At 32.4% G+C, this 72,089-nt stretch overlaps 10 protein-coding genes across 10 annotated transcripts; 4 read left to right on the forward strand and 6 right to left on the reverse strand.

The window, feature by feature from the left end:
- The first annotated feature begins 16,721 nt into the window (after positions 1-16,721).
- On the forward strand, positions 16,722-17,737 carry LOC143260921 (uridine diphosphate glucose pyrophosphatase NUDT14-like). Its single transcript, XM_076527508.1, is given in 2 exon segments — positions 16,722-17,323; positions 17,325-17,737. Coding segments are annotated over 2 exon segments (618 nt in total). The 5' UTR covers positions 16,722-17,098; the 3' UTR covers positions 17,718-17,737.
- A 306-nt stretch (positions 17,738-18,043) lies between these two features.
- Positions 18,044-19,904, reverse strand: LOC117228207 (beclin-1-like protein). The gene is made up of 5 exons (XM_076527507.1): positions 19,746-19,904; positions 19,309-19,466; positions 18,837-19,249; positions 18,283-18,771; positions 18,044-18,204 (listed from the first exon to the last, which is right to left on the reverse strand). Exons 1-5 carry the CDS (start codon positions 19,855-19,857, stop codon positions 18,087-18,089), a joined length of 1,290 nt encoding a protein of 429 aa, XP_076383622.1. The 5' UTR covers positions 19,858-19,904; the 3' UTR covers positions 18,044-18,086.
- A 3,321-nt stretch (positions 19,905-23,225) lies between these two features.
- On the forward strand, positions 23,226-24,241 carry LOC117228232 (uridine diphosphate glucose pyrophosphatase NUDT14-like). Its single transcript, XM_076527504.1, is given in 2 exon segments — positions 23,226-23,827; positions 23,829-24,241. Coding segments are annotated over 2 exon segments (618 nt in total). The 5' UTR covers positions 23,226-23,602; the 3' UTR covers positions 24,222-24,241.
- Positions 24,242-24,547: 306 nt separating this feature from the next.
- On the reverse strand, positions 24,548-26,408 carry LOC143260918 (beclin-1-like protein). Its single transcript, XM_076527503.1, has 5 exons — positions 26,250-26,408; positions 25,813-25,970; positions 25,341-25,753; positions 24,787-25,275; positions 24,548-24,708 (listed from the first exon to the last, which is right to left on the reverse strand). The coding sequence occupies exons 1-5, from the start codon at positions 26,359-26,361 to the stop codon at positions 24,591-24,593; spliced, it is 1,290 nt and encodes a 429-aa protein (XP_076383618.1). The 5' UTR covers positions 26,362-26,408; the 3' UTR covers positions 24,548-24,590.
- Positions 26,409-29,739: 3,331 nt separating this feature from the next.
- LOC143260917 (uridine diphosphate glucose pyrophosphatase NUDT14-like) lies at positions 29,740-30,755 on the forward strand. The gene is given in 2 exon segments (XM_076527502.1): positions 29,740-30,341; positions 30,343-30,755. Coding segments are annotated over 2 exon segments (618 nt in total). The 5' UTR covers positions 29,740-30,116; the 3' UTR covers positions 30,736-30,755.
- A 306-nt stretch (positions 30,756-31,061) lies between these two features.
- LOC143260916 (beclin-1-like protein) lies at positions 31,062-32,922 on the reverse strand. Its single transcript, XM_076527501.1, has 5 exons — positions 32,764-32,922; positions 32,327-32,484; positions 31,855-32,267; positions 31,301-31,789; positions 31,062-31,222 (listed from the first exon to the last, which is right to left on the reverse strand). Exons 1-5 carry the CDS (start codon positions 32,873-32,875, stop codon positions 31,105-31,107), a joined length of 1,290 nt encoding a protein of 429 aa, XP_076383616.1. The 5' UTR covers positions 32,876-32,922; the 3' UTR covers positions 31,062-31,104.
- A 3,299-nt stretch (positions 32,923-36,221) lies between these two features.
- Positions 36,222-37,237, forward strand: LOC143260920 (uridine diphosphate glucose pyrophosphatase NUDT14-like). Its single transcript, XM_076527506.1, is given in 2 exon segments — positions 36,222-36,823; positions 36,825-37,237. Coding segments are annotated over 2 exon segments (618 nt in total). The 5' UTR covers positions 36,222-36,598; the 3' UTR covers positions 37,218-37,237.
- A 306-nt stretch (positions 37,238-37,543) lies between these two features.
- Positions 37,544-39,404, reverse strand: LOC143260919 (beclin-1-like protein). The gene is made up of 5 exons (XM_076527505.1): positions 39,246-39,404; positions 38,809-38,966; positions 38,337-38,749; positions 37,783-38,271; positions 37,544-37,704 (listed from the first exon to the last, which is right to left on the reverse strand). The coding sequence occupies exons 1-5, from the start codon at positions 39,355-39,357 to the stop codon at positions 37,587-37,589; spliced, it is 1,290 nt and encodes a 429-aa protein (XP_076383620.1). The 5' UTR covers positions 39,358-39,404; the 3' UTR covers positions 37,544-37,586.
- Positions 39,405-43,847: 4,443 nt separating this feature from the next.
- LOC143260914 (uncharacterized) lies at positions 43,848-44,378 on the reverse strand. Its single transcript, XM_076527499.1, has one exon. It carries the CDS (start codon positions 44,376-44,378, stop codon positions 43,848-43,850), a length of 531 nt encoding a protein of 176 aa, XP_076383614.1.
- Positions 44,379-44,416: 38 nt separating this feature from the next.
- On the reverse strand, positions 44,417-50,241 carry LOC143260915 (uncharacterized). The gene is made up of 10 exons (XM_076527500.1): positions 49,782-50,241; positions 49,633-49,727; positions 49,449-49,569; positions 49,182-49,394; positions 48,760-49,097; positions 47,847-48,271; positions 47,428-47,738; positions 45,132-45,707; positions 44,878-44,939; positions 44,417-44,794 (listed from the first exon to the last, which is right to left on the reverse strand). Exons 1-10 carry the CDS (start codon positions 50,239-50,241, stop codon positions 44,417-44,419), a joined length of 2,979 nt encoding a protein of 992 aa, XP_076383615.1.
- Between the last annotated feature and the right edge of the window lie 21,848 nt (positions 50,242-72,089).

A 72,089-nucleotide genomic window follows, 5' to 3' on the forward strand; every position in this document is an offset into this window, starting at 1 on the left:
AATTTTATATATTATAATTTACTGATGAATATACTAATTTAATATATTGCATCTTATATTTACATATATAGTATAATTTAATACAATTAATTTCCAATTAAATAATTTTACTAAAAATATATATATAATTTAAGTAAGAATTTCATTTATAATTTTTTTTTAATTTTTTAATATCAATAAAATTAATAAAAAATCGTGAGGAATCTTCACCATTTGAGTGTGGATTTGACCCAATAAATGACTCCCGTATTCCATTTTCTATTAATTTTTATATTATAACATTATTATTTTTAGTTTTTGATATTGAAATTATTTTAATTCTACCTATTATTAATCTATTAGAAAATCTACCCTCCTCTTCAATTTATATCTTTTTAATATTTATACGTTTTATAATAATTATTAGATTATGATGTGAATGATTATCAAATTATTTTAAGTGATTATCTTAATTATATAAAGTAAATTATTTACATTTAATTTCGACTTAACATTGGGGATCAAAATCCATATATATTATAAGGACATTAACTAAATAAATACTATTAAAATTGCATTTTAAAATTAAATTAAAATATTTACATATTAATTGAAACAAAATATGAGGTAAGTTATTATTAATAATTTTATTGGTTTAATATCCAATTAAAAAAATATATAATATTAGAACTTCTAATTCCAAATATACTGTTATTATATATTTATATTTCTTTTTCTATAATTTAAATAAAACATTATATTTTCAATATAAAATCAATTTAATATATTTATATTTATTTAAAAAATAAAAATTATCTTAATATTTTCAATATTATACTTTAAATTAAGCTATTTAAATAATCTATTATAACTACTATTAAATAAATTACAAAATAAAATATGATTTTATAAAAAAAATTAAATTTAAATAATTTTTTCAAATATTTACCAATCGAAACTTTTATAAATAATATATAAATTCATCATTTTATAACCTAATATTAATTCAATAAACTTTTCACAATATAAATATGTATAAATTTTTTCTAATTAATTAACATAAATAATTTTATAAAAAATATTTAAATAATATATTCTAACAATAAATAATATTCTATTTATTTTATACTTAATTTCATTTAAATTATAATAAATTATATAACCAATAAATAATGAATAAATTAATCATTGTTTATCTAATCTTATTAAAAAAGAAGAATTCTTATTAATCAATCTAATAAATAGAATCTCCAAAAATATAATTATTATCATTAAAAATTTACATACATATATATAAAATTTATTTTTGGTATATATATAAATATATTCTTATTTTTACTAATTAAAACTATAATAATTCGAATAGAATATCTCATAGTAAAAATAGTAGCTAAATATATAAACAAAACCCCTACAACACTCATCTTATTAATAAAATAAAATTCTAAAATTAAATCTTTTGAATAAAATCCTGACAAAAAAGGAAAACCACATAAATTTAAGATAGACAAAATTAAAGCAATTTACTTTATTGGATTTATTTATAATAAACCCCTTAATATTCGTAAATCCTGAGAATTTATATTAATATGAATAAATCTTCCAACACATATAAATATTAAAGATTTAAAAAAAGGCATGAATTAATATATGATAAAACCCCAATTCAACAAAACCCATTTCTAAAATTCTTATTATAAATCCTAATTGACTTAAAGTTGATAAAGCAATAATTTTTTTAATATTCATCTCAAAATTAGCTATTATTCCAGATATAAATATTGTAAAACTAAAAATTATAAATATATATATATATATATATATATTATTAAATTACTATTATTAAAAAAAACTATTAAAGCGATTAGATAAATATGTAATGTGCAAGCTGTAACTAATGTAGAAGAATGAACTAAAGATGAAATAGGAGTAGGAGCAGTTATTGCGGCTGGTAGTCATGAAGGAAATGGTAACTCAGCTCTTTTAGTAATAATTGCTAATAACAACATAAACAAATATAAAAATTTTAACCTATATAATAATAAATGGCAAGAACCACAAATGGAACTAATACCAATTAATATTAAAATTCCTACATCACCCACCCGATTGTTTAAAATGGTTAAAGTTCCAGAATTAAAACTATTTTTATTTTGATAATAAATTACTAAACAATATAAATAATAATAATAAATAAATAAAACGAAGTAAATAAATATCTATTTCTATATAATTCACTGAATAAAGTATAATAAAACCTGAAATAAATAAAACGATTCTAATATATATAAACCCAATTCAATCCAAATATAATAAATAACTAAATTTTGTAGAAACTAAATTATTAATCACCCATTCACACACACACACACACACACACACACACACGCGCGCGCGCGCGCGCGCGCGCACACACACACACACACACACACACACAAGTAATATTATAAATTTAAATATTTCCATGAATATCATAATTAAAAATAATAAAAAACTTAATATAAATATAATTAACCTAAATTAATTAAAACATTTATAATTAAAAATATATACATATTTCTTTGAATTCACAATTCAAAATTTTTATTATAAACTATTTAAAAAAAATAAATCCAAATTTAAAAATATTAAATTCAAAGGAATTCAATGTAAAACTAAAACTAAATAATCAATATATTTCCCACTCTTAATTTTTATATAATAATTTATTTCCCCATGTTGGCTATAATAACAATATAATTAAACAATTACTTCATATAATAAATCCTATTAATATTAAAATTTCACTAACTAAATTCAATGAAATTGGGCTTGCTATATTTGAAGAACAAAATAAATATCACATCAACCGTATTTTAGGTATATAATTTAATATCCCCTTATTAATTACTATCAAACCTCTATTACTTTCTTTATAATTTACATTAACTGAATAAAATAAACCAGAAGAACATAAACCATGCCTCACTATTAAAATATAATAACCTTTCATTCTCACCAAATGAAATGTTAATATCCTACTAACTAATATAAGCCTATATGAACAACTGAAGAATATGCAACTAAAAGTTTTATATCCAATTGCCGTAAACAAATTAATCTTAAAATAATTGAACCTACTAATCTATAAATAATAATTCACACACCACAAATTTCTAATTAAAAATCAAAAACTGTTAACATACGTAATATCCCATAAGTTCCTATTTTTAATAAAATTAAAGCCAAAATTATAGACCCAAACACTAACTATAATGTATAAACACTATAATTATAAACCCAATCATCCATGAAACATGAATAAAGGAATGTTAATTAAAAATGATATAAAAAATATATATATAACATTTCATTAACATCATCTTCCAATCAAATAAATTCTAAAAATCTATTGATATAGTTATCATTCTATCATCAACTACAAATATAAAAATTAATAAAGGTAAAGAAAAATACAAAGTATAAAATATTATATAATAAGAAGCTTCTAACCGACTAATCCCATGCCCTCATTTTACAATTAAATAAAACATTAATAATAGTCTAATTTCAAACCTTAGATAAAAAAATATAAATTTAATGAAACAAAAATATTATTAACCTCATTAACAACATTAATAATAAAAGTATACAAATATTTAATTTTTCACAGTCTAGAAATAAAAAAATAATTCCAAAAATTCATAATCTTATAACAACTAAAACAAAAGAATATTCATGAAGCCCAAATGTAAAATACATAAAAAATTGATTACAAAAATAATTAAAACCAAATAACAATAAAAGCCTTAATAATACTAAAAACGTGACTATCGCATCCGCCGGCTCTCCGTCGCCAAGGGTTTTTTTCATCTGACCTGGCCTTCGCCAACGTTTCTCTTTTATTGCCTACCATAAATACAAAGTCTTAAAAACTACGGTCTCCTAAGCCTGACACTCCTCCTCGTCCTAAACGTACACACTAATTTACGATACTACATATATATATTATAATAAATTAAATGATTATTTTGGCAGATCAAGTGCATTAAATTTAGAATTTGAATATGTAGTAAAATATTAAAAATAATAATATTAATAGTTAATTATTTGTTTAATTGTTTATTATTATTTTTATTATTATTGATAATATTAATTAGTATGGCATATTTAACTTTATTTGAACGAAAAGTTTTAAGATATATACAGAATCGTAAAGGTCACAATAAAGTAGGTATTTTAGGTATTTTACAGCCTTTTAGTGATGTTACTAAATTATTAACTAAGGAATTTTTTATTACCGAAAAAATTAATTTTTCTTATTATTTAATATAATACCTATATTAATATTAATTTTATCATTTATAATATGGTTTATTTTTCCTTTTTATATTAATTGATTTTCAATAAATTTAGGAATATTATTATTATTAAGTTTGTTGGGGGTTAATGTTTATCCTGTAATATTAATTGGGTGATCATCAAGATCTAATTATTCAATATTAGGTTCAATTCGTTCAATTGCTCAATCAATTTCTTATGAAGTTAGATTAATTTTAATTTTTTTTAATATAATTATAATAATTGAAAGATTTAATGTAGTTAGGTTTATTAAATATCAATTTATAATTAGATTTCTTATTTTTATATTTCCTATCTATTTAATTTTTTTTATAAGAATATTAATTGAATTAAATCGTACTCCTTTTGATTTAGTTGAAGGGGAATCAGAATTGGTTTCTGAATTTAATACTGAATATTATAGAAGTTTTTTTTTAAGATTAGTTAAATAATTAAAGTTAAAAGAAAATACTAATTTTAATTTACGAAATTAATGTTTTTTTAAAACTATTTAATTATTTCTAATTAATTTTGATGTTTTAACAAGATTTAATTTAATTATATTTTTTTAAACAGAGTTTCAATGTTATATAATTTTAAGGAAAGATTTTTCATATTATTAATTAGATTTGCATTTATTTTAATATATTTATTAATAATAAGGTTTATGATTGAATCAATTGAAGGGAATGATTATTTATTTATTTATTTATTAGTAATAGGTGTTTGTGAGAGAGTTGTGGGTATTACATTATTAATTAGATTGATTTATGACAAAGGTAATCAAAGATTAAAAATTTTTCATTTAAGAATATTATGAAAATACAAAAATTAATAATAGTTTATTTAGGAAATTTTTTAGTATTATTAAGGCTTTTATTGTTATTTGGTTTTAATTATTTTTGTAATTATTCTTTTATGTATTTCACATTTGGGCTTCATGAATATTCTTTGGTTTTAGTTGCCATAAGATTATGAATTTTTGGAATTATTTTTTTATTTCTAGACTGTGAAAAATTAAATATTTGTATACTTTTATTATTAATGTTGTTAATGAGGTTAATAATATTTTTTTTTCATTAAATTTATATTTTTTTATCTAAGGTTTGAAATTGGGCTATTATTAATGTTTTATTTAATTGTAAAATGAGGGCATGGGATTAGTCGGTTAGAAGCTTCTTATTATATAATATTTTATACTTTGTATTTTTCTTTACCTTTATTAATTTTTATATTTGTAGTTGATGATAGAATGATAACTATATCAATAGATTTTTTAGAATTTATTTGATTGGAAGATGATGTTAATGAAATGTTATATATATATTTTTTATATCATTTTTAATTAACATTCCTTTATTCATGTTTCATGGATGATTGGGTTTATAATTATAGTGTTTATACATTATAGTTAGTGTTTGGGTCTATAATTTTGGCTTTAATTTTATTAAAAATAGGAACTTATGGGATATTACGTATGTTAACAGTTTTTGATTTTTAATTAGAAATTTGTGGTGTGTGAATTATTATTTATAGATTAGTAGGTTCAATTATTTTAAGATTAATTTGTTTACGGCAATTGGATATAAAACTTTTAGTTGCATATTCTTCAGTTGTTCATATAGGCTTATATTAGTTAGTAGGATATTAACATTTCATTTGGTGAGAATGAAAGGTTATTATATTTTAATAGTGAGGCATGGTTTATGTTCTTCTGGTTTATTTTATTCAGTTAATGTAAATTATAAAGAAAGTAATAGAGGTTTGATAGTAATTAATAAGGGGATATTAAATTATATACCTAAAATACGGTTGATGTGATATTTATTTTGTTCTTCAAATATAGCAAGCCCAATTTCATTGAATTTAGTTAGTGAAATTTTAATATTAATAGGATTTATTATATGAAGTAATTCTTTAATTATATTGTTATTATAGCCAACATGGGGAAATAAATTATTATATAAAAATTAAGAGTGGGAAATATATTGATTATTTAGTTTTAGTTTTACATTGAATTCCTTTGAATTTAATATTTTTAAATTTGGATTTATTTTTTTTAAATAGTTTATAATAAAAATTTTGAATTGTGAATTCAAAGAAATATGTATATATTTTTAATTATAAATGTTTTAATTAATTTAGGTTAATTATATTTATATTAAGTTTTTTATTATTTTTAATTAGGATATTCATGGAAATATTGAAATTTATAATATTATTTGTGTGTGTGTGTGTGTGTGTGTGTGTGTGTGTGTGTGTGAATGGGTGATTAATAATTTAGTTTCTACAAAATTCAGTTATTTATTATATTTGGATTGAATTGGGTTTATATATATTAGAATCGTTTTATTTATTTCAGGTTTTATTATACTTTATTCAGTGAATTATATAGAAATAGATATTTATTTACTTCGTTTTATTTATTTATTATTATTATTTATATTGTTTAGTAATTTATTATCAAAATAAAAATAGTTTAAATTCTGCAACTTTAACCATTTTAAACAATCGGGTGGGTGATGTAGGAATTTTAATATTAATTGGTATTAGTTCTATTTGTGGTTCTTGCCATTTATTATTATATAGGTTAAGATTTTTATATTTGTTTATGTTGTTATTAGCAATTATTACTAAAAGAGCTCAGTTACCATTTCCTTCATGACTACCAGCCGCAATAACTGCTCCTACTCCTATTTCATCTTTAGTTCATTCTTCTACATTAGTTACAGCTTGCACATTACATATTTATCTAATCGCTTTAATAGTATTTTTTAATAATAGTAATTTAATAATAATATATATATATATATATATATATATATATATATATATATATTTATAATTTTTAGTTTTACAATATTTATATCTGGAATAATAGCTAATTTTGAGATGAATATTAAAAAAATTATTGCTTTATCAACTTTAAGTCAATTAGGATTTATAATAAGAATTTTAGAAATGGGTTATGTTGAATTGGGGTTTTATCATATATTAATTCATGCCTTTTTTTAAATCTTTAATATTTATATGTGTTGGAAGATTTATTCACATTAATATAAATTCTCAGGATTTACGAATATTAAGGGGTTTATTATAAATAAATCCAATAAAGTCAATTGCTTTAATTTTTTCTATCTTAAATTTATGTGGTTTTCCTTTTTTGTCAGGATTTTATTCAAAAGATTTAATTTTAGAATTTTATTTTATTAATAAGATGAGTGTTGTAGGGATTTTGTTTATATATTTAGCTACTATTTTTACTATGAGATATTCTATTCGAATTATTATAGTTTTAATTAGTAAAAATAAGAATATATTTATATATATACCAAAAATAAATTTTATATATATGTATATATATATAAAATATAATTATATTTTTGGAGATTCTATTTATTAGATTGATTAATAAGAATTCTTCTTTTTTAATAAGATTAGATAAACAATGATTAATTTATTTATTATTTATTGGTTATGTAATTTATTATAATTTAAATGAAATTAAGTATAAAATAAATAGAATATTATTTATTGTTAGAATATTTTATTTAAATATTTTTTATAAAATTATTTATGTTAATTAATTAGAAAAAATTTATACACATTTATATTGTGAAAAGTTTATTGAATTAATATTAGGTTATAAAATGATGAATTTATATATTATTTATAAAAGTTTCGATTGGTAAATATTTGAAAAAATTATTTAAATTTAATTTTTTTTATAAAATCATATTTTATTTTGTAATTTATTTAATAGTAGTTATAATAGATTATTTAAATAGTTTAATTTAAAGTATAATATTGAAAATATTAAGATAATTTTTATTTTTTAAATAAATATAAATAAATTAAATTGATTTTATATTGAAAATATAATGTTTTATTTAAACTATATAAAAAGAAATATAAATGTATAATAACATTATATTTGGAATTAGAAGTTCTAATATTATATATTTCTTTAATTGGATATTAAACCAATAAAATTATTAATAATAACTTACCTCATATTTTGTTTCAATTAATATGTAAATATTTTAATTTAATTTTAAAATGCAATTTTAATAGTATTTATTTAGTTAATGTCCTTATAATATATATGGATTTTGATCCCCAATGTTAAGTCGAAATTAAATGTAAATAATTTACTTTATATAATTAAGATAATCACTTAAAATAATTTGATAATCATTCACATCATAATCTAATAATTATTATAAAACGTATAAATATTAAAAAGATATAAATTGAAGAGGAGGGTAGATTTTCTAATAGATTAATAATAGGTAGAATTAAAATAATTTCAATATCAAAAACTAAAAATAATAATGTTATAATATAAAAATTAATAGAAAATGGAATACGGGAGTCATTTATTGGGTCAAATCCACACTCAAATGGTGAAGATTCTTCACGATTTTTTATTAATTTTATTGATATTAAAAAATTAAAAAAAAATTATAAATGGAATTAATGAAAAATTATAATAAATGGAATTCTTACTTAAATTATATATATTTTTATTAAAATTATTTAATTGGAAATTAATTGTATTAAATTATACTATATATATATGTAAATATAAGATGCAATATATTAAATTAGTATATTCATCAGTAAATTATAATATATAAAATTAATCAAATCACATCAGCACACCTCCCACCTCTTTATAAACTGCGTTTCACTCTCTTTTATTACGATGTTTGTAATACATTTTCTTTGCAATATGTAAGCTTATTTTCTAATGAAATATCGCTGTATGGACATGTCTTGTATCTATTTCTAGATATCTGGAACTGTCTCTTGAACTGTATAACATACCAGATTCTACATTCACTTCAGATTGATCCTCTATAACTTGAGATTTTATCGTCGTTAATAATATTAAATCCTTTATCATTTTGGTCACTTTTAATCACATTTTGTACATCGCACTCTACGCAGTGTGAAATGCACCTTGCGACATTATACATATAACTTTGTGATTACGGCTATCATGCAAAGACGAGTTACTTCTACCGACTTGTAGAAGCTGTTATTCGTTTTTATTCCTTTATTCGCGTTTGGTTACAGTATCTTCCTTGTATTTTAATATGTTATCGTCGTAATTTTTTTATGATATATACAGCAGATCTACCAATATTATATTTACGAGTCAAGGAATTAATTGTTTAATTAATTGTTTCTCAAGCGTCTATTAATTTTAAATTTGTCATCATCACAAAGCGTACCATTCTTTTTTTTTCGTTTGATTTGTGAGAAGACGTAATGAGAATATAGTTTCTAGACGTATCACATAGACATGAATAACTGAATTAAATCGTTACCTATCTTACATTCTATTCAAGAAGACTATGTTAGAGTTTCAAAGTAAGATGCAACAACTGCGTGCCGTATAAACGTGACGCGAGCTAAGATATCTTTAACTTTGCAATTTTTATTTGCAAAAATAGTCTGCGAATACGCACACAGCGTGTGCGCCTCGACATTGCGCCGAGACTCTCGAGCGGCTCAAATGAGTCGCGAGCTAAGATAACAAGAATTTTACAATTTTTCTTTGCAGGAATAATCAGCGAAAACGCATACAGAGTATGTGCTCCATCATTGCGTCGGGACGCCCGAGCGAATCATGTGAGTAGCAAGCTAAGATAACCTCAATTTTCCATTATTCCTTCGCTGAAATAATCAGCGAAGACGCACACATAGCATGCAACCCGACTTACATCGGGACGCTCGAGCGACACAAGCGTGACACGAGCTAAGATATCTTTAACTTTGAAATTTTTCTTTGCAGAAATAATCTGCGAAGACGCACACAGAGCATGCAACCCGACTTGCAACGGGATGCTCGAGCGACTCAAGCGTGACACGAGCTGAGATATCGTTAACTTTGCAATTTTTCTTTGTAGGAATAATCAGCGAAGACGCATACAGAATATGTGCTCCAACATTGTGTCGGGACGCCCGAGCAACATCAATTTTCCATTATTCCTTCGCTGAGATAATCAGCGAAAACGCACACAGACTATGCATCCCGACTTGCATCGGGACGCTCGAGCGAGTCAAGCGTGACGCGAACTAAGATATCTTAGCGGGACGTACGAGTGACTCATATGGGTTGTAAGTTAAGATATCAATAATATTGCAATTCTTCTTTGCAGAAATAATTAGCGAAGACGTACATAGAGTATGTTCTCAGAACAAAGTGTTTCACAGTTCTTCTGAGAAAGAGAACAGAGATCTCTTTGACAGAGTGAAGGTTACATTGCCCGCGTTCATATACGCCTACGTTTCAAACGTCCAAAATGAAACCAACAGAATTTCCTCACAGTAGTAGTAAAAAGCGATTTTGACTTGATATACCGAAGAGTCCAATTGGCCGGAGAAGTGTCCATTGTTCTCGGTTTATCCTGTTTCGGAAGTTCCATCGTGAAACACTTCCTACTAAATGGAAAGACATTCATGCTGGAAGACTCGCCGATTCGAAAATTCCTGTGCCCCTATCTGGCGCCAATCGAGCCGAAAGATGAGACCGTGGAGCCATCTTTGAAGCGACCGAACTCTCTGCTGCATATTGCAATGGGCAATCTCGGTTTTTAAGGTGCTGACCATGGCCCAGAATCTGAACGATCCTAAGTTCCGCGTATTAGTGTACAGAATATACCCAGATTAGGCTCCTTGCCACTGTCAGCCGACTGATCGATCGATTGCATCCGATGGAATGCCGTTCCGACTGCCAGCAAACCTGCTGATTGAAGTTGAGGGATCTCGAAGCGTTCCTGACGCACCAGCCGAAATCTGTCGACGAATCGTTGTCCAATACTTATTGCGTCAACGATTACCTAACTCCGATGGAAGACAGGCAAGACTGTACTACCTCGCGGCTCATTAGCGGCGGGGACATTGAGTCAATTTACCTAAGTCCGCCCGAGTACAAATGGCCGCACTACGACGCTGACTACATCCGGTGCGCGGAGAAGACAATCCGTTTGGAAAGCGGCGGAGAAATGAAGCTATTGAGTTGCGGGTGTTCCGGTAGCACGGTGCCAGTGAGAATCTCGCAGTCCAGGCATCAAGCTATTTTCGATGCTTGCAAGCCTCTTTTCACGTCGACGAGGCCACGGCCTGCCTGCGCTTGCTTTGGCAAGGATACGCAGATGTGGCACACAGGAGTTGCCAAATGCTCAAAACAGCCGTCCTTGGGATGTCTGATCCGAGCCCCCTCGTAATCGAGTGGAATTGGAGAAAAAGGGAACTGAATGGATGAGAATTGTGTGTCAGTGGGGAGAAAAAGTAGGAGTGAGTGTCTCTGAAAATAAAAGTGTGAGGTTGAGGATGAAGGGAAATCTGGCAATGACTATAGAAGCCCTCATGTACGTATGAATGATCAAGGTATGAAAAGAGTTGAGTGTGTGAAATATTTAGGTATTTGGATGAGTGAGAGAATGCAATTTAAAGACCATTTGAAAAGTCTGAAAGATAAAATAACTGGAGTGGTTGGGCAAATGAGTAGAGTGTTGAGGCGAGAGTGGGGTATGAGAAAGAAGGGTATGCGTGTGATTTATAGAGGTTTGTTTGAAGCGTGTGTGATGTATGGTGCCAGTGTATAGTGTGACAGTATGAAATTTCAGTATGCTAGAGATATTATGAATAGATGTCAGCGAGTAGTTTTATATGCTTGTTTGAATGTGTGTAGAACTGTTTCAACGGATGCGCTGCAGATCCTCATGGGTATCCTTCCCTGGGACCTGGAATGCAGAAGGAGAGGTGTGATTTGAAGATTGAAGCATGGTGTGAGTGTTGGTGAAAATGAGATTGCGAACGATGAAGAAATGGCTGGGATAGAGGAACAAGAAAGAGAGAGAATTATAAATGAGAGAATGATAGATGTATGGCAGCGTAGATGGCATGAGGTGTAAAAGTGCGAGTGACGTATGAGTATATTACGAATGTTTATTTTGCATGGAAAGCAATTAAATTCGAGCCTAGTTTGTATGTATGTTTTCTGATGACTGGGCATGGAAGTATGAATGACTTTTTATGGAAGCGTGGGTTATGTGAAACTGGGATGTGTGGATGTGGCAGAGCACATGAAGATTGGAAGCATGTTTTAGTTGAGGGTGAATGATATGATGACCTTCGGAACCTGAATGATTGTAGTGTGAAAGTGTGTGATGATGGGAGTGTGAATGTGAAGAGCGTGCTGGAGAATCAGGCGACGTATGAATATTTCAGTGTAATGGCGAAGAATGTGTTTGAGAGAAGAAGAGTGAGAGTAAGTGAAAGAACGAATGACGTGAAAGCCTGGTGTCCAGAGGCGCAGGGGGTTTCTCTTACAGGCTGAAAGGTCGGCGGGATACGGTTCGTCGGGTCTAGTCAGCCAATTCTTGTAAGAGCCTTTGGAGAGTAGCGTCTCCGTGCACTCGAAGCGCTGGTTCACCAGTACCGGAAGTATAGGCTTCCAAACTGGTAGTAGCTAACGCTACGAAAGATCCAACCAGTGATCTTGACTGGTACCGCGGAGACCGGGTGCCCCCGAGGCTTGTCTCGGTCCGGACATGGGTAGGACCATCGCGGGGGCAGTGGTAAGGCTAAATTCTGGTCAGAAATTCCTTTTCGGGAGTCCCAGCGGGTGAGCTGCGCAACGTTCAGCTCGCGCACCATCATGCATAGACGGTAGAGCGTGGAAAGTCGGTCGGCACCACTGGTTGTCTGATCTTCAGGCCCTACAGCCTGGGAGTGTACCGGTAGTTCCTGCGTCAGCGAGAACGCGCTGATTGGACGTATCCCAATCCCACGCCCATGGGGGCCACGTGGATGAACCGTTGGGTTCGTGCCGCACGTTAAATCAACATAGACGAAATATCTGATCCGAGCTTTCAAGGTAATGTAGGATTTCGTGGATTCTATTGACAAGGTGCCGGGCGTGACAGGACTTGGCTTGATGGATCCATCGGAGAGTCCTTACTTCGGACAAGGACTACATACCGAAGGAACCACCGCCGAAATACAAGAGAAAAGATGATACTTCGATGCACCAGCCCATATCGCAACCTTCTTGCGCAGCACCGTGTAACACAGTACCGCTTGCATCGATGGATGATCGTCCACCAGTACATTACACTCCCCCCGCTCCTCTGGGAGCCGTTGCTATCAGACAGACAGATCCCGCGATAAAAACTGCGGCGACCTCTCGACGATTGGGATCACGGATCTAGAGACTGGCCCTTGCGGGGAGCCTATGTGCAAATCGAAGAAAAAGACGAACGGCGAGAGCGTGAACGGTGCCCAAAGCACAGTTGTTACTTCGTTGAAGTCTATCGAGTCGTGGACCATTGAGTGGAAAGAAGAAACATGCCGCGGGAAAAGGTGTAAAGATTGGAGGTCGCTGCAAAGGACGTGGTAAGGTCACGGTACGCTAGAAAGGGGGCGCCGGGGAGATTACGACAGTGATGGTCATAAGCCAATCACGTCTAGCAAAAGGGTAATGAGGTGCGTTTACTTTATCGAAGACCATTATCCGGGCATCAACGACGAGCATAAGGACTGGACCGACATTCGGATTTACAGAGTCCAATGTAAGACTGCGTGTTGCTTTTTTGGGCGGTAAATTCATCGCATATCTTTAGGTCAATTGATAGAAATCATATATTCAATTTAGAAAAGCTTTTCTCTTTTTTAAAATTATGATTTATGTTATTGTGGCCGAAATTTCACTATTTTGCCTACACATTCAATTTTTAATCAAATACTCAAATAATTCTGAATGCTCAGGTAGTAGAATATTTCACTTGGAAGTGAAATAATTCCATCTTGCAAACTTTCATCTAGCAAAATTATATTCTAATCCGTAAAAGGACTTCTGTGGACAATATTTTTATAAATAACTGAGTAATAGACTGCGCTGATTTTATGTATTTATGACAACATTGGATGGTTGCGATTTCAAATAGAAGAAAGTTTAAAGGAATTTAAAATGTCAATGTCTTATTTTTAATCTATTAAAGTGATTAAAGAAAGAATGATGGCGTTTGTCCTCTACTCTGATTTTTGTTTCTTCAAAGTCTGGTCTTCGTTTTCGGCACCATTTTGTGAACTTAGCTCAAATTAACAATATAAGCAATTAGAAGCATTATATAAGAAAAAGGTCTGAATTATTATAAAAAAAGTCTTACGCTGGCATTAATTTGAAATACCGTTCCGTATCTTCTGTAACCGAGACAATCAAAATCTCTGACGTTCGAATAAGGGCCACCATAGTTCTATGAGAGATGTCCCTTGTACTCTAATATGTAACAACTTAAAATGGATATAATTATAGGCCTATAAATATTTTTAAGTCATAGATACTCAAGATACTATCGTGCCATTGTGCAAGACCCTCGAGAATCGGAATGAAAATCTCCTAGTCGATATATTCGATATACATTCAGACCTGTGCGTTGGATTTGGAGCAGTGTGCAGCATCTTCAGGTCGTCGTTGCTTACAGTCGTCGACACGTCGACACATTACCGACTACAGTTACAGCGTACGGTGTCTGAAACTTTAATTAAAACGTGTTAATTTTCGTGTCTCCAACTTGCAAGACGTTGAATACAAGTTGTTCTATTATTTTCAAACCATACCTCTATCGTTGTCTATATTTTACTGGATAAAATCAGAAGGAGAAATTGTGGGACCAATAGATATAAAGTGCAATAGATTATAAAGTGCACCAATGTCTAAAACATAAAACTATACAAAATTACACTTCTTTGTCGAATAAAGAATACGAACATGTTTTATAATCAGTTTTATTTCGATAGTAAAGGTGCACTTCTATATAAATATTACATTAATAAATACTTTCATTGGCAATTCACATTTGAAAGCCATTTTTGTTTGAAGACTTCGATCTTGCGCATAGAGAACTGGTTCTCGATAACCGCAAGTTTCGCATCTCAAACAGTAATCAGTGTTACGATAGTGAAGTAAGTTTGCTTAGTGGTGAAAATAGAGGATTGTCCTTCTGGTTATACTTTTCCAATATGTCCCAAGCATTCATGCCATAATTCAAAATTACCTTTGATAGTACTGTACATTTGGACTGAGTTTACTTGATCATGCTTTATTTTCATGCTCCCATCATAAGATGATGGAAGTGTTAATAATAAATGAGAAATTACATCTGTCTCTTCTAATTTTCCTCCAGCTGCTTTCAATTCAGTGATTAGGCCATAAAATGTCGTGAAGTGTCTCATCAATGGGATATCACTTTGCACTTTTGTACTCAGTAATTTCTTTCGCAGAGCCAGTTGAGTGGCAAGACTTTGTCGCTCGTACAATTTGACCAAATTTCTGAAGATTTCTCTCGCACTGTTTTCTGATTTCATGAAACATAGTAACGAGTCTGTCAGATTCTCTATAATTATGCCTTTTGCTTTATCCCACTTCTCCGTTTTATTCAATGGTGGTTCTTCGTCGATTACGTGTATAATGTTCTGTCAGCACAGCACGTATACGGAATTTCTAAACACTATATCGTTCACCATCGAACACTTTAATGTTTCGTATTGTACCCGCACTTTCCATTGTTCTAAATCACTTAATAAGTATTTACAGTTTCTGTTTATGACACTAGAACGTTACACGTTAAGATAATAGTGTTCTCTTTGCACAGTCCTTTTACACTTCCGTTGAATGTAAACTCGCGAATCAGAACGAATGTGAGTCTCTCAGTAGCAGTAACAGACGAACCAGAATTTTATATATTTTATATTTTATAACATCTATTAGGATTATGACTTGAATTATTTGTTAAATGAATATGATATTAATCCTTTTTCTTAAAAGTTTTATTATTACCTTTATTTAAGAGAATATGTACGAAATGACTGAGCGACCACATTCAACTAAGAGTCCGGCGACTGAATATCGCCTGCTTATATACCCTTTTTGGTGTGACGAATATTATGACAAATGACGCTCACAAGTCAGAGTCTGCCCCGCATGCCACCTTCCCCTGGTGTAGAAACCTAGTGCGTGGCAAAATATCTTCGTGACAACTGTTCATATCAAGTAAGAGGGACGTGCCAATATTCAAGCAGTTCGGGAGTTGGATATTTTGATTTCGAAAAGTCTAAGCTGAGTTTCTTCGGTTGTAGAAATGACCATTTTTTTTATTATACTTAAGATATTTACAATATTCGACGAGCGTTGCTGCTGTAACTGCTGCGCCGCTCACGAGTATGGAAACTGCCCCGCATGCCACCTTTCCCTAGTCCGAAATATTTTGAATGGATATATAAAACTATGTAACTTGTCGATCTGTATTATCGACTGTAACTAATTATGGTCATCGACAAGCTCGTCTGTGGTGCATCTTTTTGGTTGGAAGAGAACTGTGGCGCTAGTAGTGAAAGATGTCGGAACCTCGAGGTGGTGTTTCAGATACACTATCCGTATATCTTAATTAACTAAGTAATCAACTGAAAATACACTCCACTGCCTTTGTGCATGCATTATCTCGGTTGCTTCGGTTGTGAATTTTCGATTCGAGCTCTAAATCTCTTGATATTTACGAAAAACTGTTAGCGGCGGCCATCTTGTGACGTCATGCTAGTGAGATTGACACCACTCTGGCCGAATATTGCAAATATCTCCTCAATAACTGCAAAACGGATATTTCTACAACCGAAGCCCCCGAGTTTAGTCTTTTGGGAATCTCAATTTTCCACTTGCGAACTGCACACTTCGATATTAAAGCGTCAGTTTTAGTGGATGTAAACCTCTGCAAACTAATATACGTATATGGTTTTTCTTCTATGTGTGGGTCATCATAGTGTGCGTTTTTCCGCCGCCTTAATGTCCGTTCGAATTTATTATCAGCAAGGTGGCGAGCAGAGGGACTGGGATATGGCCAGGGTCCACGACGGCGTAAATATACTGATTTTCAATACTAGTAGGAAAAAACTTGTGTTCGTCAGGCAATTCCGTCCAACGCATTTCTATACGACTCTTTCGGAAACAGGTGGGCTTGAGAAATAAATAACAGGTTGACCTTGAGAAATATTCGCCCAAATTAGGCCTGACCTTGGAAAACTGCACTGGCATCATGGACAAGGATAAGTCTTTAGTCGAGATTGCAAGAGACGAACTCAAGGAAGAATGCGGTTACGAAGCACCAGCAGAGACCATTAAACTTATTAATACTTTTGGATGTGTTAATGTTATGGTTCCGCATGTGATGCAATATAATTACATTTCTCAGATTTTTCATACTAAAATTTGTTACAGATGCACGACTTCTTCACTGTATAAAAACACACTTTTTTATGTAGAAGTCACAGACGAAATGCGCACTCATCCTGATAAGCTTAGTGTTAGGTATAAATATAATTTAAGTATACATAGCTTGATTCTAGAATGATTTTAAATACGTTGCAATGACTATGGTACGAAATATTAAATTTATAGTGCTGAATAAAATACATGAAAAGAGACTTCTCAAGTTTCTCATCCTATAATGCAATTTGTTAAATTGAAGGAGGGGGCATTGCTTCTGCAGGTGAATTAATTGAAATAGTGGAAATGAGTATCCCTAAATTAGAACAATACATAAATTTCAAGGAAGTTCAAAGTCCTCAAAGTTTTCTCTATGGTGTTACCTGGTTTCTCTTTAACAAACTTTTGAGCACTGCTCTTAACACACGCTCTAATTCCGCTAAACATTGTTTGGAATAAGTACTAATGAAGTATAGTAAATAAAATATATATCCTTTATTAAAGAGATATTAAGCTAATGCTCAGTATCATCGTTTGTGAACTGCGAAATAATCCAAACAAGACCCCATTTCAAATTTGTTAAAAGAAATTTTAGAGCTTTGGTCCATTGTTCCTCTGAATTGAATTGTATTCTGAAACAAAATACGTGAAATGGATATTAAAAGAATTTTAACTAAGAGTAGTCGTATTTTATATGTAATTAATCGTACTTGATAGAGTAAGAGATTTTTGTTGCAGAATCTTCTATTTTTCCACGTTTCATTCTGTAGGGCAGACAGAATCCACTGTCACTTTTCTCTACTTGTTCCTTAAATTGTTGTAAACAATCTAGAAAAGCCACCATTGCTGTATCAAACTGCATGTCCCACACAAACTTGAAACCTCCACTTCCATACAAAGGTAATGCTCTCTGCTGGTCCAATGTTTCAATGTAACTGTGATTACCAAATGGCACCAAACGAAAACGTTTGAACGTGAAATTCATCTTACGAGCTAGTGCTGATAATAATAACGTTGTCTGCCCCCAGGCAGCATTTATTTCGCTCCAATCAACCGATGCACTTGGCAATCTGCCTAAACGGAAGGAATTTATTGTTCCAAAATGTTCCAAGTGCCAAATATGAAATGTAGCATTGAATACATTTGTTCTCTTCAGTTTCTCTAGCTGAGATGTTGCATAGGTTAGTTGACATTCCAGCCTAAACAAATTGGTAATGTTAATAGGAAGAAATTGTAATCAAATCAACTATATTGTAATAATTACCTGTGACATTCATCTTCAGCCAATATGAGATCATATTTGTATCTTGAATATTTCCTATAATATCTTTGTTCTTCACTATGCAATCTTTCATTATCTCTTTCTTGTTGAACTATTGCATTTCTGGTTGCCATTTCCTCTTTCATCAATGCTTCTAATTCATTAATCATTTTCTTTTCCGCTAACCAAACATCTTGAAGTTCTTTTGTAAGTGTCTCCATCTCAATATCCTGATGGCTCTGTTGCTGTTGTTCTATTTCTAATTTCTTTAGATATTCATTATAATCTGAACATTCTCCTTCTGTCATCCTTAACTGTTGATCCAATAGTAATAAGAGACTATCGGTGCAATTATTGCAGAGTGGGTAATCAGCAGAGTTGCTGCTACTAATAATATCGCATTGATTTTCTTGTATCTGAAAGAAATAAACATTACATTACTATCTTTCAAGTAAGTTACATGAACTCCAAGTACCTTCAAATGATGACTGAGACTTTCTATTTCCCCACAATCACCAACTAACATGAACCCATTAGTTCCATTCGTAGATTCTGTTAATTTAAATGGAGGAACAAGATATTCCATACTTCCACTTTGAGGTTCCAGCTCTCCCACAACTTGCTGTATGGGATCTGTTAACAAAGTCATATATTGTATTTCTATTAATAGTCCCATTATTTATTGATATTGATTATCAATTCATGTTCTGTTGGTAGCATTATAAAATAATAAAAAAATTATAATGCAGCAGGAAAAATAAAAATAAAAGTGAAATAATGATTTAGTTTGTTAATCAGTATTTATTATCACAATCGAAGCTGAAAATGTTACTGTACATTAAAGAGAATGGCGTATAAAGCGTAAAATCGCTTACAAGGTCATGCATGTAGTTCAAAATAGAAATTACTTACTTAAAAGCTCCGTTGCCGTATGTTTTTTATGATGATAGATTTTTGGGTCTAACCGCAGCGGCTGCAGACAACACTGACACGCGAAACTCACATTACTTTTCATATCTACCATTTTGTCCTTTCGTTACTGAAGTATAACTTAACACTGGATGCACTCGTGCGCCACATTATTTCTAAATACGCATTTGGGACTTCGAACACAAGAACAGCTGCGTTTGTTTTCATCATCTACCGTAAGAGGGCGAAAATAAGCAACAGTTAGGTCGCAGCGCGCTACATTAGCGAGAATAGGTGATTGGCTGATGATTCAATGTTAAGACAGGATTCGTCGTGGATTGTATGCGCAGTGAAATGGTGGGGATGCTTGCAAAAACTAACGGACGTAGAAAAATCATGGAAAACCTGAAATATTGCTGTACTAGGGACACAAATCAGGTGTGACAATAGAACAAGCATTTATATCGTTTTCTGTCTAATTAAATTAATTCACTTTGATATTTAAATTCACACGTATAAATTAATTTAATTTTTCTAATTCAAATATTTTGAACTGAAACTATTATATCAATTAAATAAATTGGACTTTTAGAGATACTTATGTTGACGCTTTGAAGATTTATAATAAACTGTTTTTTATAAATGAAATTAATTGAAAAGTTACAACAATAGGTTGAATTAATATTTACAATAGTATAAAACTTATTTATATCAAGTTTACTAATCATAACTAAGTAATTTTGAAATTAATATGATAATAATCGTAACTGGTACGTGCTCTCTAAATTGAATATTTTGAGATTCCTATTTGTGCTGATAAAAATTGTGTCTTTGTTGCGAAGTATCAAGGTTGTTTCGAGCGTGTCGTTAATGTGTACGATATCTAGTATCCGGCTTGAAGAACCAATGTTTCGAACATGTCGTTATTTCGCAGGTTCAAAAACACGTTCGTGTATTGGACGCCAACGATGGCCTGCAGAATCCGTGAAAGACGGTCGGGAACAGTGGCTAGCAAGAGCCTTAATTGATGGCCGTCAAAAGTGGCCGGCAAGAGCCTGTGCGGAAGATTCGTCTTGAGGCGTGCGAGCTTCGTTTCTGTTGTGCTTCTTGCCAACTCCACTGGGTTCATGAGTGTACTTCACGTTCCAAGGGATTTACGATGGACAGGAGAAAGTCCAAGGGTCGGGATTTGGAGTCTTTCCTGCTTATTGTGTATGTTTTTGGTGAAGATGACCGTAATTACCGAAACGGAACTTATGAGTGCAAACAATAACTACGAAGTCACGTCTGGTCAAAAATCAAGCCTTAGGATTCTAAACACATAGAATTCTAAACGAACGTTATTTTTAATTACAATTTTGTTCCCATTTTCCATTTCAACTAGAACTAGAACTAGAACTACAACCACAACCACAATTAATTGCAGCCACAAATAATTGCAGCCACAAATAATTGCAGCCACAATTAATTGCAGCTACAATTAATTACATATAAATTGACTACATATACAATTAATTACAAATACACATAATTATACATACAATTAATTACAGCTATCTTTAATTACAGCTACAATTAATTACAGCTGCAAATAAATTACAACTACAATTAATTACAAATAAAATTAATTACAGGTACAATTAATTACAGCTACCATTAGATAAAGCTACCATTAAATACAGCTACCAATAAATTACAGCTACCATTAAATACGGCTGCCATTAATCACGGCTGGTGCAATTAATTGTGGTTGCAAATTAATTGTAGTTGTACTTGATTGTAAATTGCAACTGATTGTAGTTGCAATTGATTGCAGTTGTAACAGATTGCTGCTGTAATTGATTGTATTTGTAATTGATTGTATTTGTAATTGATTGTAGTTGTAATTCATTGTAGATGCAATTGATTGTATTTGTAATGAATTGTAGTTGCAATTAAGGGTAACTGTAATTAACGGTGTGTGTACTTAATGGTAGCTCTATCTAATCGTAGCTGTAATTAATTTTATTTGTAATTAGGTACATTTGTTACTAATTGCATATGTAATTATTTGTATATGTAATTAATTGAATATGTACTTAATTGTAATTTTATATAATTGTCATTTTAATTGATTGCAATTGTTATTAAATTTTGCTCTAATTAATAGTAGTTGTAATTAATTGTAGCAGTAATTAATTGTAGCCATAATTAATTTTAGCCGTAATTAATTGTAGCCACAATTAATTGTAGCTGTAATTATCGGTAGCTGTAATTAACGGTAGCTGCAATTAATGTTTGTTGTAATTAATGGTAGCTGTATTTAATGGATGCAACAATTATGGGTAGCTGTAATTAATTGTATTTGTAATTGATTGTAGTTGTAATTAATTGTGGTCGTAATGAAGGTAGCTGTAATTAAAGGTAACTGTAATTAATGGTAGCTGCAATTAATGGCAACAGCAATTAATTGTAGATGTAATTAAAGGTAGCAGTCATTAATGGTAGTTGCAATTAAATGTAACTGTAATAAGTTGTAGTTGTACTTAATTGTAGGTGTAATTAATGGTAGCTATAACTAAAGGTAGCAGTAATTAATGTTAGCAGTAATGAGAGAGAGAATTGTAGCTGTAATCAAAGGTAGCTGTAATTAATAGTAGTTGTAATTATATATATATATATATATATATATATATATATATATATATATATATATATATATATATATATATATAATGGTAGTTGTATTTAATGGTAACAATAATTACTGGTAGCAGTAATTAATCTTAACTGCAATTAATGGTAGTTGTAATTAATGATAGCAGTAATTAATGGTCGCTGTAATTAATTGTAGCAATAATTAATAGTAGCTGTAATTAATGGCAGCTGTAATTAATGGTAGCAGTAATTAAAGGTTACTGTAATTAATGGTAGATGCAATTAATCGTATTTCTAATTAATTGTAGTTAGCGACCACATTCAACTAAGAGTCCGGCGACTGAATATCGCCTGCTTATATACCCTTTTTGGTGTGACGAATATTATGACAAATGACGCTCACAAGTCAGAGTCTGCCCCGCATGCCACCTTCCCCTGGTGTAGAAACCTAGTGCGTGGCAAAATATCTTCGTGACAACTGTTCATATCAAGTAAGAGGGACGTGCCAATATTCAAGCAGTTCGGGAGTTGGATATTTTGATTTCGAAAAGTCTAAGCTGAGTTTCTTCGGTTGTAGAAATGACCATTTTTTTTATTATACTTAAGATATTTACAATATTCGACGAGCGTTGCTGCTGTAACTGCTGCGCCGCTCACGAGTATGGAAACTGCCCCGCATGCCACCTTTCCCTAGTCCGAAATATTTTGAATGGATATATAAAACTATGTAACTTGTCGATCTGTATTATCGACTGTAACTAATTATGGTCATCGACAAGCTCGTCTGTGGTGCATCTTTTTGGTTGGAAGAGAACTGTGGCGCTAGTAGTGAAAGATGTCGGAACCTCGAGGTGGTGTTTCAGATACACTATCCGTATATCTTAATTAACTAAGTAATCAACTGAAAATACACTCCACTGCCTTTGTGCATGCATTATCTCGGTTGCTTCGGTTGTGAATTTTCGATTCGAGCTCTAAATCTCTTGATATTTACGAAAAACTGTTAGCGGCGGCCATCTTGTGACGTCATGCTAGTGAGATTGACACCACTCTGGCCGAATATTGCAAATATCTCCTCAATAACTGCAAAACGGATATTTCTACAACCGAAGCCCCCGAGTTTAGTCTTTTGGGAATCTCAATTTTCCACTTGCGAACTGCACACTTCGATATTAAAGCGTCAGTTTTAGTGGATGTAAACCTCTGCAAACTAATATACGTATATGGTTTTTCTTCTATGTGTGGGTCATCATAGTGTGCGTTTTTCCGCCGCCTTAATGTCCGTTCGAATTTATTATCAGCAAGGTGGCGAGCAGAGGGACTGGGATATGGCCAGGGTCCACGACGGCGTAAATATACTGATTTTCAATACTAGTAGGAAAAAACTTGTGTTCGTCAGGCAATTCCGTCCAACGCATTTCTATACGACTCTTTCGGAAACAGGTGGGCTTGAGAAATAAATAACAGGTTGACCTTGAGAAATATTCGCCCAAATTAGGCCTGACCTTGGAAAACTGCACTGGCATCATGGACAAGGATAAGTCTTTAGTCGAGATTGCAAGAGACGAACTCAAGGAAGAATGCGGTTACGAAGCACCGGCAGAGACCATTAAACTTATTAATACTTTTGGATGTGTTAATGTTATGGTTCCGCATGTGATGCAATATAATTACATTTCTCAGATTTTTCATACTAAAATTTGTTACAGATGCACGACTTCTTCACTGTATAAAAACACACTTTTTTATGTAGAAGTCACAGACGAAATGCGCACTCATCCTGATAAGCTTAGTGTTAGGTATAAATATAATTTAAGTATACATAGCTTGATTCTAGAATGATTTTAAATACGTTGCAATGACTATGGTACGAAATATTAAATTTATAGTGCTGAATAAAATACATGAAAAGAGACTTCTCAAGTTTCTCATCCTATAATGCAATTTGTTAAATTGAAGGAGGGGGCATTGCTTCTGCAGGTGAATTAATTGAAATAGTGGAAATGAGTATCCCTAAATTAGAACAATACATAAATTTCAAGGAAGTTCAAAGTCCTCAAAGTTTTCTCTATGGTGTTACCTGGTTTCTCTTTAACAAACTTTTGAGCACTGCTCTTAACACACGCTCTAATTCCGCTAAACATTGTTTGGAATAAGTACTAATGAAGTATAGTAAATAAAATATATATCCTTTATTAAAGAGATATTAAGCTAATGCTCAGTATCATCGTTTGTGAACTGCGAAATAATCCAAACAAGACCCCATTTCAAATTTGTTAAAAGAAATTTTAGAGCTTTGGTCCATTGTTCCTCTGAATTGAATTGTATTCTGAAACAAAATACGTGAAATGGATATTAAAAGAATTTTAACTAAGAGTAGTCGTATTTTATATGTAATTAATCGTACTTGATAGAGTAAGAGATTTTTGTTGCAGAATCTTCTATTTTTCCACGTTTCATTCTGTAGGGCAGACAGAATCCACTGTCACTTTTCTCTACTTGTTCCTTAAATTGTTGTAAACAATCTAGAAAAGCCACCATTGCTGTATCAAACTGCATGTCCCACACAAACTTGAAACCTCCACTTCCATACAAAGGTAATGCTCTCTGCTGGTCCAATGTTTCAATGTAACTGTGATTACCAAATGGCACCAAACGAAAACGTTTGAACGTGAAATTCATCTTACGAGCTAGTGCTGATAATAATAACGTTGTCTGCCCCCAGGCAGCATTTATTTCGCTCCAATCAACCGATGCACTTGGCAATCTGCCTAAACGGAAGGAATTTATTGTTCCAAAATGTTCCAAGTGCCAAATATGAAATGTAGCATTGAATACATTTGTTCTCTTCAGTTTCTCTAGCTGAGATGTTGCATAGGTTAGTTGACATTCCAGCCTAAACAAATTGGTAATGTTAATAGGAAGAAATTGTAATCAAATCAACTATATTGTAATAATTACCTGTGACATTCATCTTCAGCCAATATGAGATCATATTTGTATCTTGAATATTTCCTATAATATCTTTGTTCTTCACTATGCAATCTTTCATTATCTCTTTCTTGTTGAACTATTGCATTTCTGGTTGCCATTTCCTCTTTCATCAATGCTTCTAATTCATTAATCATTTTCTTTTCCGCTAACCAAACATCTTGAAGTTCTTTTGTAAGTGTCTCCATCTCAATATCCTGATGGCTCTGTTGCTGTTGTTCTATTTCTAATTTCTTTAGATATTCATTATAATCTGAACATTCTCCTTCTGTCATCCTTAACTGTTGATCCAATAGTAATAAGAGACTATCGGTGCAATTATTGCAGAGTGGGTAATCAGCAGAGTTGCTGCTACTAATAATATCGCATTGATTTTCTTGTATCTGAAAGAAATAAACATTACATTACTATCTTTCAAGTAAGTTACATGAACTCCAAGTACCTTCAAATGATGACTGAGACTTTCTATTTCCCCACAATCACCAACTAACATGAACCCATTAGTTCCATTCGTAGATTCTGTTAATTTAAATGGAGGAACAAGATATTCCATACTTCCACTTTGAGGTTCCAGCTCTCCCACAACTTGCTGTATGGGATCTGTTAACAAAGTCATATATTGTATTTCTATTAATAGTCCCATTATTTATTGATATTGATTATCAATTCATGTTCTGTTGGTAGCATTATAAAATAATAAAAAAATTATAATGCAGCAGGAAAAATAAAAATAAAAGTGAAATAATGATTTAGTTTGTTAATCAGTATTTATTATCACAATCGAAGCTGAAAATGTTACTGTACATTAAAGAGAATGGCGTATAAAGCGTAAAATCGCTTACAAGGTCATGCATGTAGTTCAAAATAGAAATTACTTACTTAAAAGCTCCGTTGCCGTATGTTTTTTATGATGATAGATTTTTGGGTCTAACCGCAGCGGCTGCAGACAACACTGACACGCGAAACTCACATTACTTTTCATATCTACCATTTTGTCCTTTCGTTACTGAAGTATAACTTAACACTGGATGCACTCGTGCGCCACATTATTTCTAAATACGCATTTGGGACTTCGAACACAAGAACAGCTGCGTTTGTTTTCATCATCTACCGTAAGAGGGCGAAAATAAGCAACAGTTAGGTCGCAGCGCGCTACATTAGCGAGAATAGGTGATTGGCTGATGATTCAATGTTAAGACAGGATTCGTCGTGGATTGTATGCGCAGTGAAATGGTGGGGATGCTTGCAAAAACTAACGGACGTAGAAAAATCATGGAAAACCTGAAATATTGCTGTACTAGGGACACAAATCAGGTGTGACAATAGAACAAGCATTTATATCGTTTTCTGTCTAATTAAATTAATTCACTTTGATATTTAAATTCACACGTATAAATTAATTTAATTTTTCTAATTCAAATATTTTGAACTGAAACTATTATATCAATTAAATAAATTGGACTTTTAGAGATACTTATGTTGACGCTTTGAAGATTTATAATAAACTGTTTTTTATAAATGAAATTAATTGAAAAGTTACAACAATAGGTTGAATTAATATTTACAATAGTATAAAACTTATTTATATCAAGTTTACTAATCATAACTAAGTAATTTTGAAATTAATATGATAATAATCGTAACTGGTACGTGCTCTCTAAATTGAATATTTTGAGATTCCTATTTTTGCTGATAAAAATTGTGTCTTTGTTGCGAAGTATCAAGGTTGTTTCGAGCGTGTCGTTAATGTGTACGATATCTAGTATCCGGCTTGAAGAACCAATGTTTCGAACATGTCGTTATTTCGCAGGTTCAAAAACACGTTCGTGTATTGGACGCCAACGATGGCCTGCAGAATCCGTGAAAGACGGTCGGGAACAGTGGCTAGCAAGAGCCTTAATTGATGGCCGTCAAAAGTGGCCGGCAAGAGCCTGTGCGGAAGATTCGTCTTGAGGCGTGCGAGCTTCGTTTCTGTTGTGCTTCTTGCCAACTCCACTGGGTTCATGAGTGTACTTCACGTTCCAAGGGATTTACGATGGACAGGAGAAAGTCCAAGGGTCGGGATTTGGAGTCTTTCCTGCTTATTGTGTATGTTTTTGGTGAAGATGACCGTAATTACCGAAACGGAACTTATGAGTGCAAACAATAACTACGAAGTCACGTCTGGTCAAAAATCAAGCCTTAGGATTCTAAACACATAGAATTCTAAACGAACGTTATTTTTAATTACAATTTTGTTCCCATTTTCCATTTCAACTAGAACTAGAACTAGAACTACAACCACAACCACAATTAATTGCAGCCACAAATAATTGCAGCCACAAATAATTGCAGCCACAATTAATTGCAGCTACAATTAATTACATATAAATTGACTACATATACAATTAATTACAAATACACATAATTATACATACAATTAATTACAGCTATCTTTAATTACAGCTACAATTAATTACAGCTGCAAATAAATTACAACTACAATTAATTACAAATAAAATTAATTACAGGTACAATTAATTACAGCTACCATTAGATAAAGCTACCATTAAATACAGCTACCAATAAATTACAGCTACCATTAAATACGGCTGCCATTAATCACGGCTGGTGCAATTAATTGTGGTTGCAAATTAATTGTAGTTGTACTTGATTGTAAATTGCAACTGATTGTAGTTGCAATTGATTGCAGTTGTAACAGATTGCTGCTGTAATTGATTGTATTTGTAATTGATTGTATTTGTAATTGATTGTAGTTGTAATTCATTGTAGATGCAATTGATTGTATTTGTAATGAATTGTAGTTGCAATTAAGGGTAACTGTAATTAACGGTGTGTGTACTTAATGGTAGCTCTATCTAATCGTAGCTGTAATTAATTTTATTTGTAATTAGGTACATTTGTTACTAATTGCATATGTAATTATTTGTATATGTAATTAATTGAATATGTACTTAATTGTAATTTTATATAATTGTCATTTTAATTGATTGCAATTGTTATTAAATTTTGCTCTAATTAATAGTAGTTGTAATTAATTGTAGCAGTAATTAATTGTAGCCATAATTAATTTTAGCCGTAATTAATTGTAGCCACAATTAATTGTAGCTGTAATTATCGGTAGCTGTAATTAACGGTAGCTGCAATTAATGTTTGTTGTAATTAATGGTAGCTGTATTTAATGGATGCAACAATTATGGGTAGCTGTAATTAATTGTATTTGTAATTGATTGTAGTTGTAATTAATTGTGGTCGTAATGAAGGTAGCTGTAATTAAAGGTAACTGTAATTAATGGTAGCTGCAATTAATGGCAACAGCAATTAATTGTAGATGTAATTAAAGGTAGCAGTCATTAATGGTAGTTGCAATTAAATGTAACTGTAATAAGTTGTAGTTGTACTTAATTGTAGGTGTAATTAATGGTAGCTATAACTAAAGGTAGCAGTAATTAATGTTAGCAGTAATGAGAGAGAGAATTGTAGCTGTAATCAAAGGTAGCTGTAATTAATAGTAGTTGTAATTATATATATATATATATATATATATATATATATATATATATATATATATATATATATATATATATATATATATATATAATGGTAGTTGTATTTAATGGTAACAATAATTACTGGTAGCAGTAATTAATCTTAACTGCAATTAATGGTAGTTGTAATTAATGATAGCAGTAATTAATGGTCGCTGTAATTAATTGTAGCAATAATTAATAGTAGCTGTAATTAATGGCAGCTGTAATTAATGGTAGCAGTAATTAAAGGTTACTGTAATTAATGGTAGATGCAATTAATCGTATTTCTAATTAATTGTAGTTAGCGACCACATTCAACTAAGAGTCCGGCGACTGAATATCGCCTGCTTATATACCCTTTTTGGTGTGACGAATATTATGACAAATGACGCTCACAAGTCAGAGTCTGCCCCGCATGCCACCTTCCCCTGGTGTAGAAACCTAGTGCGTGGCAAAATATCTTCGTGACAACTGTTCATATCAAGTAAGAGGGACGTGCCAATATTCAAGCAGTTCGGGAGTTGGATATTTTGATTTCGAAAAGTCTAAGCTGAGTTTCTTCGGTTGTAGAAATGACCATTTTTTTTATTATACTTAAGATATTTACAATATTCGACGAGCGTTGCTGCTGTAACTGCTGCGCCGCTCACGAGTATGGAAACTGCCCCGCATGCCACCTTTCCCTAGTCCGAAATATTTTGAATGGATATATAAAACTATGTAACTTGTCGATCTGTATTATCGACTGTAACTAATTATGGTCATCGACAAGCTCGTCTGTGGTGCATCTTTTTGGTTGGAAGAGAACTGTGGCGCTAGTAGTGAAAGATGTCGGAACCTCGAGGTGGTGTTTCAGATACACTATCCGTATATCTTAATTAACTAAGTAATCAACTGAAAATACACTCCACTGCCTTTGTGCATGCATTATCTCGGTTGCTTCGGTTGTGAATTTTCGATTCGAGCTCTAAATCTCTTGATATTTACGAAAAACTGTTAGCGGCGGCCATCTTGTGACGTCATGCTAGTGAGATTGACACCACTCTGGCCGAATATTGCAAATATCTCCTCAATAACTGCAAAACGGATATTTCTACAACCGAAGCCCCCGAGTTTAGTCTTTTGGGAATCTCAATTTTCCACTTGCGAACTGCACACTTCGATATTAAAGCGTCAGTTTTAGTGGATGTAAACCTCTGCAAACTAATATACGTATATGGTTTTTCTTCTATGTGTGGGTCATCATAGTGTGCGTTTTTCCGCCGCCTTAATGTCCGTTCGAATTTATTATCAGCAAGGTGGCGAGCAGAGGGACTGGGATATGGCCAGGGTCCACGACGGCGTAAATATACTGATTTTCAATACTAGTAGGAAAAAACTTGTGTTCGTCAGGCAATTCCGTCCAACGCATTTCTATACGACTCTTTCGGAAACAGGTGGGCTTGAGAAATAAATAACAGGTTGACCTTGAGAAATATTCGCCCAAATTAGGCCTGACCTTGGAAAACTGCACTGGCATCATGGACAAGGATAAGTCTTTAGTCGAGATTGCAAGAGACGAACTCAAGGAAGAATGCGGTTACGAAGCACCGGCAGAGACCATTAAACTTATTAATACTTTTGGATGTGTTAATGTTATGGTTCCGCATGTGATGCAATATAATTACATTTCTCAGATTTTTCATACTAAAATTTGTTACAGATGCACGACTTCTTCACTGTATAAAAACACACTTTTTTATGTAGAAGTCACAGACGAAATGCGCACTCATCCTGATAAGCTTAGTGTTAGGTATAAATATAATTTAAGTATACATAGCTTGATTCTAGAATGATTTTAAATACGTTGCAATGACTATGGTACGAAATATTAAATTTATAGTGCTGAATAAAATACATGAAAAGAGACTTCTCAAGTTTCTCATCCTATAATGCAATTTGTTAAATTGAAGGAGGGGGCATTGCTTCTGCAGGTGAATTAATTGAAATAGTGGAAATGAGTATCCCTAAATTAGAACAATACATAAATTTCAAGGAAGTTCAAAGTCCTCAAAGTTTTCTCTATGGTGTTACCTGGTTTCTCTTTAACAAACTTTTGAGCACTGCTCTTAACACACGCTCTAATTCCGCTAAACATTGTTTGGAATAAGTACTAATGAAGTATAGTAAATAAAATATATATCCTTTATTAAAGAGATATTAAGCTAATGCTCAGTATCATCGTTTGTGAACTGCGAAATAATCCAAACAAGACCCCATTTCAAATTTGTTAAAAGAAATTTTAGAGCTTTGGTCCATTGTTCCTCTGAATTGAATTGTATTCTGAAACAAAATACGTGAAATGGATATTAAAAGAATTTTAACTAAGAGTAGTCGTATTTTATATGTAATTAATCGTACTTGATAGAGTAAGAGATTTTTGTTGCAGAATCTTCTATTTTTCCACGTTTCATTCTGTAGGGCAGACAGAATCCACTGTCACTTTTCTCTACTTGTTCCTTAAATTGTTGTAAACAATCTAGAAAAGCCACCATTGCTGTATCAAACTGCATGTCCCACACAAACTTGAAACCTCCACTTCCATACAAAGGTAATGCTCTCTGCTGGTCCAATGTTTCAATGTAACTGTGATTACCAAATGGCACCAAACGAAAACGTTTGAACGTGAAATTCATCTTACGAGCTAGTGCTGATAATAATAACGTTGTCTGCCCCCAGGCAGCATTTATTTCGCTCCAATCAACCGATGCACTTGGCAATCTGCCTAAACGGAAGGAATTTATTGTTCCAAAATGTTCCAAGTGCCAAATATGAAATGTAGCATTGAATACATTTGTTCTCTTCAGTTTCTCTAGCTGAGATGTTGCATAGGTTAGTTGACATTCCAGCCTAAACAAATTGGTAATGTTAATAGGAAGAAATTGTAATCAAATCAACTATATTGTAATAATTACCTGTGACATTCATCTTCAGCCAATATGAGATCATATTTGTATCTTGAATATTTCCTATAATATCTTTGTTCTTCACTATGCAATCTTTCATTATCTCTTTCTTGTTGAACTATTGCATTTCTGGTTGCCATTTCCTCTTTCATCAATGCTTCTAATTCATTAATCATTTTCTTTTCCGCTAACCAAACATCTTGAAGTTCTTTTGTAAGTGTCTCCATCTCAATATCCTGATGGCTCTGTTGCTGTTGTTCTATTTCTAATTTCTTTAGATATTCATTATAATCTGAACATTCTCCTTCTGTCATCCTTAACTGTTGATCCAATAGTAATAAGAGACTATCGGTGCAATTATTGCAGAGTGGGTAATCAGCAGAGTTGCTGCTACTAATAATATCGCATTGATTTTCTTGTATCTGAAAGAAATAAACATTACATTACTATCTTTCAAGTAAGTTACATGAACTCCAAGTACCTTCAAATGATGACTGAGACTTTCTATTTCCCCACAATCACCAACTAACATGAACCCATTAGTTCCATTCGTAGATTCTGTTAATTTAAATGGAGGAACAAGATATTCCATACTTCCACTTTGAGGTTCCAGCTCTCCCACAACTTGCTGTATGGGATCTGTTAACAAAGTCATATATTGTATTTCTATTAATAGTCCCATTATTTATTGATATTGATTATCAATTCATGTTCTGTTGGTAGCATTATAAAATAATAAAAAAATTATAATGCAGCAGGAAAAATAAAAATAAAAGTGAAATAATGATTTAGTTTGTTAATCAGTATTTATTATCACAATCGAAGCTGAAAATGTTACTGTACATTAAAGAGAATGGCGTATAAAGCGTAAAATCGCTTACAAGGTCATGCATGTAGTTCAAAATAGAAATTACTTACTTAAAAGCTCCGTTGCCGTATGTTTTTTATGATGATAGATTTTTGGGTCTAACCGCAGCGGCTGCAGACAACACTGACACGCGAAACTCACATTACTTTTCATATCTACCATTTTGTCCTTTCGTTACTGAAGTATAACTTAACACTGGATGCACTCGTGCGCCACATTATTTCTAAATACGCATTTGGGACTTCGAACACAAGAACAGCTGCGTTTGTTTTCATCATCTACCGTAAGAGGGCGAAAATAAGCAACAGTTAGGTCGCAGCGCGCTACATTAGCGAGAATAGGTGATTGGCTGATGATTCAATGTTAAGACAGGATTCGTCGTGGATTGTATGCGCAGTGAAATGGTGGGGATGCTTGCAAAAACTAACGGACGTAGAAAAATCATGGAAAACCTGAAATATTGCTGTACTAGGGACACAAATCAGGTGTGACAATAGAACAAGCATTTATATCGTTTTCTGTCTAATTAAATTAATTCACTTTGATATTTAAATTCACACGTATAAATTAATTTAATTTTTCTAATTCAAATATTTTGAACTGAAACTATTATATCAATTAAATAAATTGGACTTTTAGAGATACTTATGTTGACGCTTTGAAGATTTATAATAAACTGTTTTTTATAAATGAAATTAATTGAAAAGTTACAACAATAGGTTGAATTAATATTTACAATAGTATAAAACTTATTTATATCAAGTTTACTAATCATAACTAAGTAATTTTGAAATTAATATGATAATAATCGTAACTGGTACGTGCTCTCTAAATTGAATATTTTGAGATTCCTATTTTTGCTGATAAAAATTGTGTCTTTGTTGCGAAGTATCAAGGTTGTTTCGAGCGTGTCGTTAATGTGTACGATATCTAGTATCCGGCTTGAAGAACCAATGTTTCGAACATGTCGTTATTTCGCAGGTTCAAAAACACGTTCGTGTATTGGACGCCAACGATGGCCTGCAGAATCCGTGAAAGACGGTCGGGAACAGTGGCTAGCAAGAGCCTTAATTGATGGCCGTCAAAAGTGGCCGGCAAGAGCCTGTGCGGAAGATTCGTCTTGAGGCGTGCGAGCTTCGTTTCTGTTGTGCTTCTTGCCAACTCCACTGGGTTCATGAGTGTACTTCACGTTCCAAGGGATTTACGATGGACAGGAGAAAGTCCAAGGGTCGGGATTTGGAGTCTTTCCTGCTTATTGTGTATGTTTTTGGTGAAGATGACCGTAATTACCGAAACGGAACTTATGAGTGCAAACAATAACTACGAAGTCACGTCTGGTCAAAAATCAAGCCTTAGGATTCTAAACACATAGAATTCTAAACGAACGTTATTTTTAATTACAATTTTGTTCCCATTTTCCATTTCAACTAGAACTAGAACTAGAACTACAACCACAACCACAATTAATTGCAGCCACAAATAATTGCAGCCACAAATAATTGCAGCCACAATTAATTGCAGCTACAATTAATTACATATAAATTGACTACATATACAATTAATTACAAATACACATAATTATACATACAATTAATTACAGCTATCTTTAATTACAGCTACAATTAATTACAGCTGCAAATAAATTACAACTACAATTAATTACAAATAAAATTAATTACAGGTACAATTAATTACAGCTACCATTAGATAAAGCTACCATTAAATACAGCTACCAATAAATTACAGCTACCATTAAATACGGCTGCCATTAATCACGGCTGGTGCAATTAATTGTGGTTGCAAATTAATTGTAGTTGTACTTGATTGTAAATTGCAACTGATTGTAGTTGCAATTGATTGCAGTTGTAACAGATTGCTGCTGTAATTGATTGTATTTGTAATTGATTGTATTTGTAATTGATTGTAGTTGTAATTCATTGTAGATGCAATTGATTGTATTTGTAATGAATTGTAGTTGCAATTAAGGGTAACTGTAATTAACGGTGTGTGTACTTAATGGTAGCTCTATCTAATCGTAGCTGTAATTAATTTTATTTGTAATTAGGTACATTTGTTACTAATTGCATATGTAATTATTTGTATATGTAATTAATTGAATATGTACTTAATTGTAATTTTATATAATTGTCATTTTAATTGATTGCAATTGTTATTAAATTTTGCTCTAATTAATAGTAGTTGTAATTAATTGTAGCAGTAATTAATTGTAGCCATAATTAATTTTAGCCGTAATTAATTGTAGCCACAATTAATTGTAGCTGTAATTATCGGTAGCTGTAATTAACGGTAGCTGCAATTAATGTTTGTTGTAATTAATGGTAGCTGTATTTAATGGATGCAACAATTATGGGTAGCTGTAATTAATTGTATTTGTAATTGATTGTAGTTGTAATTAATTGTGGTCGTAATGAAGGTAGCTGTAATTAAAGGTAACTGTAATTAATGGTAGCTGCAATTAATGGCAACAGCAATTAATTGTAGATGTAATTAAAGGTAGCAGTCATTAATGGTAGTTGCAATTAAATGTAACTGTAATAAGTTGTAGTTGTACTTAATTGTAGGTGTAATTAATGGTAGCTATAACTAAAGGTAGCAGTAATTAATGTTAGCAGTAATGAGAGAGAGAATTGTAGCTGTAATCAAAGGTAGCTGTAATTAATAGTAGTTGTAATTATATATATATATATATATATATATATATATATATATATATATATAATGGTAGTTGTATTTAATGGTAACAATAATTACTGGTAGCAGTAATTAATCTTAACTGCAATTAATGGTAGTTGTAATTAATGATAGCAGTAATTAATGGTCGCTGTAATTAATTGTAGCAATAATTAATAGTAGCTGTAATTAATGGCAGCTGTAATTAATGGTAGCAGTAATTAAAGGTTACTGTAATTAATGGTAGATGCAATTAATCGTATTTCTAATTAATTGTAGTTAGCGACCACATTCAACTAAGAGTCCGGCGACTGAATATCGCCTGCTTATATACCCTTTTTGGTGTGACGAATATTATGACAAATGACGCTCACAAGTCAGAGTCTGCCCCGCATGCCACCTTCCCCTGGTGTAGAAACCTAGTGCGTGGCAAAATATCTTCGTGACAACTGTTCATATCAAGTAAGAGGGACGTGCCAATATTCAAGCAGTTCGGGAGTTGGATATTTTGATTTCGAAAAGTCTAAGCTGAGTTTCTTCGGTTGTAGAAATGACCATTTTTTTTATTATACTTAAGATATTTACAATATTCGACGAGCGTTGCTGCTGTAACTGCTGCGCCGCTCACGAGTATGGAAACTGCCCCGCATGCCACCTTTCCCTAGTCCGAAATATTTTGAATGGATATATAAAACTATGTAACTTGTCGATCTGTATTATCGACTGTAACTAATTATGGTCATCGACAAGCTCGTCTGTGGTGCATCTTTTTGGTTGGAAGAGAACTGTGGCGCTAGTAGTGAAAGATGTCGGAACCTCGAGGTGGTGTTTCAGATACACTATCCGTATATCTTAATTAACTAAGTAATCAACTGAAAATACACTCCACTGCCTTTGTGCATGCATTATCTCGGTTGCTTCGGTTGTGAATTTTCGATTCGAGCTCTAAATCTCTTGATATTTACGAAAAACTGTTAGCGGCGGCCATCTTGTGACGTCATGCTAGTGAGATTGACACCACTCTGGCCGAATATTGCAAATATCTCCTCAATAACTGCAAAACGGATATTTCTACAACCGAAGCCCCCGAGTTTAGTCTTTTGGGAATCTCAATTTTCCACTTGCGAACTGCACACTTCGATATTAAAGCGTCAGTTTTAGTGGATGTAAACCTCTGCAAACTAATATACGTATATGGTTTTTCTTCTATGTGTGGGTCATCATAGTGTGCGTTTTTCCGCCGCCTTAATGTCCGTTCGAATTTATTATCAGCAAGGTGGCGAGCAGAGGGACTGGGATATGGCCAGGGTCCACGACGGCGTAAATATACTGATTTTCAATACTAGTAGGAAAAAACTTGTGTTCGTCAGGCAATTCCGTCCAACGCATTTCTATACGACTCTTTCGGAAACAGGTGGGCTTGAGAAATAAATAACAGGTTGACCTTGAGAAATATTCGCCCAAATTAGGCCTGACCTTGGAAAACTGCACTGGCATCATGGACAAGGATAAGTCTTTAGTCGAGATTGCAAGAGACGAACTCAAGGAAGAATGCGGTTACGAAGCACCGGCAGAGACCATTAAACTTATTAATACTTTTGGATGTGTTAATGTTATGGTTCCGCATGTGATGCAATATAATTACATTTCTCAGATTTTTCATACTAAAATTTGTTACAGATGCACGACTTCTTCACTGTATAAAAACACACTTTTTTATGTAGAAGTCACAGACGAAATGCGCACTCATCCTGATAAGCTTAGTGTTAGGTATAAATATAATTTAAGTATACATAGCTTGATTCTAGAATGATTTTAAATACGTTGCAATGACTATGGTACGAAATATTAAATTTATAGTGCTGAATAAAATACATGAAAAGAGACTTCTCAAGTTTCTCATCCTATAATGCAATTTGTTAAATTGAAGGAGGGGGCATTGCTTCTGCAGGTGAATTAATTGAAATAGTGGAAATGAGTATCCCTAAATTAGAACAATACATAAATTTCAAGGAAGTTCAAAGTCCTCAAAGTTTTCTCTATGGTGTTACCTGGTTTCTCTTTAACAAACTTTTGAGCACTGCTCTTAACACACGCTCTAATTCCGCTAAACATTGTTTGGAATAAGTACTAATGAAGTATAGTAAATAAAATATATATCCTTTATTAAAGAGATATTAAGCTAATGCTCAGTATCATCGTTTGTGAACTGCGAAATAATCCAAACAAGACCCCATTTCAAATTTGTTAAAAGAAATTTTAGAGCTTTGGTCCATTGTTCCTCTGAATTGAATTGTATTCTGAAACAAAATACGTGAAATGGATATTAAAAGAATTTTAACTAAGAGTAGTCGTATTTTATATGTAATTAATCGTACTTGATAGAGTAAGAGATTTTTGTTGCAGAATCTTCTATTTTTCCACGTTTCATTCTGTAGGGCAGACAGAATCCACTGTCACTTTTCTCTACTTGTTCCTTAAATTGTTGTAAACAATCTAGAAAAGCCACCATTGCTGTATCAAACTGCATGTCCCACACAAACTTGAAACCTCCACTTCCATACAAAGGTAATGCTCTCTGCTGGTCCAATGTTTCAATGTAACTGTGATTACCAAATGGCACCAAACGAAAACGTTTGAACGTGAAATTCATCTTACGAGCTAGTGCTGATAATAATAACGTTGTCTGCCCCCAGGCAGCATTTATTTCGCTCCAATCAACCGATGCACTTGGCAATCTGCCTAAACGGAAGGAATTTATTGTTCCAAAATGTTCCAAGTGCCAAATATGAAATGTAGCATTGAATACATTTGTTCTCTTCAGTTTCTCTAGCTGAGATGTTGCATAGGTTAGTTGACATTCCAGCCTAAACAAATTGGTAATGTTAATAGGAAGAAATTGTAATCAAATCAACTATATTGTAATAATTACCTGTGACATTCATCTTCAGCCAATATGAGATCATATTTGTATCTTGAATATTTCCTATAATATCTTTGTTCTTCACTATGCAATCTTTCATTATCTCTTTCTTGTTGAACTATTGCATTTCTGGTTGCCATTTCCTCTTTCATCAATGCTTCTAATTCATTAATCATTTTCTTTTCCGCTAACCAAACATCTTGAAGTTCTTTTGTAAGTGTCTCCATCTCAATATCCTGATGGCTCTGTTGCTGTTGTTCTATTTCTAATTTCTTTAGATATTCATTATAATCTGAACATTCTCCTTCTGTCATCCTTAACTGTTGATCCAATAGTAATAAGAGACTATCGGTGCAATTATTGCAGAGTGGGTAATCAGCAGAGTTGCTGCTACTAATAATATCGCATTGATTTTCTTGTATCTGAAAGAAATAAACATTACATTACTATCTTTCAAGTAAGTTACATGAACTCCAAGTACCTTCAAATGATGACTGAGACTTTCTATTTCCCCACAATCACCAACTAACATGAACCCATTAGTTCCATTCGTAGATTCTGTTAATTTAAATGGAGGAACAAGATATTCCATACTTCCACTTTGAGGTTCCAGCTCTCCCACAACTTGCTGTATGGGATCTGTTAACAAAGTCATATATTGTATTTCTATTAATAGTCCCATTATTTATTGATATTGATTATCAATTCATGTTCTGTTGGTAGCATTATAAAATAATAAAAAAATTATAATGCAGCAGGAAAAATAAAAATAAAAGTGAAATAATGATTTAGTTTGTTAATCAGTATTTATTATCACAATCGAAGCTGAAAATGTTACTGTACATTAAAGAGAATGGCGTATAAAGCGTAAAATCGCTTACAAGGTCATGCATGTAGTTCAAAATAGAAATTACTTACTTAAAAGCTCCGTTGCCGTATGTTTTTTATGATGATAGATTTTTGGGTCTAACCGCAGCGGCTGCAGACAACACTGACACGCGAAACTCACATTACTTTTCATATCTACCATTTTGTCCTTTCGTTACTGAAGTATAACTTAACACTGGATGCACTCGTGCGCCACATTATTTCTAAATACGCATTTGGGACTTCGAACACAAGAACAGCTGCGTTTGTTTTCATCATCTACCGTAAGAGGGCGAAAATAAGCAACAGTTAGGTCGCAGCGCGCTACATTAGCGAGAATAGGTGATTGGCTGATGATTCAATGTTAAGACAGGATTCGTCGTGGATTGTATGCGCAGTGAAATGGTGGGGATGCTTGCAAAAACTAACGGACGTAGAAAAATCATGGAAAACCTGAAATATTGCTGTACTAGGGACACAAATCAGGTGTGACAATAGAACAAGCATTTATATCGTTTTCTGTCTAATTAAATTAATTCACTTTGATATTTAAATTCACACGTATAAATTAATTTAATTTTTCTAATTCAAATATTTTGAACTGAAACTATTATATCAATTAAATAAATTGGACTTTTAGAGATACTTATGTTGACGCTTTGAAGATTTATAATAAACTGTTTTTTATAAATGAAATTAATTGAAAAGTTACAACAATAGGTTGAATTAATATTTACAATAGTATAAAACTTATTTATATCAAGTTTACTAATCATAACTAAGTAATTTTGAAATTAATATGATAATAATCGTAACTGGTACGTGCTCTCTAAATTGAATATTTTGAGATTCCTATTTTTGCTGATAAAAATTGTGTCTTTGTTGCGAAGTATCAAGGTTGTTTCGAGCGTGTCGTTAATGTGTACGATATCTAGTATCCGGCTTGAAGAACCAATGTTTCGAACATGTCGTTATTTCGCAGGTTCAAAAACACGTTCGTGTATTGGACGCCAACGATGGCCTGCAGAATCCGTGAAAGACGGTCGGGAACAGTGGCTAGCAAGAGCCTTAATTGATGGCCGTCAAAAGTGGCCGGCAAGAGCCTGTGCGGAAGATTCGTCTTGAGGCGTGCGAGCTTCGTTTCTGTTGTGCTTCTTGCCAACTCCACTGGGTTCATGAGTGTACTTCACGTTCCAAGGGATTTACGATGGACAGGAGAAAGTCCAAGGGTCGGGATTTGGAGTCTTTCCTGCTTATTGTGTATGTTTTTGGTGAAGATGACCGTAATTACCGAAACGGAACTTATGAGTGCAAACAATAACTACGAAGTCACGTCTGGTCAAAAATCAAGCCTTAGGATTCTAAACACATAGAATTCTAAACGAACGTTATTTTTAATTACAATTTTGTTCCCATTTTCCATTTCAACTAGAACTAGAACTAGAACTACAACCACAACCACAATTAATTGCAGCCACAAATAATTGCAGCCACAAATAATTGCAGCCACAATTAATTGCAGCTACAATTAATTACATATAAATTGACTACATATACAATTAATTACAAATACACATAATTATACATACAATTAATTACAGCTATCTTTAATTACAGCTACAATTAATTACAGCTGCAAATAAATTACAACTACAATTAATTACAAATAAAATTAATTACAGGTACAATTAATTACAGCTACCATTAGATAAAGCTACCATTAAATACAGCTACCATTAATTACAGCTACCATTAAATACGGCTGCCATTAATCACGGCTGGTGCAATTAATTGTGGTTGCAAATTAATTGTAGTTGTACTTGATTGTAAATTGCAACTGATTGTAGTTGCAATTGATTGCAGTTGTAACAGATTGCAGCTGTAATTGATTGTATTTGTAATTGATTGTATTTGTAATTGATTGTAGTTGTAATTCATTGTAGATGCAACTGATTGTATTTGTAATGAATTGTAGTTGCAATTAAGGGTAACTGTAATTAACGGTGTGTGTACTTAATGGTAGCTCTATCTAATCGTAGCTGTAATTAATTTTATTTGTAATTAGGTACATTTGTTACTAATTGCATATGTAATTATTTGTATATGTAATTAATTGAATATGTACTTAATTGTAATTTTATATAATTGTCATTTTAATTGATTGCAATTGTTATTAAATTTTGCTCTAATTAATAGTAGTTGTAATTAATTGTAGCAGTAATTAATTGTAGCCATAATTAATTTTAGCCGTAATTAATTGTAGCCACAATTAATTGTAGCTGTAATTATCGGTAGCTGTAATTAACGGTAGCTGCAATTAATGTTTGTTGTAATTAATGGTAGCTGTATTTAATGGATGCAACAATTATGGGTAGCTGTAATTAATTGTATTTGTAATTGATTGTAGTTGTAATTAATTGTGGCCGTAATGAAGGTAGCTGTAATTAAAGGTAACTGTAATTAATGGTAGCTGCAATTAATGGCAACAGCAATTAATTGTAGATGTAATTAAAGGTAGCTGTCATTAATGGTAGTTGCAATTAAATGTAACTGTAATAAGTTGTAGTTGTACTTAATTGTAGGTGTAATTAATGGTAGCTATAACTAAAGGTAGCAGTAATTAATGTTAGCAGTAATGAGAGAGAGAATTGTAGCTGTAATCAAAGGTAGCTGTAATTAATAGTAGTTGTAATTGATGGTAGTTGTATTTAATGGTAACAATAATTACTGGTAGCAGTAATTAATCTTAACTGCAATTAAAGGTAGCTGCAATTAATGGTAGTTGTAATTAATGATAGCAGTAATTAATGGTCGCTGTAATTAATTGTAGCAATAATTAATAGTAGCTGTATTTAATGGTAGCTGTAATTAATGGTAGCAGTAATTAAAGGTTACTGTAATTAATGGTAGATGCAATTAATCGTATTTCTAATTAATTGTAGTTGCAAATATTTGTAATTTTAAGTAATTGCAATGGTAAATAATTGTAATTGTAAATGATTGTATTTGTAATTATATGTAGTAATAATTAGTAGTAGTTGTGATTGATTGTAGTTATAATTAATTATAGTTGTAATTAATTGTAGTTGTAATCACAATTGCAGCAGTAACTAATGATAGCTGTAATTAATGGTAGCTCTAATTAATGGTAGCAGTAAACGATTTTAGCTGTAATTAAATGAGCCTCAATTAATTGTAATTGTAAATAATTGAAATTGTGATTAATTGTAATTGTAAATTTTTGTGTTTGTAATTAATTGTAATTGTAATTATTTGCAGTCCTAATTAATTGTAGCTGTAATAAATTGTAGTTCTAATTAATGGTAGCTGTAATTAATGTTAGCTGTAATTATTGGTAGCAGTAATTGATGGTTGTGGTAATTAGTAGTAACTGTAATTAATGGTTGATATAATTAAGGGCATCTGTAATTAATTGTATTTGTAATTAATTGAAGAAGTAATTAGTTGTAGTTGCAACTAATTGTAGTTGTAATTAATTATAGTTGTAATTATTTGTAGTTACAATTAATTGTAGTTGCAATTAATTGTAGTTGTAACTAATTGTAACCGTAATTAATTGTAGTTGTAACTAATTGTAGCCGTAATTAATTGTAGCCGTAATTAGTTGTTGTTGTAATTAATTGCAGCTGTAATTACCGGTGGCTGTAACTAAGGGTAGCTGTAATTAGTGGTAGCTGTAATTAATGGTACTTATAATTATTCGTAACGGTAATTGATATTATCAGTAATTATTGGTAGTCGCAATTAATGGTAGCTGTAAATAATTGTAGCTGTAATTAATTGAGTTTCAATTAAATGTAATTGTAATTAATTGTAATTGTATATAACTGTAATTGCAAATAATTGTAATTGTAAATAATTGTAATGGCAAATAATTGTAATTGTAAACGTTTGTATCTGTAACTAATTCTAGTTGTAATTCAATGTAGCCGTAATTAATTGTTGCCGTAATTAATTGTAGCTGTACTTAAGGGCAGCTGTAATTAATGGTTGCTGTATTTAATGATAACAGTAATTAAGGGTTGCTGTAAATAATTGTAGCTGTAATTAACGTTTGCCTTAATTAAGGGTAGCTGTAATTATTTGTATTTGTCACTAATTGTAGTTGTAATTAATTTAACGGTAATTGATGGTATTTGTAATTGATTGTGATTGTAAATGATTGTATTTGTAATTAATTGTAAATGTAATTAATTGTAGCCGTAATTAATTGTAGCTGTAATTAATGGTTGCTGTAATTAATGGTAGGAGTAATTATTTGTGGCTGTAACTAATTGTAGCTGTAATTAATTATAACTGAAATTAATTGTAACTGTAATTAATTGTATTTATAATCAATTGTAATTGCAAATAATTGTAGTTGTAAATCATTGTAATGTTATTTAATTGCAGTTGTAGTTGATTGTATTTGTAATTGGTTGTAGTAGTATTTACTTGTAGTTGTAATTGATTGTAGTATTATTTAATTGTAGTTGTAACGGATTGTGTTTGTAATTGATTATATTTGTAATTGATTGTATTTGAAATTGATTGTATTTGTAATTGGTTGTATTTGTAATAGATTGTATTTGTAATTGATTGAAGTTTTAAATAATTGCAGCTGTAATTATTTGTACTTGTAATCAATTGTAGTTATAAATAATTGTAGTTGTAATCAATTGTAGTTGTTTTTCCTGCTAGTTTTTGAGCTCCGAGATTGTCGTTGAATAGCTTGACAGTTCGTGGGCCGCTGATTCCCATGTCTCTTGCCAGTCGTAGCAGATACATCGCCTCTTTTGAGGCGTCGCTTAGGGCCATGTATTCGGCCTCCGTCGACGACAGCGGTACAGTCCGTTGCTTCCTGGACTCCCAGGACACAGTCCCACCGTTCATTGTAAAAACGAAGCCGGTGTACGATCTTCGATCTTGGATACACACCGCCCAGTCGGCATCCACGTATCCAGTTAGGTTGCTGATATTGTTCTTGAATACGATTCCCACGTCCGAGTTACCCTTTAAGTATCGTAGTATCCTCTTCGCTGCTTGCCAGTGTCCTTTGCCGAAGGAATCGTTGAACTGACTCAACGCGCTGACCGCGTGTGATATGTCAGGTCGCGTTGCGACAGCTAGGTACATTAGTGCACCTATTAGCTCTCTGTAGGGGGGCTTCTCACCGTCGTCCATGCTCCAAAGTTTCGATTTGGACAGCTTAACTCCTGCCTCTATTGGTGTGCTTGCAGGTTGCACTCAGCCATGTTAAAACGATTTAACAAATCGTTGATGTAACCCTTTTGCCTCAGAGTTATTCCACTGGTGTGGCGGGAGAACTCGATCCCAAGGCAATACTTCACGTTCCCCAGGTCCTTTACGTCGTACGAGTTTCGTTGAAAGTCGTAGACTCTGTCGATCTCTTCGGACTTGCGCGATATAATTAAGATGTCGTCCACGTAAACGACGATCAAGGTAAGATTATCACCCGCGCCCCTTACGTAGACGCTCGCATCGCCTGCTGTGGGGGTAGCACCGAGCTTGATCAGTTCGTCGCTTAAATGTCGATACCAACAGCGACCAGCCTGCTTCAGGCCGTACAGGGGCGATCCCTGTGTAGCGAGGCCAGCATTCTTTTGGCTTCAGCTAAGATTTCGGGGGATGTGTGTTGCTTCGACACGATAAACTCGAGAACCTCCCTGGTATAATTTGGGACCTCCATGAAGATTTCCTCCTCGATGACTCCGTTCAGGTACGCTGCAGTCACGTCGAATTGTCGAATGTGCATTTTTTGACTGGCAGCAAAGGCAACGGCGAGGCGTATAGAGCTGACCGGGGTATAGGGCTACCGGTGCGATGGTTTCGCTGTAGTCCGCGCCCGGTTTCTGGGAGCAACCTTTCGCCACGACTCTGGCCTTCCTTCTTGTAATTTCGCCGTCTGCTCCGTACTTGTTTCGAAGCAGAATGCGGCTTCCGACTGTCGACTTGTTCGCAGGACGATTAACCATGTCCCATGTTTATTTTTGAGAATGGAGATAAATTCGTCGGCCATTGCTAACATCCATTCGTCTTTTTGTGATCCAGAGATCGCTGATTTGATGGAGACTTCTGCCAAACCAGCCGAGTCACTTGGTTCTGCGTTTCGTTCCTGGTAAACTTTCCGCGGTCTACCTGGTTTTCCTGTGCGTAGCATTCGGGGCCTTCCGGGTGCGCTCTCGGGCTGTCGCTCCTCCCATTCCCCTTCGGAACTGTGAACATTTTCAACCGAACTACCTGGATTTTCGTCGACGCCAACTGTGCCGTCCAGTCTCGCAGTCACCCCGATGTCGAAAAGAGGATCCGTCTTTTCGGGACCCTCGTCTGGTCGGTCCTCGTCGACACTTGTGTCTTGACTCGGATAGAAATGCTCCTGATCGGAAGCCTGCATCTCGCCCTTTGTTTGTAGAAATTTAACGTCGCGCGAAATTTCCACTTTGCGCTCCTGGGGGATCCACACTCTCAGTCCCTTGGCTTGGTCAGCATAGCCTAGAAAAAAAACCTTTCTTTCCGCGTGAGTCGAACTTTCCCGCGCGTGCCGACCGATGTACACAATAGACTTCGCGCCCGAATTCTTTTAATCCGCTAACGTCCGGGGCCTCTCCTATCCAAGCCTCGTGAGGGGTCCGCCCATCCAGAGAGCTTGTTGGACATCTATTTCTTGCATAGTTTGCTGTAGATACGACTTCTGCCCAAAACGAAGGTGGAAGCGCCGACTGAATTAGTAGGCACCTTGCCATTTCGACGAGTGTACAATTACAAATACAATCAATTACAGCTGCAATCTGTTACAACTACAATCAATTACAACTACAATCAGTTACAACTAAAATCAAGTACAACTACAATTAATTTGCAACCACAATTAATTGCAACAGACGTGATTAATGGCAGCCGTATTTAATGGTAGCTGTCATTAATGGTAGCTGTATTGAATTTTTAATGGCAACGCAAATAATTGTAACAGAGTTAATTTTTATTGAAAAAAAAGAAAAGGAAACACACATAAAGCTAATCGATATTAAGGGTGATAGTTCGGTAGGCACAACTACACACTTCGCTCGTCTGCAGGCAACTAACTAAAAAACAAAATTTTTGGCCGTTCGAGCCTCAAGAAAAAAGGCAACGCAGACAGTAGACAGTCGTCGCACTCTCTCGCTAGATGCGACGCAGCTCATCATACAACAATGTAATACCGTAATTTAAAATATTACGTCCGTCGCAGGGACAACCTTCAATACTCCCACTTATTTTAAATCGCCGAGCACATTTATTTTTTCTCTCAAGACGCAGAACTGTGATTTAGAGAGAGGCTTGGTGAAGATGTCTGTCAGCTGTTCTTCAGATGGCATATAAGAAACTTCGATTTCTTTACGTTTAGCGACCTCGCGTACAAAATGAAATCTGACGTCTATATGCTTAGACCGTTTGTGGAATTCATTGTTCTTCGACAATTTAATGGCGGACTGATTGTCCACAAACATTGGCACGGCTTCGCATATTAATTTTAATGCTATTGTTAGAATTTCGCCGCATTTTGTAATGCGGCGAAGCCAACGAGCTTCCTGTGTGCCATATGTTAGGGCAATATATTCGGCTTCGGCAGTTGAAAGAGAAACGACGCTCTGTCGTTTACTCGACCATGAAACTGGTCCACTATAAATATAAAACCGCTTCTTGACTTGCGAGTTTCTGTACATCCTGCACAGTCCGCATCAGTAAATCCTTTAAGTTGAACTGAACTCCCACTCTTTCCGAACACTATCCCATGATCGCGAGTACCCGCCAAATACCTAACTATTCTCTTAACTGCTTGCCAATGTTCCTCGCCATACGAATCCACGAACTGACTGGCAATGTTGATTGCATATTCTATCTATATCCGGTCTACAAGTTCTCGCAGAGAATAACAAAGACCCGATGGCTTCTCGATACGGCACACGTGACATTCTCTCACTTTCGCACTTGTTTTCGGATTCTTTTAATTTACATAAAAATGAACCCGGTTCCGCAGGAGTACTCGAACATTTCGCGTCACTCATACCATATCTCTCAATGACTTTCGTGATATAATTTGACTGACATATTTTTAACACCTTCTCTTTGCGATTTCGTACAATTTGTAGACCCACAAATTCGCTCGGCTCGTGGGATACAATTTCAAAGTTACTTTCCAAGTAACGCAGTACTCTATTTATTGCAGTCTTACACGCACTGATCAGCAGCCCATCATACACATATAATGCTAAGTACACAGCCACACCATTGATCGCTCTCACAAACACACACTGATCACTTTCGATGCTCGAGAAATTTAAATTTTTTAAGAAACTCACAAACTTCTCATTCCAATTGCGTGGTGATTGCTTCAACCCATAAAGGCTCCGATGTAATTTGCAGACGAGATCCTTCCTAGAGTCAGTCGTGTATCCTTCCGGCTGCTGTAGGTATATATCCTCCTGAAGATCGCCGTAAAGGAACGCAGTTTTGACATCGAACTGCATTATTTCAAAATCTTCTCTTGTAGCAATAGCGAGAAGAATTCTTACGGATTCATAGCGTACCACCGGAGAAAATGTCTCGAAATAATCGATACCTTCTCGTTGTGAGAAGCCTTTTGCAACTAACCTCACTTTATAACGATCGTTACTTTTGATGGTGAAAACCCACTTACTACCGACAATTCTTTTATCCGGTGGCAGTCTGGTCAAACTCCATGTATCATTCTTCTCGAGTGCAGTAAGTTCTTCTTTCATTGCTGCCTTCCACTTTTCAGCGTCTGGACATAATACAGTTTCCTCAAAATTTGCAGACACGATTCCGACCAGAAAACCAGACACTGGTATGCCATATCTTTCTGGCGCTCTTATGCGAGTACGATCTCGCAGCTGCCGACCTTCAGGTGGACGGTCCTCTACCGACTGATTTTGATCGTGCTCCGCTTCTTCCTGAGGTAGTTGATTGTTACCTCTTGGATCAGGATCGCCATCGGCTCCGAAACTGAATTCGAACCGAAGAGAAGAACTATCCTCATCTACTCCTGATCCCAGAGTCTGTAGTTTGTTGATTCCCCGTCGTAGCCAACAATAATCATCCTCTTGCTTTTAGCGTCGAATTTTTTTCGCTTTTTATCGGGAATCTTCACATAGGCTTTCGAGCCAAATACACGTAAGTGTTTGATCTGAGGTCTCCGATTGAACCACTTTTGGTGTGGCGAGTCAGATTCACTGGGTTGTAATATGACGCGATTGAGTACATAGCAAGCGGTGTTTACAGCCTCAGTCCAAAGTTTCACATCTACACCACTGCATAGCAGCATAGATCTTGCGCTTTCAACGATTGTTCGCATTTCACGCTCAGCTCTCTCATTTTGTTCGTGAATATATGGTGATGAGAGCTCTTGAACGATACCGCGATTCTTCAGATGCATGCGAAACTTATCACAGGTGTATTCAGTTCCGTTGTCACAGCGCACGACTTTTATTTTATTGCCTGTCTGAGTTTCGGCGAACTATTCAAAATCTTTATATTTTTCAAATACCTCAGACTTGTGCTGCATGAAGTAGACCTTTCTGAAGTCGGTGGAATGATCCTTGAACAGGAGAAAATATCTGGATCCACCATAGGATTTGACGTCGATCGGACCGCACACATCGGTGTGAATGTTTTCACCTGCTTTGAAATTCCCCCTGTCACTTACTGCGTAGTGCGGCTTACGAGTTTGCTCACCAAGTACGCACGATTCACAAAAGAAATGATTCCCTTTGTCGATATCAAGCTTGATATCAGACATTGTGATTGTCTTCGTCAGAGCACGCACATTGATGTGACCTAATCGTTTGTGCCACAGCATCATAGTCTCATCTGCACTTTTAGTCTCTGCCACATTGCACTGAGTTACCACAACATCAAATAGCATACGGTACAAAGCACCATGCCGTACGCCAAGTGACGATAGCGTACCATCACTATTACGAATTTCACATCTGTCCCTCACTGCATGAAACGAGAAACCTTTGTCTGTTACTGTCTTATCATCTGCTATTTGAACCGAGAAACTATTACTGAGCGGCACTATATTCTTGAAAAATTCTTTTCTGCCAGTCATGTGTTTGCCTGCGCCCGAATCAGCAATCCACACATTTTCATCTCGATCCAAAGTGTTCGAGTACAGTGCTGAAATATCACATACGTATCCCGGAAGAGTCTTCATTTTGGTGCTTGACTCACCGTCTTTCTTGTAGTCATTCGTCCGAGAACACTCGCGGGCCCAGTGCCCTTTTTCCTTGCTGATGCCGCATTTCGTGCGTTTCTTCAGCTCTTCAATATCCTTTTTCTTGGCTGCCCTTCGCTACTTCGCATCTTTTTCTTTCTGCTTGTTAGTTGATGCTTCTTTGAGTTTCAACATGTGTACCTGAAGCGCCAGTGAGACCGCTTCATCTCCTTCGACGAGGCGCTTTTCCTCTCGAAGTATTCTAGATACGAGGTTATCTTTCTTCCTGTGAGAATCTGGAATACACTCCTAGGCCATTCTAAATGAAGAAAATCTGGGGGGCAGGCTACTCAGAAGTTTGGTCACTACTGCCGTTTCGGACGGCTTGTCATCGGTATCTTCCCATTTTTTGCGGATGTTCTCCAGCTCTTCTATCTGTCGAGCAATCGGTTCACCGCCATTGATCTTAAATGTATAAAATCTCTCCCATGCGCTCTGCTTTGCATCTTCGGTGGCATCACCGTATAGACCTTTGAGCTTCTCCCATATCACCTTAGGTGTTGAGCAGTTGATCAGGTTTGGATGCAGTGATCTGTCTACTGTGCTCAGAAGTATCACCGCAGCTTGCGATGAGTTTTTCATCCATTTCTTCCACTCAGCAGTTTTAATCCCCTTGTCAGGTTCCTGCTGTGTGCCTTCAACAAAGCCAATCAGCTCTCTAGCCTCAAGCAGAAACATCATTCCAAACTTCCACATGGGATAATTCGACCCATCGAGCTTCGTTAGGTCAAGAGTTTCTTTATCAGCCATGATAAATAAAACTTTTCTGCGGGAATCTTCACTATCACTCACGACAACGTCGAACCCTGATGCAGTCTAGCTAGACTTTAATTTCAATAATAGCACTCACGACGCGCAGTGGAAGCGTGCTGGGCCCACAAACTGTTGAATTTTTACAAGCAACGCAAATAATTGTAACAGAGTTAATTTTTATTGAAAGAAACGCATAACTACACACCTCGCTCGTTCGCAGGCAACTAACTAAAAAACAAAATTTTTGGCCGTTCGGGCCTCAAGAAAAAAGGCAACGCAGACAGTAGACAGTCGTCGCACTCTCTCGCTAGATGGGACGCAGCTCATCATACAACAATGTAATACCCTAATTTAAAATATTACGTCCGTCGCAGGGACAACCTTCAACAAGCTGCAATTAAATGTAACTGTAAGAAGTTGTAGTCGTAGTTAATTGTAGGTGTAATTAATGGTAGCTGTAATTAAAGGTAGCAGTAATTAATGTTAGCAGTAATTAATTGTAGCTGTAATCACACACACACACACAAAGACAGCAGTAATTAATAGTAGCTGTAATTCATAGTAGTTGTATTTAATGGTAGCAATAATTACTGGTAGCAGTAATTAATCTTAGCTGCAATTAAAGGGAGCTGTAATTAATGCTAGTTGTAATTAATATTAGCTGTAATTAATGGTAGCAGTAATTAATTGTATTTCTAATTGATTTTACTTGCAAATAATTGTAATTGCAAATAATTGTAATAGTAAATAATTGTAATGGTAAATAATTGTAATGGTAAATAATTGTTATTGTAAATGATAGTAATGGTAAATAATTGTTATTGTAAATGATTGCATTTGTAATTAATTGTAGTTGTAATTAGTTGTAGTTGTAATTGATTGAAATTGTAATTAATTATAGTTGTAATTAATTGTAGTTCTAATCAATTGCAGCTGTAATTAATGGTAGCTGTAATTAAATGAGTCTCAATTGTAATTGAAAATAATTTTAATTGTATATAATTGTAATTTCAAATAATTGTAACTGTAAATAATTGTAATGGTAAATAATTGTAATTGTAAATAATAGTAATTGCAAATAGTAGTAACTGTAAGTATCTGTAATTGTGATTAATTGTAATTGTAAATGATTGTGCTTGTAATTAATTGTAGTTGTATTTAATTGTAGCTGTAATTAACAGCAGCGGTAATTAATGGTAGCTGCAACTAAGGATAGCTGAAATTAATGGCACCTGCAAATAAGGGTAGCTGTAATTAATTGTATTTCTAATTAAATGCAATTGAAATTAATTGTAATTCCATATAATAGTAGTTGTAACTGAATGTGTTTGTAATTGTTTGTATTTGTACTTGATTGTATTTGTAATTGATTGTGTTTGTAATTGATTGTGTTTGTAATTGATAGTATTTGTTGTAGATTGTATTTGTAATTGATTGTATTTATAATTGATTGTATTGTTAATTGATTGTATTTGTAATTGATTGTACTTGTAATTGGTTGTAGTAGTATTTATTTCTAGTTGTAATTGATTGTAGTATTATTTAATTGTAGTTGTAACTGATTGGGTTTGTAATTGATTGTATTAGTAATTGATTGTATATGTAAATGATTGTATTTGAAATTGATTGTATTTGTAATTGGTTGTATTTGTAATAGATTGTATTTGAAATTGTTTGTATTTGTAATTGATTGAAGTTTTAATTAATTGCGGCTGTAATTATTTGTACTTGCAATCAATTGTAGTTATAATTAATTGTAGTTGTAATCAATTGTAGTTGTAATTAATGGTAGCAGTAATTAATTGCAGGAGTAATTAATTGGTGCTGTAATTAAATATATTTGTTATTGGTTGTAGTTCTAATTAATTCTAACCGTACTTGATTGTATTTGTAATTGATTGTATTTGCAAATAATTGTCATTGCAATTAATTGTAATGGTAAATAATTGTAATTGTAAATGATTGTATTTGAAATTACTTGTAGTTCTAACCAAATGTAGCTGTAATTAATTGTACTTGTAATCAATTGTAGTTGTAATAAATTGTAGTTGTAATCAATTGTAGTTGTAATTAATGCTAGCTGTAATTAATGGTGGTTATATTTAATCGTAACTGTAATTAATGGTAGCAGTAATTAATGGTAGTTGTAATTAATGGTAGCTGTAATTAATGGTAGCTGTAATTATTTTTAGTTATATTTAATTGTAATTGTAAATAATGGTAGCAGTAATTGACGGTATCAGTTATTAAAGGTAGCTGTATATAATTGTAGCTGTAATTATATGATTTTCAATTAATTGCAAATGTAAACATTTGTATTTGTGTAATTGTAATTGCAAATAATTGTAATGGCAAATAATTGTAATTGTAAATGATTCTAGTTGTAATTAATTGTAGTTGTAATTCAATGTAGCCGTAATTAATTGTAGCTGTAATTAACAGCAGCTGTAATTAATGGTAGTTGTAATTAATGGTAGCTGTAACAAATGGTGGCAGTAATTAATGGTAGCTATAATTAATTGTATTTTTAATTGATTGTAGTTGTAATGGAATGCAGTCGTAAATCATTGAACTTGTAATTAATTGCAGTAATAAATACTTGTACTTGTGATTAATTGTAATTTGTAATTGATTGTATTTACAATTCTTTGTATTTGTAATTGATTGAAGTTTTAATTAATAGTAGCAGTTGTAGTAGTTGTAATTAATGGTATCTGTAAAGACTGGTAATTGTAAATGTCCCGTATCTCGTCTCGTCTCGTCTCGTCTCTCGTCAATCGTCACGTCTCGTCTCTCGTCCTGTCTCGTCTCGTCACTCGTCTCGTCTATCGTTTCGTCTCTCGTCTCTTGTCTCGTCTCGCCACTCGTCTCTCGTCTCGTCTCTCGTCGCGTCTCTCGTCTCGTCTCTCCTCTCGTCACCCGTCGCTCGTCGCTCGTCACGCCTCTCGTCTCGTTTCTCGTCTCTCGTCACGTCTCGTCTCTCGACCTGTCTCGTGTCGTCTCTCGTCTCGTCTCTCGTCACCCGTCTCTCCTCACTCGTCACGTCTCGTCTCACGACTCGTCTCTCGTCTCGTCCCTCGTCACGTCTCTCGTCTCTCATCTCTCCATTCGTCTCTCGTCTCGCCACTCTTCTCGTCTCGTGTCGTCTTTCCTCTCTCGTCTCTCGTCTCTTGTCTAGTCTCTCGTTTCGTCGCTCGTATCGTCACTCATCTCTCCTTTCGTCTCTCGTCACGCCTCTCTTCTCGACTCGTGTCGTCTCTCCTCTCTCGTCTCTCGTCTCTTGTCTCTTCTCTCGTCTCGTCTCATCTCGTCTTCCTCCTCTCGTCTCTCGTCACGTCTCTCGTTTTGTCTGTCGTCTCGTCTCTCGTCTCCCATCGTCTCGTCACCCTTCGTCTCGTCTCTCGTCGCGTCTCTCGTCTCTTCACTCGCCTCGTCACTCCTTTCGTCTCTAGTCTCGCCACTCTTCTCGTCTCGTGTCGTCTCTCCTCTCTCGTCTCTCGTCGCTTGACGCGTCGCGTCTGGTCTTGTCTCTCGTCTCGTCTCTCTCCTCTCGTCACTCGTCTCTCGTCTCGTCTCACGTCTCTCGTCTCTCGTCACGTCTCGTCTCTCATCCTGTCTCGTCTCGTCGCACATCTCTCGTCTCGTATCTCGTCTGGCCTCTCCTATCGTCCCTCGTCTCGTCTCGTCTCGTCTCTCGACAAGTCTCCCGTCTCGCTTCTCGTCTCGTATCTCGTCTCGTCACTCGTCTCGTCTCTCGTCTCGCCTCTCGTCTCGTCTCTTCGCTCGTCTCGTCTCTCGTCTCGTCTTTCGTCTCGTCTCTCGTCTCCTCTCTCGTCTCGTCTCTCGTTTCGTCTCTCGTCTCGTCTCTCGTCTCGCCACTATTCTCGTCTCTCGTCTCGTCTCTCGTCCTGTCTCGTCTCGTCTCTCGTCTCGTCTCTCGTCCTGTCTCGTCTCGTCTCTCGTCTCGTCTCTCGTCTCTCGTCTCTCGTCTCTCGTCTCTTCTCTCGTCTCTTGTCGCTCGTCTCGTTTCTCGTCTTGTCTCTCCTCTCGTCTCACGTCTCGTCTCGTCTCTCCTCACTCGTCTCGTCTCTCGTCTCGTCTCTCCTCTCGTCTCACGTCTCGTCTCGTCTCTCCTCACTCGTCTCGTCTCTCGTCTCGTCTCTCGTCTCATCTCTCGTCTCGTCCCTCCTCTCTCGTCTCTCGGCTCGTCCCTCGTCTCGTCTCTCGTCACGTCTCTGGTTTCGTCTCTCTTCTGGTCTCATATCTCGTCTCCTGTCTCGTCTCTGATATCGTGTCTCGTCTCATCTCCTGTCTCGTCTCTGATATCGTCTCTCGTCACGTCTCCCGTCTCTCGTCGCTCGTCTCGTCTCTCGTCTCGTCTCTCGTCTCGTCTCTCGTCTCGTCTCACGTCTCGTCTCGTCTCTCGTCTCGTCTCTCGTCTCGTCTCTCGTCTCGTCTCTCGTCTCGTCCCTCCTCTCTCGTCTCTCGCCTCATCTGTCGTCTCGTCTCTCGTCTCGTCTCCCGTCTCTCGTCGCTCGTCTCGTCTCTCGTTTCGACTCTCGTTTCGCCTCTCGTTTCATCCCTTGTCTCGCCTCTCGTCTCATCTCTCGTCTCGCCTCTCGTCCGCCTCTCGTCTCGCCTCTCGTCACAACTCGTTTCTCGTCTCGCCTCTCGTCTCAACTCGTTTCTCGTCTCGCCTCTCGTCTCGTCTCTCGTCTCGTCACTCGTCTCGTCTCTCGTCTCGTCACTCGTCTCGTCTCTCGTCTCGTCTTTCGTCTCTTCTTTCGCCTCGTCTCTCCTTTCGTCCCTCGTCACGCCTCTCTTCTCGTCTCGTGTCGTCTCTCCTCTTTCGTCTCTCGTCTCTCGTCTCTCGTCTCGTCTCGTCTGGTCTCGTCTCTCGTCTCGTCTGCCTCCTCTCGTCACTCGTCTCTCGTCACTAGTCTCTCGTCACGTCACTCGTCTCTCGTCTCTCGTCTCGTCTCGTCTCTCGTCCTGTTTCGTCTCGCTTCTCATCTCGTCTCTTCTCTCGTCTCGTCTCCCGTCTCGTCATTTCGACTCGTCTATCATCTCCTCTCACGACTCGTCTCTCGTTTCGTCTCTCGTCTCGTCTCTCGTCTCGCATCGTCTCGTCACCTATCGTCTCGTCACTCGTCTCGCCTCCATTCTCGTCTCTCGTCTCGTCTCTCGTCCTGTCTCGTCTCGTCTCTCGTCTCTCGTCTCTCGTCCTGTCTCGTCTCGTCTCTCGTCTCTCGTCTCTCGTCTCGTCTCTCGTCTCGTCTCTCGTCACGCCTTCTTCCCGTCTCTCGTCTTGTCTCTCGCCTCGTCTCTCGTCTCGTGAAACAAATGAAAAAATGAACAAATGATCAAACGAACAAGCGAACAAAGGAACAAAATGAACAAGTAAACAAATGAACAAATGAACAAATGAACAAATGAACAAATGAACAAATGAACAAATGAACAAATGAACAAATGAACAAATGAACAAATGAACAAATGAACAAAAGAACAAATGAACAAATGAACAAATGAACAAATGAACAAATGAACAAATGAACAAATGAACAAATGAACAAATGAACAAATGAACAAATGAACAAATAAACAAATGAACAAATGAACAAATGAACAAGTGAACTAATGAACAAATGAACAAGTGAACAAACGAACAAACGAACAAAGGAGCAAAATGAACAAGTGAACAAATGAACAAATAAACAAATGCACAAATGAACAACTGGACAAATGAACAAATGTACAAATGAACAAATGAACAAATGGACAAATGAACAAATGATCAAATGAATAAGTTGAGAAATGAACAAACAATCAAATGAACATATGAACAAATGAACAAATAAACAAATGGACAAATGAACAAATGAACAACTTAAGAAATGAAGAATTGAAGAAATGAACAAATCCAAAAATGGACAAATTAACATATCAACAAATGAACAAATGAACAAATGAGCGAGTAGACAAATGAACAAATGATCAAATGAACCATTGAACGTATGAAGAAACAATGAAATGAACATATGAACAAATGAACGAATTATCATGTGAACAAATGAACAAATGTACAAATGGACGAATGAACAAATAAAAAGATGCACAAATGTACATATGAACAAATGAACAAATGAACAAATGAACAAGTGAACTAATGAACAAATGAACAAGTGAACAAACGAACAAACGAACAAAGGAACCTAATGAACAAGTGAACAAATGAACAAATGAACAAATTAACATATGGACAAATGAACAAATGAACAAATGAACAAGTGAACAAATGAACAAATGAACAAGCGAACAAACGAACAAACGAACAAATGAATAAATGAACAAATGAACAAATGAACAAATGAACAAATGAACAAATGAACAAATGAACAAATGAACAAATGAACAAATGAACAAATGAACAAATGAACAAATGAACAAATGAACAAATGAACAAATGAACAAATGAACAAATGAACAAATGAAGAAATGAACAAATGAACAAATGAACAAATGAACAAATGAACAAATGAACAAACGAACAAATGAACAAATGAACAAATGAACAAATGAACCAATAAACAAATAAACAAATGAACCAATGAACAAATAAACAAATGAAAAAATGAACAAATGAACAAATGTACAAATGAACAAATGAACAAATGAACAAATGAACAAATGAACAAATATACAAATGAACAAATGAAAAACTGAACAAACGAACAAATAAACAAATGAACAAGTGAACAAATGAACGAATGAACAAATGAACAAACGAACAAAGGTACAAATGAACAAACGAACAAATGGACAAATGAAAGATTGAACAAATGAACAAATGAACGAATGAACAAATGAACAAACGAACAAAGGAAGAAATGAACAAACGAACAAATGGACAAATGAACAAATGAATAAATGAACAGATGAACAATCGAACAAATAAACAAATGAACAATTTGAAAAATGTACAAATCTACAAATGAACAAATGAACAAACGAACAAATGAACAAATGAATAAATGAACAAATGAACAAATGAACAAATGAACAAATGAAAAAAATGGACAAATGAACAAATGAACAAATGAACAAATGAACAAACGAACGAATGGACAAATGAACAAATGAACTAATGTACAAATCTACAAATGAACAAATGAACAAACGAACAAATGAACAAATGAACAAAGGAACAAATGAACAAATGAACATAGGAACAAATGAACAAATGAACAAAGGTTCAATTGAACAAATGAACAAATGAACAAAGGAACAAATGAACAAGTGAACATAGGAACAAATGAACAAATGAACAAAGGATCAATTGAACAAATGAACAAATGAACAAATGAACAAATGAAAAAATGAACAAATGAACGAATGAACAAATGAACAAATGAACCGAAAAACAAATAAACAAATGAACAAATGAACCAAAAAACAAATAAACAAATGAACAAATGAACAAATGAACAAATGAACAATTGAACCAAAAAACAAATAAACAAATGAACAAATGTACAAATGAACAAATGGACAAATGAACAAATGAACAAATGAACAAATGAACAAATGAACAAATGAACAAATGAACAAATGAACAAATGAACAAATGAACAAATGAACAAATGAACAAATGAACAAATGAACAAATGAACAAATGAACAAATGAACAAGTGAACAAATGAACAAATGAACAAACTAACAAATGAACTAATGAACAAATGAACAAACGAACGAATGGACAAATGAACAAATGAACAAACGAACAAATGAACAAATGAACAAATGAACAAGTGAACAAATGAACAAATGAACAAATGAACAAATGAACAAATGAACAAGTGAACAAATGAACAAATGAACAAATGAACAAATGAACAAATGAACAAATGAACAAATGAACAAATGAACAAATGAACAAATGAAGAAATGAAGAAATGAACAAATGAACAACTGAACAAATGAACAAATGAACAAATGAACAAATGAACAAATGAACAAATGAACAAATGAACAAATGAACAAATGAACAAATGAACAAATGAACAAATGAACAAATGAACAAATGAACAAATGAACAAATGAACAAATGAACAAATGAACAAATGAACAAATGAACAAATGAACAAATGAACAAATGAACAAATAAACAAATGAACGAATGAACAAATCAACAAATGAACAAATCAACAAATGAACAAATGAACGAATGAACAAATGAACAAATGTACAAATGAACAAATGAACAAACAAACAGATAAACAAATGAACATTTGGACAAATGAACAAATGAACAAACAAACAGATGAACAAATGAACATTTGGACAAATGAACAAGTGAAAAAATGAACAAATGAACAAATGAACAAATGAACAAATGAACAAATGAACAAATGAACAAATGAACAAATGAACCAATAAACAAATAAACAAATAAACAAGTGAACAAATGAAGAAATGAACAAATTTACAAATGGACAAATGAACAAATGAACAAATGAACAAATGAACAAATGAACGAATGAACAAATGAACAAATGAACCAATAAACAAATAAACAAATGAACAAATGTACAAATGTACAAATGAACAAATGAACAAATGAACAAAGGAATAAATGAACAAATGAACAAATGAACAAATGAACAAATGGACAAATGAACAAATGAACAAATGAACAAATGAATAAATGAACAAATGAACAAATGAAAAAAATGAACAAATGAACAAATGGAGAAATGAACAAATGAACGAATGAACAACATAAGAAATGAAGAATTGAAGAAATGAACAAATCCAAAAATGGACAAATGAACAAATGAACAAATGAATAAGTTGAGAATTGAACAAACAATCAAATGAACATATGAACAACTGATCAAATGAACAAATGAACAAATTGACGAACGAACAAATGAACAAATGAACAACTCAAGAAATGAAGAATTGAAGAAATGAACAAATCCAAAAATGGATCAATTAACATATGAACAAATGAATAAATGAACAAATGAACAAATGAATAAATGAACAAATGAACAAATGAAAAAATGAATAAATGAACAAATGAACCAATAAACAAATAAACAAATGAACAAATGAACAAATGAACAAATGAACAAATGAACCAATAAACAAATAAACAAATGAACAAATAAACAAATTAACAAATGTACAAATGAACAAATGAACAAACGAACAAATGAACAAATGAACAAATGAACAAACGAACGAATGGACAAATGAACAAATGAACAAATGAACGAATGAACAAATGAACAAATGAACAAATGAACAAATGAACAAATGAACAAATGAACAAATGAACAAATGAACAAGTGAACAAATGAACAAATGAAAAAATGAACAAATGGACAAATGAACAAATGAACAAATGAAGAAATGAAGAAATGAACAAATGAAGAAATGAAGAAATGAACAAATGTACAAATGAACAAATGAACAAATGAACGAATGAACAAATCAACAAATGAACGAATGAACAAATCAACAAATGAACAAATCAGCAAATGAACAAATGAACCAATAAACAAATAAACAAATGAACAAATGAACAAATGAACAAATGAACAAATGAACAAATGAACAAATGAACACATGTACAAATGAACAAATGAACAAATGAACAAATGAACAAATGAACAAATGAACAAATGAACAAATGAACAAATGAACAAATGAACAAATGAACAAATGAACAAATGAACAAATGAACAAATGAACAAATGAACAAATGAACAAGTGAACAAATGAACATATGAACAAATGAACAAATGAACAAATGAACAAATGAACAAATGAACAAATGAACAAATGAACAAATGAACAAATGAACAAATGAACAAATGAACAAATGAACAAATGAACAAATGAACAAATGAACAAGTGAACAAATGAACAAATGAACAAACTAACAAATGAACTAATGAACAAATGAACAAACGAACGAATGGACAAACGAACAAATGAACAAACGAACAAATGAACAAATGAACAAATGAACAAGTGAACAAATGAACAAATGAACAAATGAACAAATGAACAAATGAACAAATGAACAAATGAACAAATGAACAAATGAACAAATGAACAAATGAACAAATGAACAAATGAACAAATGAACAAATGAACAAATGAACAAGTGAACAAATGAACAAATGAACAAACTAACAAATGAACTAATGAACAAATGAACAAACGAACGAATGGACAAATGAACAAATGAACAAACGAACAAATGAACAAATAAACAAATGAACAAATGAACAAATGAACAAATGAACAAATGAACAAATGAACAAATGAACAAATGTACAAATGAACAAATGAACAAATGAACGAATGAACAAATCAACAAATGAACGAATGAACAAATCAACAAATGAACAAATCAGCAAATGAACAAATGAACCAATAAACAAATAAACAAATGAACAAATGAACAAATGAACAAATGAACAAATGAACAAATGAACAAATGAACACATGTACAAATGAACAAATGAACAAATGAACAAATGAACAAATGAACAAATGAACAAATGAACAAATGAACAAATGAACAAATGAACAAATGAACAAATGAACAAATGAACAAATGAACAAATGAACAAGTGAACAAATGAACATATGAACAAATGAACAAATGAACAAATGAACAAATGAACAAATGAACAAATGAACAAATGAACAAATGAACAAATGAACAAATGAACAAATGAACAAATGAACAAATGAACAAATGAACAAATGAACAAATGAACAAATGAACAAGTGAACAAATGAACAAATGAACAAACTAACAAATGAACTAATGAACAAATGAACAAACGAACGAATGGACAAACGAACAAATGAACAAACGAACAAATGAACAAATGAACAAATGAACAAGTGAACAAGTGAACAAATGAACAAATGAACAAATGAACAAATGAACAAATGAACAAATGAACAAATGAACAAATGAACAAATGAACAAATGAACAAATGAACAAATGAACAAATGAACAAATGAACAAATGAACAAATGAACAAATGAACAAATGAACAAATGAACAAATGAAGAAATGAACAAATGAACAAATGAACAAATGAACAAATGAACAAATGAACAAATGAACAAATGAACAAATGAACAAATGAACAAATGAACAAATGAACAAATGAACAAATGAACAAATAAACAAATGAACGAATGAACAAATCAACAAATGAACAAATCAACAAATGAACAAATGAACGAATGAACAAATGAACAAATGTACAAATGAACAAATGAACGAATGAACAAATGAACAAATGTACAAATGAACAAATGAACATTTGGACAAATGAACAAATGAACAAACAAACAGATGAACAAATGAACATTTTGACAAATGAACAAGTGAACAAATGAACAAATGAACAAATGAACAAATGAACAAATGAACAAATGAACAAATGAACATATGAACAAATGAACAAATGAACAAATGAACAAATGAACAAATGAACCAATAAACAAATAAACAAATAAACAAGTGAACAAATGAACAAATGAACAAATTTACAAATGGACAAATGAACAAATGAACAAATGAACAAATGAACAAATGAACAAATGAACGAATGAACAAATGAACAAATGAACCAATAAACAAATAAACAAATGAACAAATGTACAAATGTACAAATGAACAAATGAACAAATGAACAAAGGAATAAATGAACAAATGAACAAATGAACAAATGAACAAATGAACAAATGGACAAATGAACAAATGAACAAATGAACAAATGAATAAATGAACAAATGAACAAATGAAAAAAATGAACAAATGAACAAATGGAGAAATGAACAAATGAACGAATGAACAACATAAGAAATGAAGAATTGAAGAAATGAACAAATCCAAAAATGGACAAATGAACAAATGAACAAATGAATAAGTTGAGAATTGAACAAACAATCAAATGAACATATGAACAACTGATCAAATGAACAAATGAACAAATTGACGAACGAACAAATGAACAAATGAACAACTCAAGAAATGAAGAATTGAAGAAATGAACAAATCCAAAAATGGATCAATTAACATATGAACAAATGAATAAATGAACAAATGAACAAATGAACAAATGAACAAATGAACAAATGAACAAATGAACAAATGAACAAATGAACAAATGAACAAATGAACAAATGAACAAATGAACAAATGAACAAATGTTCAAATGAACAAATGAACAAATGAACTAAAGAACAAATGAACAAATGAACAAATGAACAAATGAACAAATGAACAAATGAACAAATGAACAAATGAACAAATGAACAAATGAACAAATGAACAAATGAACATGTGAACAAATGAACAAATGAACAAATGAACAAATGAACAAATGAACAAATGAACAAATGAACAAATGAACAAATGAACATGTGAACAAATGAACAAATGAACAAATGAACAAATGAACAAATGAACAAATGAACAAATGAACAAATGAACAAATAAACAAATTAACAAATGTACAAATGAACAAATGAACAAACGAACAAACGAACAAATGAACAAATGAACAAACGAACGAATGGACAAATGAACAAATGAACAAATGAACGAATGAACAAATGAACAAATGAACAAATGAACAAATGAACAAATGAACAAATGAACAAATGAACAAATGAACAAATGAACAAATGAACATATGAACAAATGAATAAATGAATAAATGAACAAATGAACAAATGAACAAATGAACCAATAAACAAATAAACAAATGAACAAATGAACAAATGAACAAATGAACAAATGAACAAATGAACAAATGAACAAATGAACAAATGAACATATGAACAAATGAACAAATGAACAAATGAACAAATGAACAAACGAACAAATGAACAAATGAACAAATGAACAAATGAACAAATGAACAAATGAACAAATGAACAAATGAACAAATGAACAAGTGAACAAATGAACAAATGAACAAACTAACAAATGAACTAATGAACAAATGAACAAACGAACGAATGGACAAATGAACAAATGAACAAACGAACAAATGAACAAATGAACAAATGAACAAGTGAACAAATGAACAAATGAACAAATGAACAAATGAACAAATGAACAAGTGAACAAATGAACAAATGAACAAATGAACAAATGAACAAATGAACAAATGAACAAATGAAGAAATGAAGAAATGAACAAATGAACAACTGAACAAATGAACAAATGAACAAATGAACAAATGAACAAATGAACAAATGAACAAATGAACAAATGAACAAATGAACAAATGAACAAATGAACAAATGAACAAATGAACAAATGAACAAATGAACAAATGAACAAATGAACAAATGAACAAATGAACAAATAAACAAATGAACGAATGAACAAATCAACAAATGAACAAATGAACAAATCAACAAATGAACAAATGAACGAATGAACAAATGAACAAATGTACAAATGAACAAATGAACAAACAAACAGATAAACAAATGAACATTTGGACAAATGAACAAATGAACAAACAAACAGATGAACAAATGAACATTTGGACAAATGAACAAGTGAAAAAATGAACAAATGAACAAATGAACAAATGAACAAATGAACAAATGAACAAATGAACAAATGAACAAATGAACAAATGAACAAATGAACAAATGAACCAATAAACAAATAAACAAATAAACAAGTGAACAAATGAAGAAATGAACAAATTTACAAATGGACAAATGAACAAATGAACAAATGAACAAATGAACAAATGAACGAATGAACAAATGAACAAATGAACCAATAAACAAATAAACAAATGAACAAATGTACAAATGTACAAATGAACAAATGAACAAATGAACAAAGGAATAAATGAACAAATGAACAAATGAACAAATGAACAAATGGACAAATGAACAAATGAACAAATGAACAAATGAATAAATGAACAAATGAACAAATGAAAAAAATGAACAAATGAACAAATGGAGAAATGAACAAATGAACGAATGAACAACATAAGAAATGAAGAATTGAAGAAATGAACAAATCCAAAAATGGACAAATGAACAAATGAACAAATGAATAAGTTGAGAATTGAACAAACAATCAAATGAACATATGAACAACTGATCAAATGAACAAATGAACAAATTGACGAACGAACAAATGAACAAATGAACAACTCAAGAAATGAAGAATTGAAGAAATGAACAAATCCAAAAATGGATCAATTAACATATGAACAAATGAATAAATGAACAAATGAACAAATGAACAAATGAACAAATGAACAAATGAACAAATGAACAAATGAACAAATGAACAAATGAACAAATGAACAAATGAACTAAAGAACAAATGAACAAATGAACAAATGAACAAATGAACAAATGAACAAATGAACAAATGAACAAATGAACAAATGAACAAATGAACAAATGAACAAATGAACAAATGAACAAATGAACAAATGAACAAATGAACAAATGAACTAAAGAACAAATGAACAAATGAACAAATGAACAAATGAACAAATGAACAAATGAACAAATGAACAAATGAACAAATGAACAAATGAACAAATGAACAAATGAACAAATGAACAAATGAACAAATGAACAAATGAACAAATGAACAAATGAACAAATGAACATATGAACAAATGAATAAATGAATAAATGAACAAATGAACCAATAAACAAATAAACAAATGAACAAATGAACAAATGAACAAATGAACAAATGAACAAATGAACAAATGAACCAATAAACAAATAAACAAATGAACAAATAAACAAATTAACAAATGTACAAATGAACAAATGAACAAACGAACAAATGAACAAATGAACAAATGAACAAACGAACGAATGGACAAATGAACAAATGAACAAATGAACGAATGAACAAATGAACAAATGAACAAATGAACAAATGAACAAATGAACAAATGAACAAATGAACAAGTGAACAAATGAACAAATGAAAAAATGAACAAATGGACAAATGAACAAATGAACAAATGAAGAAATGAAGAAATGAACAAATGAAGAAATGAAGAAATGAACAAATGTACAAATGAACAAATGAACATGTGAACAAATGAACAAATGAACAAATGAACAAGTGAACAAATGAACAAATGAAAAAATGAACAAATGAACAAATGAACAAATGAACAAGTGAACAAATGAACAAATGAAAAAATGAACAAATGAACAAATGAACAAATGAACAAATGAACAAATGAACAAATGAACAAATGGACAAATGAACAAATGAACAAATGAACAAATGAACAAATGAACCAAAAAACAAACAAACAAATGAACAAATGAACAAATGAACAAATGAACAAATGAACAAATGAACAAATGAACAAATGAACAAATGAACAAATGAACAAATGAACAAATGAACAAATGAACAAATGAACAAATGAACAAATGAACAAATGAACAAATGAACAAATGAACAAATGAACAAATGAACAAATGAACAAATGAACAAATGAACAAATGAACAAATGAACAAATGAACAAATGAACAAATGAACAAATGAACAAATGAACAAATGAACAAATGAACAAATGAACAAATGAACAAATGAACAAATGAACAAATGAACAAATGAACAAATGAACAAGTGAACAAATGAACAAATGAACAAATGAACAAATGAACAAATGAACAAATGAACAAGTGAACAAATGAACAAATGAACAAACTAACAAATGAACTAATGAACAAATGAACAAACGAACGAATGGACAAATGAACAAATGAACAAACGAACAAATGAACAAATAAACAAATGAACAAATGAACAAATGAACAAATGAACAAATGAACAAATGAACAAATGAACAAATGAACGAATGAACAAATCAACAAATGAACGAATGAACAAATCAACAAATGAACAAATCAGCAAATGAACAAATGAACAAATGAACCAATAAACAAATAAACAAATGAACAAATGAACAAATGAACAAATGAACAAATGAACACATGTACAAATGAACAAATGAACAAATGAACAAATGAACAAATTAACAAATGAACAAATGAACAAATGAACAAATGAACAAATGAACAAATGAACAAATGAACAAGTGAACAAATGAACATATGAACAAATGAACAAATGAACAAATGAACAAATGAACAAATGAACAAATGAACAAATGAACAAATGAACAAATGAACAAATGAACAAATGAACAAATGAACAAATGAACAAGTGAACAAATGAACAAATGAACAAACTAACAAATGAACTAATGAACAAATGAACAAACGAACGAATGGACAAATGAACAAATGAACAAACGAACAAATGAACAAATGAATAAAATGAACAAGTGAACAAATGAACAAATGAACAAATGAACAAATGAACAAATGAACAAATGAACAAATGAACAAATGAACAAATGAACAAATGAACAAATGAACAAATGAACAAATGAACAAATGAACAAATGAACAAATGAACAAATGAACAAATGAACAAATGAAGAAATGAACAAATGAACAAATGAACAAATGAACAAATGAACAAATGAACAAATGAACAAATGAACAAATGAACAAATGAACAAATGAACAAATGAACAAATGAACAAATGAACAAATGAACAAATGAACAAATAAACAAATGAACGAATGAACAAATCAACAAATGAACAAATCAACAAATCAACAAATGAACAAATGAACGAATGAACAAATGAACAAATGTACAAATGAACAAATGAACATTAGGACAAATGAACAAATGAACAAACAAACAGATGAACAAATGAACATTTGGACAAATGAACAAGTGAACAAATGAACAAATGAACAAATGAACAAATGAACAAATGAACAAATGAACAAATGAACATATGAACAAATGAACAAATGAACAAATGAACAAATGAACAAATGAACAAATGAACCAATAAACAAATAAACAAATAAACAAGTGAACAAATGAACAAATGAACAAATTTACAAATGGACAAATGAACAAATGAACAAATGAACAAATGAACAAATGAACAAATGAACGAATGAACAAATGAACAAATGAACCAATAAACAAATAAACAAATGAACAAATGTACAAATGTACAAATGAACAAATGAACAAATGAACAAAGGAATAAATGAACAAATGAACAAATGAACAAATGAACAAATGAACAAATGGACAAATGAACAAATGAACAAATGAACAAATGAATAAATGAACAAATGAACAAATGAAAAAAATGAACAAATGAACAAATGGAGAAATGAACAAATGAACGAATGAACAACATAAGAAATGAAGAATTGAAGAAATGAACAAATCCAAAAATGGACAAATGAACAAATGAACAAATGAATAAGTTGAGAATTGAACAAACAATCAAATGAACATATGAACAACTGATCAAATGAACAAATGAACAAATTGACGAACGAACAAATGAACAAATGAACAACTCAAGAAATGAAGAATTGAAGAAATGAACAAATCCAAAAATGGATCAATTAACATATGAACAAATGAATAAATGAACAAATGAACAAATGAACAAATGAACAAATGAACAAATGAACAAATGAACAAATGAACAAATGAACAAATGAACAAATGAACAAATGAACAAATGAACAAATGAACAAATGAACAAATGAACAAATGAACAAATGAACAAATGAACAAATGAACAAATGAACAAATGAACAAATGAACAAATGAACTAAAGAACAAATGAACAAATGAACAAATGAACAAATGAACAAATGAACAAATGAACAAATGAACAAATGAACAAATGAACAAATGAACAAATGAACAAATTAACAAATGAACAAATGAACAAATGAACAAATGAACAAATGAACAAATGAACAAATGAACATGTGAACAAATGAACAAATGAACAAATGAACAAATGAACAAATGAACAAATGAACAAATGAACAAATGAACAAATGAACATGTGAACAAATGAACAAATGAACAAATGAACAAATGAACAAATGAACAAATGAACAAATGAACAAATGAACAAATGAACAAATGAACAAATGAACAAGTGAACAAATGAACAAATGAACAAATGAACAAATGAACAAATGAACAAATGAACAAATCCAAAAGTGGACAAATGAACAAATGAACAAATGAACAAATGAACAAATGAACAAATGAACAAATGAACAAATGAACAACTCAAGAAATGAAGAATTGAAGAAATGAACAAATCCAAAAATGGATCAATTAACATATGAACAGATGAATAAATGAATAAATGAACAAATGAACAAATGAACAAATGAACCAATAAACAAATAAACAAATGAACAAATGAACAAATGAACAAATGAACAAATGAACCAATAATCAAATGAACAAATGAACAAATGAACAAATGAACAAACGAACGAATGGACAAACGAACAAATGAACAAACGAACAAATGAACAAATGAACAAATGAACAAGTGAACAAATGAACAAATGAACAAATGAACAAATGAACAAATGAACAAATGAACAAATGAACAAATGAACAAATGAACAAATGAACAAATGAACAAATGAACAAATGAACAAATCAACAAATGAACAAATGAACGAATGAACAAATGAACAAATGTACAAATGAACAAATGAACATTTGGACAAATGAACAAATGAACAAACAAACAGATGAACAAATGAACATTTGGACAAATGAACAAGTGAACAAATGAACAAATGAACAAATGAACAAATGAACAAATGAACAAATGAACAAATGAACAAATGAACATTTGGACAAATGAACAAGTGAACAAATGAACAAATGAACAAATGAACAAATGAACAAATGAACAAATGAACAAATGAACAAATGAACAAATGAACAAATGAACAAATGAACATATGAACAAATGAACAAATGAACAAATGAACAAATGAACAAATGAACCAATAAACAAATAAACAAATAAACAAGTGAACAAATGAACAAATGAACAAATTTACAAATGGACAAATGAACAAATGAACAAATGAACAAATGAACAAATGAACAAATGAACGAATGAACAAATGAACAAATGAACCAATAAACAAATAAACAAATGAACAAATGTACAAATGTACAAATGAACAAATGAACAAATGAACAAAGGAATAAATGAACAAATGAACAAATGAACAAATGAACAAATGAACAAATGGACAAATGAACAAATGAACAAATGAACAAATGAATAAATGAACAAATGAACAAATGAAAAAAATGAACAAATGAACAAATGGAGAAATGAACAAATGAACGAATGAACAACATAAGAAATGAAGAATTGAAGAAATGAACAAATCCAAAAATGGACAAATGAACAAATGAACAAATGAATAAGTTGAGAATTGAACAAACAATCAAATGAACATATGAACAACTGATCAAATGAACAAATGAACAAATTGACGAACGAACAAATGAACAAATGAACAACTCAAGAAATGAAGAATTGAAGAAATGAACAAATCCAAAAATGGATCAATTAACATATGAACAAATGAATAAATGATCAAATGAACAAATGAACAAATGAACAAATGAACAAATGAACAAATGAACAAATGAACAAATGAACAAATGAACAAATGAACAAATGAACTAAAGAACAAATGAACAAATGAACAAATGAACAAATGAACAAATGAACAAATGAACAAATGAACAAATGAACAAATTAACAAATGAACAAATGAACAAATTAACAAATGAACAAATGAACAAATGAACAAATGAACAAATGAACAAATGAACATGTGAACAAATGAACAAATGAACAAATGAACAAATGAACAAATGAACAAATGAACATGTGAACAAATGAACAAATGAACAAATGAACAAATGAACAAATGAACAAATGAACAAATGAACAAATGAACAAATGAACAAATGAACAAATGAACAAATGAACAAATGAACAAATGAACAAATGAACAAATCCAAAAGTGGACAAATGAACAAATGAACAAATGAACAAATGAACAAATGAACAAATGAACAAATGAACAAATGAACAAATGAACATATGAACAAATGAACAAATGAACAAATGAACAAATGAACAAATGAACCAATAAACAAATAAACAAATAAACAAGTGAACAAATGAACAAATGAACAAATTTACAAATGGACAAATGAACAAATGAACAAATGAACAAATGAACAAATGAACAAATGAACGAATGAACAAATGAACAAATGAACCAATAAACAAATAAACAAATGAACAAATGTACAAATGTACAAATGAACAAATGAACAAATGAACAAAGGAATAAATGAACAAATGAACAAATGAACAAATGAACAAATGAACAAATGGACAAATGAACAAATGAACAAATGAACAAATGAATAAATGAACAAATGAACAAATGAAAAAAATGAACAAATGAACAAATGGAGAAATGAACAAATGAACGAATGAACAACATAAGAAATGAAGAATTGAAGAAATGAACAAATCCAAAAATGGACAAATGAACAAATGAACAAATGAATAAGTTGAGAATTGAACAAACAATCAAATGAACATATGAACAACTGATCAAATGAACAAATGAACAAATTGACGAACGAACAAATGAACAAATGAACAACTCAAGAAATGAAGAATTGAAGAAATGAACAAATCCAAAAATGGATCAATTAACATATGAACAAATGAATAAATGAACAAATGAACAAATGAACAAATGAACAAATGAACAAATGAACAAATGAACAAATGAACAAATGAACAAATGAACAAATGAACAAATGAACTAAAGAACAAATGAACAAATGAACAAATGAACAAATGAACAAATGAACAAATGAACAAATGAACAAATGAACAAATTAACAAATGAACAAATGAACAAATTAACAAATGAACAAATGAACAAATGAACAAATGAACAAATGAACAAATGAACATGTGAACAAATGAACAAATGAACAAATGAACAAATGAACAAATGAACAAATGAACATGTGAACAAATGAACAAATGAACAAATGAACAAATGAACAAATGAACAAATGAACAAATGAACAAATGAACAAATGAACAAATGAACAAATGAACAAATGAACAAATGAACAAATGAACAAATGAACAAATGAACAAATCCAAAAGTGGACAAATGAACAAATGAACAAATGAACAAATGAACAAATGAACAAATGAACAACTCAAGAAATGAAGAATTGAAGAAATGAACAAATCCAAAAATGGATCAATTAACATATGAACAGATGAATAAATGAATAAATGAACAAATGAACAAATGAACAAATGAACCAATAAACAAATAAACAAATGAACAAATGAACAAATGAACAAATGAACAAATGAACCAATAAACAAATAAACAAATTAACAAATGAACAAATGAACAAATGAACAAATGAACAAATGAACAAATGAACAAATGAACAAATGAACAAATGAACAAATGAACAAATGAACAAATGAACAAATGAACAAATGAACAAATGAACAAATGAACAAATGAACAAATCAACAAATGAACAAATCAACAAATGAACAAATCAACAAATGAACAAATCAACAAATGAACAAATGAACGAATGAACAAATGAACAAATGTACAAATGTACAAATGAACAAATGAACAAACAAACAGATAAACAAATGAACATTTGGACAAATGAACAAATGAACAAACAAACAGATGAACAAATGAACATTTGGACAAATGAACAAGTGAACAAATGAACAAATG

The sequence above is a fragment of the Megalopta genalis genome, unplaced genomic scaffold (assembly GCF_051020955.1).
Source record: "Megalopta genalis isolate 19385.01 unplaced genomic scaffold, iyMegGena1_principal scaffold0025, whole genome shotgun sequence".
Taxonomy (NCBI): Eukaryota; Metazoa; Arthropoda; class Insecta; order Hymenoptera; family Halictidae; genus Megalopta; species Megalopta genalis.

What these genes read in the sequence shown, in the direction of transcription:
- LOC143260916 (XM_076527501.1), bottom strand. Translation starts at nt 32,875, where the DNA reads ATGGTAGATATGAAAAGTAATGTGAGTTTCGCGTGTCAGTGTTGTCTG. An exon ending in TACGGCAACGGAGCTTTTAA is followed by an intron (nt 32,485 to 32,763) that starts GTAAGTAATTTC and finishes CTTTGTTAACAG; the next exon opens with ATCCCATACAGCAAGTTGTG. An exon ending in AAAATCTCTTACTCTATCAA is followed by an intron (nt 31,223 to 31,300) that starts GTACGATTAATT and finishes ATTTTGTTTCAG; the next exon opens with AATACAATTCAATTCAGAGG.
- LOC143260914 (XM_076527499.1), bottom strand. Translation starts at nt 44,378, where the DNA reads ATGGACGACGGTGAGAAGCCCCCCTACAGAGAGCTAATAGGTGCACTA.
- LOC143260915 (XM_076527500.1), bottom strand. Translation starts at nt 50,241, where the DNA reads ATGGCTGATAAAGAAACTCTTGACCTAACGAAGCTCGATGGGTCGAAT. An exon ending in TGAAATTCGTAATAGTGATG is followed by an intron (nt 49,098 to 49,181) that starts GTACGCTATCGT and finishes GCAATGTGGCAG; the next exon opens with AGACTAAAAGTGCAGATGAG. An exon ending in TCCCAAATTATACCAGGGAG is followed by an intron (nt 44,795 to 44,877) that starts GTTCTCGAGTTT and finishes CTCGCTACACAG; the next exon opens with GGATCGCCCCTGTACGGCCT.
- LOC117228207 (XM_076527507.1), bottom strand. Translation starts at nt 19,857, where the DNA reads ATGGTAGATATGAAAAGTAATGTGAGTTTCGCGTGTCAGTGTTGTCTG. An exon ending in TACGGCAACGGAGCTTTTAA is followed by an intron (nt 19,467 to 19,745) that starts GTAAGTAATTTC and finishes CTTTGTTAACAG; the next exon opens with ATCCCATACAGCAAGTTGTG. An exon ending in AAAATCTCTTACTCTATCAA is followed by an intron (nt 18,205 to 18,282) that starts GTACGATTAATT and finishes ATTTTGTTTCAG; the next exon opens with AATACAATTCAATTCAGAGG.
- LOC143260918 (XM_076527503.1), bottom strand. Translation starts at nt 26,361, where the DNA reads ATGGTAGATATGAAAAGTAATGTGAGTTTCGCGTGTCAGTGTTGTCTG. An exon ending in GTCTCAGTCATCATTTGAAG is followed by an intron (nt 25,754 to 25,812) that starts GTACTTGGAGTT and finishes TATTTCTTTCAG; the next exon opens with ATACAAGAAAATCAATGCGA. An exon ending in AAAATCTCTTACTCTATCAA is followed by an intron (nt 24,709 to 24,786) that starts GTACGATTAATT and finishes ATTTTGTTTCAG; the next exon opens with AATACAATTCAATTCAGAGG.
- LOC143260919 (XM_076527505.1), bottom strand. Translation starts at nt 39,357, where the DNA reads ATGGTAGATATGAAAAGTAATGTGAGTTTCGCGTGTCAGTGTTGTCTG. An exon ending in GCTGAAGATGAATGTCACAG is followed by an intron (nt 38,272 to 38,336) that starts GTAATTATTACA and finishes CAATTTGTTTAG; the next exon opens with GCTGGAATGTCAACTAACCT. An exon ending in AAAATCTCTTACTCTATCAA is followed by an intron (nt 37,705 to 37,782) that starts GTACGATTAATT and finishes ATTTTGTTTCAG; the next exon opens with AATACAATTCAATTCAGAGG.